At 44.5% G+C, this 72,089-nt stretch overlaps 1 long non-coding RNA gene across 1 annotated transcript; it reads left to right on the top strand.

The window, feature by feature from the left end:
- The first annotated feature begins 29,499 nt into the window (after positions 1 to 29,499).
- Positions 29,500 to 60,341, top strand: LOC132012397 (uncharacterized). The gene is made up of 4 exons (XR_009402606.1): positions 29,500 to 36,566; positions 37,543 to 37,592; positions 51,667 to 51,853; positions 60,168 to 60,341. It is a non-coding gene; the product is annotated as an uncharacterized LOC132012397 (long non-coding RNA).
- The last annotated feature ends 11,748 nt before the right edge of the window (positions 60,342 to 72,089 follow it).

Raw genomic sequence — 72,089 nt, forward strand, 5'->3', positions numbered from 1 at the left:
GACTGGTCCCTGAGCCCTGGTAACTGGCCCAAGGACACAGAGCTATTAGCTATGGAGTCAGAAATCCTCCTTGGGTTCAAACCTAGTTTTGTCGACCGAGCGAGTTTACTTGCCATTACCCTCAACTGCCTTCAAGCCGAGCCCCCACCCACTCCAGGCCTGTCTCCCAGCTGCCCTGCCCCCCCCCCCCCTTCTTCCCCGATAGCATTCTCCCATATAAGTCTTGCCCTCTTCTATTTAAAACCTTACCTCTGTCACTGCCAGAATATAATAGAAGGTTCTGGAAAATTCTTTTGAGACCTGACACTCACCTCCCCCCCACACACACAGGCTCCTGAGTTCCAAACTCACGAGCCTCTCAAATGTGCCCGCTTCAGCCTTTGCCCCCAGGCTCGACCTTCTGTGAGGCGCTTCTGGTGCTCACAGTGTCCCTCCTTCCAGGACCTGTGATCCTCTGTTCCGTGGTACCTGAGTGTGCCCCAGGCGGCCGTGTGCCCGTGTCAGAGTGGACAGTGGCATCTGCCTTTCCTCCTCCCAGGAGAGGCTTCTCCACTTCTCCCTCCAGTGCTGGGGGAAAGTCGGTATAAGATGCCCATGTTTGTTCCAAGCAGATCCCAGTGAGGGGGCAGGCACCGCATTGCCTTCTGCTTACTTAAGTCCCCTCGAGTCTAGAACCGTTTGTTCTCTATATTTGGGGCAATAGAAAAATTCTCCTCACTCTAATATTTTTTCATGGTTTCATTTTTTACATTTTAATCTTTGATCTGGGGGCACCCAGTTGAGCATCTGCCTTCGGCTCAGGTCATGATCCTGGGATCCTGGGATCGTGTCCCGAATTGGGCTCCCTGCCCAGTGGGAAGTCTGCTTCTCCCTGTGCACCCTGCCGCCAGCTCGTGTGCATGCGTGCGCGCGCGCTCTCTCTCTCTTTCTGACAAATAAAATCTTAAAGGAAATCTTTGATCTGTTTGGAATTTATGCTGTTGTATGTCATGAGGCACAGATTCAATTGTCTGTTTTCCCAAGTGGCTACCTGGGTGTTCCCCCACCATGCATTAAAAAGCCCATCTCTCCCCTTTTGTTAACGATCCCACATTTATCGTCTGTCACCCAGCATCGCACGGTCACTTGGGTCTTCCAGACGCTGGTTGGTCAGGCCCTCCGCAGCCACAGCCCTGCTGTCTGAGTATGAGGCTGGGTGGTGCTGTGCCATCCGCAGGCCCCCTCTGTCCCCTGCAGGTTGTCCTGGTCGCCCTTCCTTGTTGATTTCCTCCAAATGAATTTTTGAATGAATATGCCTAATTTCAGTAGAAAAGTCTGTAAGTTATGAACTGACTTGAGAACTGACTTTTTAAAAAAGATTTTATTTATTTGATAGACCACAGGAGCACAAGCAGGGGGAGGGGCAGGCAGAGAGAGAAGCAGACTCCCCACTGAGCAGGGAGCCTGACTTGGGACTCGATCCCAGGACCTTGGACCATGACCTGAGCTGAAGGCAGACGCTTAACCGACTGAGCCACCCAGGTGCCCTGAGAACAGACTTCTTTTGATGTTGAGTCATCATTGTATCCCGGAACGTGGTATGGACCTCTTTTAATTTGTGAAACCCTCTTCTGTGTCTTTCAAGAGTGTTTTAAAGTTCTTCTTCTAAAAGCCCTCCGTAACGTTTGTCCTTTTCACACTGAGATGATTTTGCTTTTTTGTTTCTGCCGTCAGTGGGGTTTTTCTCTTCCGTGTATCTTCTAGCTGGTTGTTCTATGAACATATGAAGACTATTGGTTTCTAGGTTAATTTTAGATCCTGCTCTCTAAGTTCTCTCACTGTTTTTAGAGGCTTGTTCATGGAATCTTTTGTATTTTTCCAGAATGCAGTGATATTACCCGCAGACAGGTATATTTTATACTTTCTTCCCTGTACTTATCTTTTTGACATTGTCCTTTGTCCAAGGACACTGGCAATTACAGAAGTGAGAGAGTGCATGTCTTTCTTCTTCCTGACTTCCCTGAGAATGCCTCCAGCGCTAGTCCTCCGAGAAGGGAATGCCCCGTCTTCATCTGGGAACCCTTCTTCCCGTAAACTTTGTCATCAGTCCTGCTGTACGAGTCGTCTTTTGATGAGTGTTTGCACAATGTATATTTTGTCATCCTTTTATATTTAGCCTTTTTATATCCTTATTTTTTTGGTGTGCCTTTGCCAAACAGTGTAGAGTGTATCTCATGGATGTATTTTTATCTAGTCTGAAAGTCTTTTTTAACTGGACCTTCTGTCCACTCAGATTTAATATAAGTACTGATGTATATGGATCTATCTATTATTGGGGGTTGTACTCTACATCTGTTTCCCCCCCCCTAGTTATTTTCATTCCTATGGCATTTTCTTCTTTTGGATTGATTGTACATTTCTCAATTCTATTTTCAATTTTATTTTTCATTTCAATTTTCCAATTCTCCCATTAGTCTATAAGGTGTACAACGTTCTACTCTATTTTTAGTGGTTACTATAGAGATTAAACAGTGTGACATTTATTTATCAAAGACTAATGGTATTTCAGCACATTTACCCTTTTCCCAGACAATGCATAGGTTTCAGAATACTTTAAACTGTGAATGTTCCTCAATTTATGTGCTGTTACCATATTTTAATTCCATATAACTTTAACCCACCATAGATTATGATCACTCTTCATACAGTCAGCCCATAATAGGGCTCACCCAAATTCAGATTTCCTCTCTTTCGTACTCATTTCATCCTGCACATCTGAGCTTTTAATTAGAAATATTTTCATTTTGCTCGAAGACCACCTTCTAGTTTCTTTTTTACTGCAGTCTGTTGGTAGTACATTTTTTGCTTTTTGATACTTGAAAACCATTTTTACCTTCATTCTTGAAAGATATTATTTTTAACTTTACTTTTTAAATAATTTCAGGGTTTTTTAAAAGTTACAAAAGTAAGGTGGTGAGATCCCAGATACTTGTCACCCAGTGTCCTCTGAAGTGAACATGTTCTATAACCCCTAATACAATCATGAAACCGGGAAACTAGATAACACTATGATTCACTAACTTACAGACCTCTTTAAACTTCACCAGGTTTCTGGATGAGGTCCCAGCCAGGGCCACACACTGCACTGTTTTTTTCCCATGCCCCTAGTCTCCTGCTCAGACATTTCCTTGGTCTTTTTTTCTTCTTCTTCTTTTCTCCATGACCTTGGCATTTTTGAAGAGCTCTGGCTACTTCTTCTGTAGAATTTCCCTCAGTTTTGGTTTCCCTCAGTTTGGGTTGGTGTGATGCTTTTCGTGATTAATTTAAGATTATACATTTTTGGCAAGAATAGCAGGAAGTGATCATGGACTGTTCTCAGTAGCTCGGTTTGGGGAGGCAGGTGCTGCTGTATTTCCATACTGGTGATGTTAATTTTGATCGCTTTGCTGAAGTGGTATGTTTCAATGTTCTCCATTGTAAAGTTACTCATTTCCCCTTCCTAAGTAATAGGCATTTTGCTGGAGACACTTTGAGACCGTGTGTATTTGTTCTTGAATGCTATGTAAAAATTACCCCCACACTCCAATTAGTGGCTTTAAAATACTAATAACTTATTATGCTCTGTTTCCTTGGGCCAGGAGTTTGGAGCAGCTCCACTGGATGGCCCTGGTTTGGGGTCACTCAAGTGGAGCCTGCAGTCATCTAAAGGTTTACCGGGGCTGCAGGATCCCTGCTGAGGTAACTCCCTTACAGGCACTTGGCTGGAGGCCTCCACCATTCGCAGAATTTGGAGAGGAGCCTCCCCGGAGGGCTCCTGAGGTAGCCACATGACATAGTCCCTCACATGACATAGTCCCTCATAGGCCAGATGAGGAGCTTGAGGGGGAAGCCACAAAGTTCTGTGGCTCATTGGAACAATCTGCCCTTTCTACAATGTCTTCCTGGTCCACCAGTCAGCCCTAGTCAGCATAGGAGGGGGCTACCCAGCAGTACGAGAACCAGGACTCGGGGATCCTTGGGGGCCATCCCCATGGGTGCTGGTTCCTCTGAGCTCCTGGCACCACTGCCTCCAACATCCTTCCTTTTCCATGAGAGACTGCCCACGTGTCCTTCAGACTGGTTTTCTCAGCTGTGTCCTTCTCGGAAAACAAGAAACACACAGTAGTTGGTACAGGGAAACTTCAGTGTAAAGAATCACTAACAGGAGGAATGGGGAGTTGGCCAATGAGAGAACTCTAGGTGGCGTTTAGGCAGCAGTCTCCAGTCCTGGGGCTGAGAGCTAGCCCCTCCCGGAGCCAACCTCCAGACCTGGAGAGGGTACGGCCATGAGTCACCGCACACCAGACAAGTTTGCAGCGGTGCCTCACCAGGGCATGGGCCCGAGACCCGCCATGTGCTGTGGGAAGATATCCAAAGGAAGGGGCCACAGCTCAGACTCCCAGAGGCTGCCCCAAGAGGTGCTGCAGAATCAGAAGCCAGGTAAGAGGGGGAGCCTGGCTGGCCGCTCCCTTCCACCGCACTGCTTGAGGGAAGGCAACTGACAGACACCCACCTGTGGCTGGGTCTCCCCTGTGAGCCCCCCGGAGCGGGGTGTGCCGTGGAAGCCATTTGTGGGGCACTCCCTGCAAGCTGCTGGGCGTACCTGGGCAGCCATCCAAGGTGAGGTGCTTAGCCAGCAGCACTAATTCATACCAGATGAGCCAAATTATTAATATGGGGTCAAGTGTTTCGTTTCCTAAAGAAGGAAAAGAAACATTCTTAGTTTCATTCTAACCACCTGCTTCTGTGCGAAATTCCTGAAGTGCTACTTGCAGGCAGCCTAGAGGCTTAAGAATCACCTGGTGAGGGCGCCTGGGTGGCTCAGTGGGTTAAGCTGCTGCCTTCGGCTCAGGTCATGATCTCAGGGTCCTGGGATCGAGTCCCGCATCGGGCTCTCTGCTCAGCAGAGAGACTGCTTCCCTCTCTCTCTCTCTGCTTGCCTCTCTGCCTACTTGTGATCTCTCTCGGTCAAATAAATAAATAAAATCTTTAAAAAAAAAAGAATCACCTGATGATGATTTTCTTTTCTTAAATTTTTTTTAGCCCATCCCCCACCCACCTCCCTACATCAACCTTCAGTTTGTTCTCTGTAGTTAAGAGTCTTTTAACTAGCCGCCTGGGTGGCTCAGTGGGTTAAAGCCTCTGCCTTCGGCTCAGGTCATGATCTCAGGGTCCTGGGATCAAGTCCCGCATCGGGCTCTCTGCTCAGCGGGGAGCCTGCTTCCTCCTCTCTCTCTCTACCTGCTTCTCCGATCGTCGTCTGTCAAATAAATAAAATCTTTAAAAAATAAAAGAGTCTCTTATGGTTTGTCTCCCTCTTTTTTTTTTTCTTCTCTTCCCCATGTTCATCTGTTCAGATGTCCATGTGTTCATCTGCTTTGTTTCTTAAATTCCACACAGGATATCTGTCTTTGACTTATTTCGCTCAGCATAATACCCTTTAGCTCCACCCACATTGTTGCAAATGGCAAAGTTTCATTCTTTTGATGGCTGAGTAATATTCCATTGTGTAAATATACCACATCTTTATCCATTCATCTGTTAATGGACATTTGAGTTCTTTCCATAGTTTGGCTATTGTGGAGATTGCTGCTGTAAACATTTGGGTGTACATGCACCTTCAGATCACTATATCTGTATCTTTGGGGTAAATACCCAGTAGTGTGATTGCAGGGTAGCTCTATGTTCAACTTTTCGAGGATCCTCCATGCTGTTTTCCAAAGTGGCTACATCAACTTTCATTCCCACCAACCATGTAAGAGGGTTCCCCTTTCTCTGCATCCTTGCCAACATCTGTTTTTTTTCCTGACTTGTTAATTGTAGCCATTTTGACTGGTGTGAGGTGGTAGTTTTGATTCATATTTCTCTGATGTTGAGTGATGTTGAACATCTTTTCATGTGTCTTTTGGTCATCTGCATGTCTTCTTTGGAAAAGTGCCTGTTCATGTGTTCTGCCAATTTCTTAACTGGATTATTTATTTTTGGGGTGAGTTTGTTAAGTTCTTTATACATTTTAGCTACTAACCCTTTATCAGATATGCCACTTACAAATATCTTCTTCCATTCCATAGGTTGTCTTTTAGTTTTATTGATTATTTCCTTCACTTGCAGAATACATTGCTACAGCTGAGGTCAAAGGGGTTCTGCCTGTGTTTTCCTCTAGGATTTTGATTGTTTCCTAGGTCTTTCATCTATTTTGAATTTATTTTTGTGTATGGTATTGGAAAGTGATCCATTTTCATTCATCTGCATGTGGCTGTCCAGTTTTCCCAACACCATTTGTTGAAAAGACTGTCTTTCTTCCATTGGATATTCAAGCCTCCTTCATCGAAGATTAGTTGACCATAGAGTTGAGGCCCCATTTCCGGGTTCCACGGATCTATGTGTCGGCTTTTTGCTTAGTACCATTCTGTCTCGATGACTATAGCTTTGTGAGAGACCTTGAAGTCCAGAATTGTGATGCCTCCTGCTTTGCTTTTCTTTTTCAAGATTGCTTTGGCTATTAGGGTCTTTTGTGGTTTCATACAAGTTTTAGGATTGTTTGTTCTAGCATTGCGAAACAGTGTTCTAGCACTGTGAAACAATTTAGGATTGTTTGTTCTAGCACTGTGAAAAATGCTGGTGGTATCTTGATTGCAATTGCGTTACAAGTGCAGGACAGTTTTGATAGACATATTTAAAGTGTGTGGTTTGATCAGTGTTGGTGCAGGTACACACCTGTGTAGTCCCCTTCATCAGAACAGAAGAAGCAGTGCTGGAGAGAATGGCCCTGAGAGGCAGGAGGAAGATGAGTGATAGCGCACAGGGAGCATGACGGTGGGGAACTTGCTTTATTTAGCAGGTATTAGAACATGTATAAAGCCACTGAGTGAAGTCAGAGTGGTGCTGCTCTCGGAACAGAGAAGTAGATCCAAGGAAGAGCTGATAAGCTAGGAATACAGCCCTTCATTGACAAAGGGGAACTTAAGACATGGCAATGCCATAGCTCTGTTGAATGAAAATGGTTCCTAAGATGGAGAATACTGGGTGTTCTCAATCTAGTGGGACTGGAGTGCACAGATAATTGTCTTAACATAGTGTAGGCCTGCTTCAAGGTTTTACAGGTTCAGAAGAAGAGTGAGTGGTTAACAGAGGATATGACACTTGAGAAAGATCTTGAATAAGAAATGAGTTTGTCTGAGAAATGGGAATAGGAGTGACAGAGCTGGCGTTCCTGGCGGAAAGAACTCGTGGGTAAAGGCAGAGAGATGCAAATGCTGTGGTGTTTTTACGGAGGTAGAATCATGCCCCCCCCCCCCGCCCCAAAGTCATCTGCGTCCTGCTCCCCAGAACCTTTGATATATTAGGTTATGAGTAATGAAGAATTAAGGTAGAATATGAAATTAAGGTTAACCTGATGACCTTGAAATGCAGAGCTTTTTTTTTAGGTCATCTGGTTGGATCCAACATAATCATAAAAGTCCTTGTAAGTGGAGGAGGAGGCAGAAGAGGGAAAGTCCAAGAAATGGCCCTGTGAGAAGCACGCAGCCCGAGTTGCTGGTTTTGAAGGTGGAGGAAGGGCCCCAGAGCAGGGATTACAGGTGGCCCTAGAGGCTGGAAAATCAAGTAAATGGATTTTCTTCTAGAGCCTCCAGAAAGGAACACAGGCCAGCCAACACCTTGATTTGAATGCCACAAGTCCCACTTTGGACTTGTGACTTCCAGCACCACAAGATGATGCCCTGGTGTTGCGTAAAGTCCCTAAAGTTGTCCTAATTTGTTCAATCTCTGCAGGAAACCAGGTCAAGCACTAAGTCAGGCTGGTGGAATGCCAGATCCAAAGGGAAAATGGGAGGAGTCAAAGGCTAAGTGGGGGTCAGCAGCCAGACCAGGGGTTCCTCAGATGTCCTCTGAGGGGCTGGCGCCACAGGGGAGGACAGTGACTCCTGACTGAGGGTCATCGCATGGTAGGGAGGCCGTGATGGAGTGTATCCTCTCCCGTGCAGTGACACGGACTTCCTATCGGAGACCTCATTCTTCAGAACAGTCTCCGGAAATCACTGTCGTCATGTGGGAAGGGCCACGTGTTCTTTATGTCACCAGCCCCTCTCCTATCCTTTTTATTTCAGGGTTTCCACCAAGTTTGGCTTAACTCCCACTCTCCTCTTACAGTCTGGCTTGACTCAGGTGTCATGGGCCAGACGGGGATCCACTGGGAGGAGAGAGTTCGGGTGGCGAGAGGTGGAGGCCATGCAGGGAGGGACTGGAGGCCCCTGGACACTTGAACGGTGACAGGTGCTCCCCAGAATGGTCCCAGAGTCCAGGCTCCTCGGGGGCCTGTCCCATGCCCGCCATCCCTGCTGCGGCCCCAGGGTCTCAGTGCATGGAAATCCCCTTTGCAAAGGTGACAGAGGGGGTCTCTCCCTTGTAACGCAAAGAGACAAGAACATTCAAATTATTATTGGCTAGGATCAACCAATTTATGGTTGGTTATGATGCTTCCCTGTGGTTTTGCTTTCCACGGCTTCAGGTAGCCGCAGTCCACCGCCGTCTGGAAGCGGGGGATCCTCGTGTGTACCATTAGGAGTCGCCTCCCATTCTGTCCCTCCCTCCTGTCATCTCATCACGGAAGGATATTATCATTTCCCGTCACTGAAGGACAGTGCAGGAAGATACGTTGACACACACAGAAAGAGAGAGAGAGAGACCACAATCACCTCCTTTTATTACAAAATATTGTTTTCATTGTTCTAGTTGATTATTAGTTATGGCTGTTAATTTCCTACTGTGCCTAATTGAAAAATTAAACTGTATCATAGGTATGTATAACTAGGAATAAAGGTAGTATAGGTAGGGTCAGCATTGTCCCGGTTTCGGGCATCCACTGGGAGTCTGGGAATGTACTCCCTGTGGGGAAGGGGGGATGGCTTGTATTATTGTAGTCATTACATGTATGTCTCTTATCTAAAGCTCATCTGACCCATTTAATTAATTCTAGGGCTCAGGCAGGTCAACCCATAATTATTTTTGTCTTCAGTCAAAAGATTTTTGTTGCTGACAGCAAGCAACATGAGTGTTTGCTCTCTGGTCACAGAGAGAGCTCTGTTAAAAGCCCCGTCAGCCCTAGGAGCTGCTGTTTTAGGCAAATGTTCTTCTCTAAGTTGTAGTGGGTCTTGCCTTTCCGTGCACTCCTTATTTGGATTTACCATTTTAAAACTGACTGAAATTCTCTCAATGACATACTGTGCATTGTGAGGTCAAAGCTGAATGGACACTGAGGCCCCCAGCCCTCCTGATTCACTCCAGGTGACCCTGGGTGACAGCTGTGTGCTCAGACAGTGGGCAGTGGTGCCCTTGTAGGGTCTGAGGCACATGGCAGGGCAAGCTGAGCCGGTTCTGCCCAGATCTTCAGATCCTGCTTGAAGGCTCTTTGTGAAGAGAGAAGGGAAGAGTGGTTCTGAGGTAGTGAGTTGGGATTTCTTTAATAAAATCATTAATTATTTATTTTTAAAGATTTTATTTATTTATTTGTCAGAAAGAAAGAGCATAAGCATGGGGAATGGCAGGCAGAGGGAGAAGCAGGCTCTGCACTGAGCAGGGAGCCCAATGCGGGACTTGATCCCAGAATCCTGGGATCATGACCCGAGTCAAAGGCAGATGTTTAACAAACTGAGTCACCAGGCATCCCTAAACAAAATCTTAAAAAAAAAAAAACCAAAACCCAAAACCCAAATATTATAACAAAAGATGCCCATATGTTTCTTAAATGGGAAATTCCAAGTTTTGAATCTATGTGCCAGGAACAGTGGACAAAGACCGAATATATATATTTCTTATTATAAATCACCATCTCATATTTGCTTCGTGGTATGAGCATTTATTTATCCGTTTCTCAATTTGCTAGTGGGTTGCTCCTATTTTTCTTATGGTTTTGTTTTGGTTTTATTATTATAAAACTAAACTTATTATAAAATGTCTAATAAAAACCAAAAAGGTATAGAAATTCCACAAATTATACTTAAAAATACCATTTTTATTACTTAAAAATACCATTACTAATGCAGTTGAAATCAGTATCTCTCTCTTTTTTTTTAATAGTATTTTATTTATTTATTTGACAGAGATCACAAGTGGCCAGAGAGGCAGAGAGAAAGGAGGAAGCAGGCTCCCCGCGGAGCAGAGAGCCCGATGTGGGGCTCGATCCCAGGACCCTGGGATCATGACCTGAGCCGAAGGCAGAGGCTTAACCCACTGAGCCACCCAGGCGCCCCGAAATCAGTATCTCTTAATGATTTTTTTTCTTAATGATTTTTTAAGAAGATTTTATTTATTTGAGAGACAAGGAGTGATTAAGACAGGGAACCAGTGTGAGAGAGAACACCAGTAGGGAGGAGGGGCAGAGAGAAAGGGAGAAGCAGACACCCCACTGAGCAGGGAGCCCATCAAGGGATCCTGGGATCATGACCTGAGCCGACAGTAGGCACTTAATTGACCTGGCCACCCAGGTGCCCCATCTCTTAATGATTTTTAAAGAGCCTTTATATATTATAATAACCACCCCGTGGCTGCTTTATATATTGCAAATATTTTGCCCTTTGTCCTTTATCTTTTAATTTGTCTGTGATTTTTTTTTTTTTGACATGAACATTATATGTCTTCATGCTTTTAGATGTCAATCATTTCCTTTATGTTTTGGACTTTTCTGTCATGCTAAAATAGACCTCTTCATCTCAGGAAAATGTAAGCACTCTCCAAAATTCTCCTCTACTTGTATGATGTTTGCATTTAAATATTTCATCTATTTGGAATAGACGGTATGGGTTTATGTGTATATTGAGGTAAAAATACAACTCTGTATTATCAAGACAAATTTAGTATTGCTGTTAAACATCAGATTGGTGATGTGAAAATAGATTGCCCTAATTTACATTTCTGGTGTTACACATTCCACCCCCATGCTTTTCGAAGCTGTCTCTTTTTGAAAGCATTTTATCACACAAAAGTAGAATAGTGTAATGAACCTACCACCTCTGCCCATTACTAAGGTTACTACTGTCAGCTTATTGATTCATCTCTGTCTCCACCATATCGCACTTGAGACTGTATGTCAGCAGACAGGTAGACAGATAGGTCATTGGCATGGACTATAGACTCCATAAATAGATTCCCCACTTACATGGTCAACTGATTTCCCACAAAGGGGACAAGATAATTCAATGGGGGAAAAGTAGTCTTTTTAACAAATGGCACTGAAACCAGAGGATTTCCATGTGGAAAAAAATGAACTGCGGCCTTTATCTCACACCATTCAAAAAAATTAACTTGAAGTGGATCCTGGACCTGAATATAAGGGCTAGAACTATAAAATTTGTAGAAGAAAGCATCGAAGAAAAAACTTCTAGGAAAAGAACTTTTACAACTCAATGATGATATGACAAACCACCCAATGTAGAAGGGAACAAGATACTTGGATATAGAATTCACAAAGGAAACAAAATCAATGGCCAATAAACACATAAGAGAGTATTCAGTATTCATTAATAATATGCAAATTAAAACCATAATGAAGTTCTACACCCCAGGAGAACAGCTGATGTGAAGGACCCTCAACGCTCAGTGTTATGGAGCAGGAGGTCACCACAACTGCCATATGTGGCTATGGGCACAGTCTTAGGGAAAATGGCTGTTTCTTATCAAGTGAACCACTCACCTTCCTGTGACCAAGCAATTCTACTTCCAGATAAATCCATGAGAAGTAAAAACGTATGCCCTTTAAAACATATGTATAAGGACATTCATAACTGCTTTATTCCTATTAGCTAAAAACTGAAAACAACCCAAATTTCCATCCATAGGAGAATGGATGAAGAAACTGTGATGAACTCATGCAATGGACTATGACTCAGAGAACAACAAACTCCTGACATATGAAACTGAATGCATCTTAAAAGCAATACATTGAGTGAAACAAACCAGACACAAAAGAGTACACAGTTTGGTTCGATATATGAAGTTCCAGAACAGGACAAACTATGCTGATGGAAGTCACAACAGTGGTGTCTCTGGGGCTGGGGATAGGCAGGAAGATGAATCGTGAGGATGTGCGTAAACTTTTCTCAGTGATGAAAATGTTCTGTGTTATGGTATGGGCTGGAGCCATGCACCTTTATCCATTTGTCCCAACTCACTGAATGGTGTACTTGAGATCCGTGCATCCCACTTTATATAAACTTTATCTTAAAAACTAAAAGGCAAGGAAAAGATATAACACATTAAAAAAAGAAGAAAAGATCAAAGACAGAAAAAAAATCTCAAATGTGTAATCCTTAGTAAGGCCACGTTTGAGATGCAAGGGGCACCAAAAAACGCTTTTCAAAAAGTGTTCCCTCCTCCCCTCTTTTTCTTAGAGTTTGCGGGTGGTCTAATAATGACTTGATTTTTTAAAGGGATACCACTGAATTACACAATAATTAGGGGGAAGAAGCAGGAATTAAATTAAGAAGGGATATAGGACTATGAGTACATTCTGAGAAAAATTCGAGAGGTCAGAGGTCTACAGCAAACCATGTTACACTTGCTTTACTGACTTCAGACATGTAATAAAGCGGAAGGAGTCTTTTACTTCATTTACGTTTATTATAGAGTCATCTAGAACAACCAATATATAACTAACCTATTTTTTTGCTTTGCTTTGTTTTGTGCTATCCACACTTTTCCTCGAGGTAGGATTAGAAATTCACAGTACGTTAATTTTCAGATGTCTGCGTGAAACTTAATAAAAGGAAACCCCATTTAGGATGGAGTCAGGAGGCTGTGAGGGGGAGCTTTCATGCCCAGCACTCTGCCACCATTGCAGACCCAGCAGAAAAGGAGGTACTTTGCACAGGGATGCTACTTCGCTCCCCCGGAGGAAGGAAAGGTTTTCTCCTGCCCTGGCAACAGCTCAGCCAATGAGAAGCCACTATACTTCAAACTCCCACTTCACCGCAAAGACTTTCTTTTGAGAACAGCTGCTTTCCTCTATAAAGAGTGGTTCTCTCCTTTATTCGTTGGACTTGCCTGTAGTTTTGCTGTGGCTTGCTTGTCTCAGATCGCAATTCTCAGCTAATCCCAAATAAACTCATTTTTCTTTTTCTTTTCCTTTTCTTGCCGGTGAACTCACTAGCAGTTTTATTTTTAAGGTTGATAGGTGTTATATAGGTGCTCTCTCTCCGGGATAGCTGTGTTTCCCAGCATCGTTGGATACAGTGGGGATCCTGTCCAAGGACTCGAGAGAGAGAGAGATCCAGAGCTTCTGGCCAAAGACTAACCCTGAAAATGTGGAGAGAGTGGGGGACCGCAGCCTTGCTGCCGAGGGGCAAGCGTGGGCAGCTCGGAAGGCTCAGAGATCTCAAACTCAGTCAACCCTAACCCACTGGTCTTAGACACGGTCAGGGCTATTTCTGGCCCTGCTTTCCGCACCCATCTAGTTCTAGGTTTAAGTATATGCCAGGTAGGCGTCCCTAAGGGCTCGGGTCCTGAGATGTGTGACAGCTTTCCCTGGAAGCAGGCAGCTCCTGCGGGCTGGTGGCCATTCGATGCTGAGAACGGACCCAAGATTCAGCCTGGATTCAGACTCCTGCGCTCCACACCTGGGTTGAAATCTTGCTATTATTGTGGAATGGAGCAATGATACCTCAGCCATGGAAGACTCACCCTGGGAGGTGCACCTGGGGGGAAAACCTGGGCTGTTGCCAAGACACGCGAGGGTGAGGATCTAAAAGGAAAACCAGTGCCCCCTGGCTGTGAGGATGGGTGGTCCTCCTTCAGGAAAGTGCCCGAGGAACCCGGGACCAGCCTTTCAAGCTGGGGTTTGCAATTTCCGGGGTCCTCTGGGGGGCGCATTCTACCTTGTTTGCATTTCAGAGATACAGGAAGGGACAGAGTTGGTTTGGGCCTCAGCAAAACCCAGGCCCACCATTTCTTCAGCCATTATGGCGCAGAGGCTCCCCATTCAAGCTGCACAGTTTGTTGTTTGTTTTTGACGAGGCACCATACCTTGTAGGGGGCTTGAACTCACAGCCCTGAGGTCATGCTCTACCGCCGGAGCCAGCCAGGTGCCCTCAAGCAGCACCATGAAATACAAAGGTGGAGGCCAGAGCAAGGCGAGGAAGGAGGGGGCCTCTCCTGTGCAGCAGGAACACAGGCTAAGGAGGCTGGGCTGTGTCCTTGGATCTACTGTTGCTGTCCCCTGACCTAATGTCACCTGGTTCATGCACTTTATGGCCCTTCAAAGCCATCCAGAAAGAGAAATATGATTATTTCCGTTTTGCAGACCAGGAGCCCGGAGTGCCCAGGTGGCTTGTCCGGCCCACGCAGCCACAGCGGAGGGCCGAGGTGTGTGTCCCACCGCCCAGGGTCGAGCCCCTGCCCATCCCCTGTGTTCCGGAGTGCAGGGGGACGGCTGACCCGACCAGGCCACTGATGATGTGGGAGCTTCCCAAACTACTCCAGCGTGAACATCTTCCAGACGGATTCTCCACAGGGCAACGAGGCAAGAAATTTATGGCGCGGCCTGATTAATGGGCCAGGCAGTTAAGAGTCCTTTGCCAAGCTATGAGCATAATTTAAAGGAACCAAGGCAGGAGGAAAGGCCCCATAACTCACATCCTTAAAGGGTTCTTAGAACAAGAGACACATTGGATCATTCAAAACATCTCCTTCCTCATGCCACCCCCCCCCCCAAACAAAGCAAAAAAACAGCGTGTTTCTGGGTGTTTTGGTCAAAGAACAGGGAGTCTGGATGAATCTACATGGCAGAAGAAGGAGGGAAAAACACTTGCAGGTCTCGGTTGTTTTCTGACGGGCCGGTATTTATTTAACCACGTTCTTGTGCTTCACGCCTCCCTCCCACCTTATAAATGCCATCCTCTTTAGCAGTGTCATTTTTCATTGTCTGCACTTGAACTCTTGCCAGGAAAGCCGCTTTGGGGATCACAGAAATGATGCCACAGAAAACAATGGAAGGACTCCCAGAATGGGAGTAGAAGCTGGAGTGGAATTCTGGCCCTTGTACTACAGGCTGCGTGATTCTAGGAATGTCACTGAAGGGGAGCAAAATGTGTCCCCCCCCCCCCCCCCCGCAATGTGCTTCTTGGGCACAGGGAGTGTTTTAGGCTGGTTGTTTTTGAGAATCAGCCGACTTGACTTGCGAGGAGCTCTGAAAACCAAGTAAAATTTACCCTTTTATAAGAGACATTTGCATGTTTGCAGGAAATCTCCGTGTGTCAGGTGTCTGCCTCCCAGTACCAGGAAGCGGGGGAGGGCTGAATCTCCAGAAACTGTTACCAGTGCAGTTGGCTGGGACTTAAATCTGCATAACAACCTAACCTGGGTCACTGTGCTTTTCCTGGTCACTTCCCATAACTGACCCAGCATCTTTTGTCTTCAGCTGAGGATGGAGTTTTCAGTTTCCAGACTCCAGTTTTCAGACCCAGTTTTCCTGGGTCACTCCCATGTAACCAGGAGGTATACATGTTATTAAACTTTTGTTGGTTTCCTGCCACTCTGTCTTTTATCAACCTAATTATTAGACCAACCAAAGAACCTAGAAGGGAAGGAGGGAAATCTTTTCCATCCCTACAGTTTCTTGGGTCCCAGATCGGATTTTCACTGGTGGGGTTGCTGCAGCTGGGAGATCCTGGGCTTCTGACCAAAAGCCAGCAGAAGGTAAGGACTCTTACCTTGCTAGTCTCCTGGCCCTCCTCCAGCAGGAGAAAATATTTGTGTAACTAGTTCTTTGGGTCTAGCAACTCTGCTAAGAAAAAAAAAAAAAGTCTTATTTATTGATCCTATTCCCTATACAAATGGGCACTGTTTTTGTCTCTGTTGTGTCATTTGTCATAAGGAGGAAAACCATAGGACAGAGTGCAGGCCTAGGCCCTGTCATGGCCTGCTCTTTGAGCTAGCCTCACAGACTGACAGGTTAATGGTCCTCACCAGACCTGTGTCTGTTCAGACAAACTTTGCTGTGGGTTCATGTGCATGTGAGGTAAAGGCCGTGGCTAAGGGCCATCAAAATTGATGGGCACGGATCAAGCGCATAAGAGCTGCTGGGGCATGTTAGGGTAAGTTGGCCATGGAATGGGTTAGATTGATACTAGGTCACCCAACAATCTCAAGAAAATTTCTGTGCAAAGAGGTTCTCCATAAAATATCACACAATCCTCAACTCAAGAGGCACAGTCTTCTTCTTCTTTTTTTTTTAAATTTATTTTTTATTTTCAGCATAACAGTATTCATTATTTTTGCACCACACCCAGTGCTCCATGCAATCCGTGCACTCTCTAATACCCACCACCTGGTTCCCCCAACCTCCCACCCCTGGCCCCTTCAAAACCCTCAGATTGTTTTTCAGAACCCATATTCTCTCATACTTCACCTCCCCTTCCAATTTCCCCCAACTCCCTTCTCTCTTTCTCCCCATGTCCTCCATGCTATTTGTTATGCTCCACAAATAAGTGAAACCATATGATAATTGACTCTCTCTGCTTGACTGATTTCACTCAGCATCATCTCTTCCAGTCCCATCCATGTTGCTACAGAAGTTGGGTATTCATCCTTTCTGATGGAGGCATCATACTCCATAGTGTATATGGACCACATCTTCCTTATCCATTCGTCCGCTGAAGGGCATCTTGGTTCTTTCCACAGTTTGGCGACCGTGGCCATTGCTGCTATAAACATTGGGGTACAGATGGCCCTTCTTTTCACTGCATCTATATCTTTGGGGTAAATACCCAGGAGTGCAATGGCAGGGTCATAGGGAAGTTCTATGTTTAATTTCTTGAGGAATCTCCACACTGTTCTCCAAAGAGGCTGCACCAACTTGCATTCCCACCAACAGTGGAAGAGGGTTCCCCTTTCTCTCTATCCTCTCCAACAAATTTTGTTTCCTGTCTTGCTAATTTTGGAGGCACAATCTTCTGAGGAGAGAGACCCAACGCTTGGCTAATGTGCTGTTAATGTGCATATACAAGAAGCCCGATGAAATTTTCCTTTTGTCTTGTTGTATGTCTTGGGATCCCGGTTTTGTGACCAGTGATCGTGTTCTCTATGGTCTCCGCCAGCCAGGGGATGCATTTGGCCCACAGTCGACTGGATCTGAAAAGAAGAGGGGCGCAGGAACCTTGATTTTATCCAGGTAACAACCTGGACTTGAGGCTGGTGTTACTTCTCTCTGTTTGACTATATCAGCTCTCAGGGGACTTTGTCATAAGGGGTCCTGACGTCTGTAAGGGCCATTGTCTCAACCTTTGCTGGGTGCTGGAAAAGTCCCCTGCCAGTGGTCCCCACCTGGTGTCACAGATGAGTGAGTCTGTGCCTGGAGGCCTCTTACATTCCCATGGGACACCAGAGACACTGTTTGCACTAACTCCTTCTAACTGCCTGTGACATCTTTGGTTTCTGAGGCTGATGCTGGGATCTTACTGTCTGGATCTTGTGGGGGCTGCATCCTGCATCCATGGTAAAGTGGTTAAAAGGCTTATTGGGTGCAGGTGCTATCAAGGTTAAATGATGATCCTACTTAAAAAAAAAAAAAAAAAAGATGATCCTACTTGTCAAAGGCTAGATGACGACCATTGGACAAACTTCTATATTTTTAAAATATTTTTTTTACAGAGCTCTTATCCTAAACAATTGTTTTTTTTTTTGTTTTTTGTTTTTTTTTTTTTTGGTATCTATGGAAAGACCAAACTAAAAGTGGACACAAAGAAGTATAACAGCTCGCCATAGGGACTCCCTTAAGAAGATGGAAGAACAGAAATGAGACTTAGAACAAAAATTAGCATCCATATCTAATGTAAACCCCCTTTTCCTCCCTCCTGTACATCGCTTTATTCCCAAATCCCTGTCTTGACACACCAGATCATCTTTGGAATCTCTGAGCCCCTGGCCTAAGCCCCCTCTCAAATCCAGCCCCACCACTTCCACAAATTCCCCAATATCCCAAGACTTCTGTCACTCCCCCAGAAAATCCATAAACACCCAGCTGCCTGTTTTGATCTCCCTTTCTTCCTAAGATTTATAGAGAGCAGGGCCTGCTCTCCAGGCTCAAGGAATACAGACACTCATGTAAATACTGAAGGCCAGGAAATGACTTTAGCAGAAGCACTCAAGAAGTGTGGTAGGGCTTGTTCTGCTGTGACCGTCCTCCTTTCCAGGGCTCTGTGATCAAGCTCTGCATGCTCCAGGTATTCCCATAGAGGGTTCTGGATGGATGTATCCCGAGCCCCACCACCAAGACTTCATGTCACCTGGATAACAGTAGATCTCCTAATTGTAAAGCCTTTTACCTCTACTTTCAGAAGATCCTACCAAATTCAGAGTGGAGTTGGAAACATTAGTGGCCATTCACAACCCCATTCACTGGGACCTGGAGTGGCTGCTAAGGGTTGCTCTTTCCTCCCATGAGTACACTATGGTTATCTGGCAAGCCAGATGGTTCCCTGGGGGAGAACCTCCCTCCCAGAGGATACAGATGGCCAGAACCTCTCAGGTCCTCCTACAAAGGACCAGGAAATGGTTCAGATGGGAGGCTCATATTCAAGCCTTCTTAGGAGCAATATTAGAGGGCCCCTCTCCCTGGAAATAAATTAGTCTAGTGTTGAATTATGGACTCGGAAAGAAGGAGAGCATCTGAAATCCTTGGTTAAACACTTCATACAGGCTTCTTAAAGACAATGCATTAAGCCCTGGATTTCTAGAATGTTAAAAAAAATATTTTGATTTCTATCTTAGCTGGAAATCTCCCTGAGATAAAGAAACAAATTAAAAGAAATGTAGTTGGATGGGCATATCACTCTTTTGATATCATTCAATATACCACTCCATTTTGGGGGGAATTGGAAGCAACTCCTTTGTCTTGGAAATCTCTACAAAACCTGAGATGTGGCTCTAGAAGCAATTCAATTCCACTTACCTTTACCAATCCCCGGATCTCACATCTTCATCTCAGAATGTTCATAGAGAGTGGGACATTGGAAACAGAATTGTCCTGCACTTAAGAAAAAGAAGGAGGATTTAAAATTATCCTAGACCTCTAATTATAGGGAAATATTCCCCCAAATGCCATGTTGGAGGAAATTTGGATATTTTGTGTCTTTATGATGTAAGCTTTTTTTTTTTTTGAAGGAATCATTATATTTTATTTTTTAAGATTTTATTTATTTTAGAGAGAGATTATATGTGAGTGCACACACACATGCACGAGCAGAGGGAGAAGCAGAGGGAGAGGGATAGAGAATCTCAAGTAGACCTTCTTGCTGAGCATGGAGCCCAATAGGGGGCTGGATCCCAGGATCACAAGATCATGACCTAAACACAAACCAAGAGTTGGTAGTTTAACTGACTGAGCCACCCAGGTGCCTCTGTGATGTAGACTTTCTACCTCCATCTTGTCTAGGACTGAAGAGCCACTCTTTGAAATTCTAACTTGAGGGAGATGTTTCTTACCAGAAGAAAGAGAGAAAAGGGGAGATATTTGGAAATTGGACTAATGAAAAATCTTAGATGACTTTTCCAGAAATATTAGTAGAGAAAGCTTTAGCCAGCTAAACAGGTAACCTTAATTTATTCTATCTGCCAGATAAACAGTTTGGATCCAACTTCTCTTTCATTAATGAGTGAATTTTGCATTATATCCATTTCATGGTTAAAATTTGAAAATGAAAGCTATAAAATTTGTGTCCTTATGTTCATGTGCATCTACATATGTATGCTATAGATGTGTGACATTTTTCTACCTCTGAATGGAATTGCCAAAATTCATTTGTAAAGAGTTTTATTTAATTGGCTTTGAAACAAACAAGCTACTTATATAAATTAAGGATTGGGCATTCTAAAACTTTCAGAAATACAGAAACCAAGCCAAATATTTTTCAAGTTCATGTGATGTGAGATAATCTTTGGTAAATGGAAACTAGTTGCAGTTCTTTAGTTTAATTAAAATAGTTGTGTCTTTGTGAAGACATTAAATGTACTGCAGATAAACAACTACCTGTGTTGACTAATCAAAGTCATGTTATCTCTTACAAAACTCATCAGAAGAAGAGTAACTTGGGATGATGGCTGACTTTGTCTAATAGCTTGTGAAGTTTTTGTGAGTAATCAAGCGTCATCGTTGGGAGCAAATGAGTTAGATAGCTATAAGTGTGCAAAGAGTTTTTAGGTGAACTTTTTAGAAATAATTATATTTTATGGTATGTGTACTTAAAAATAATTTCAATTCTCTTTGGTAACTTGGAACTTTAAAGTTGTGTTGAATTAAATTAGATGATGAGAAATTCATTGAGTATCTAGATCATTTACTGAACATAAGTTTATCTATTTTTGGCTTCTTATTACGGAGGCACTGAATATATTTGTGTCTGTTAGTAAACATGTCTTGTGCCATACCGAAAGATTGTACTATTTTTTAAAAAGACATATGCTTCTAGAAATCATGAAATGTATTCATAAATTTGCCAATCTAAAGAATGTGGGTGTAACAGGCTGTTCACAACTGCTTACTTCTTAGTTTTGCTAGAAATGAAAGTTTCTAAGGGTTAAGGATTCTAACATATGTAATTAAAGCTGCTAGAGGTAATAAGGAAAACAACTCTGTATGCAAGAAAAGTAAGATGTGTTTTTGGATAAGGAAATGTAGGAGATATGAAGATGCATTTTTGTTAAGGGAGAAGAAAATAAAATGGTCCTAAAGTAAAACTAGTATAAAAAATTGGGAAGAGAAAGAGAATTTTACTTTGTGCAGTCAATTTGGCTAAAATGCAATGAGTTTATGACAAGAATTATAAAATTAAGCTTTAAAATCAGTACTGTATTTATGTAAAGCAAAACCTGATTTTCTTTCATTGACAAAAAGGACAAAATTTTCATGGACCATTGATCTCCTCTTGATAAGAGATTGTTTTTCTTTACCTTTTAAGTAATCTGCCTTTTTTGAAAAGCAAAGATTTTGTGTTTTTTACCAGAATGATTTCTTGTGTTCCTTACCATCAGGTCTTTGATTGTTTAAGAAAATTGGGTCTTCTCAATATTAAGAGCTACATTTTGCTCACAGCTATATAGCTTTCTGTATTTGCCTTTGAAATCTTTTATTATCACTTTGGTAAAACATAATTATGTATTGTTTCATAATGGTCTGTGATTTTTTAAAAAAATTTATTTATTTGACAGAGAGAGATCACAAGTAGACAGAGAGGCAAGCAGAGAGAGAGAGGGAAGCAATCTCCCTGCTGAGCAGAGAGCCCAATGCGGGACTTGATCCCAGGACCCTGAGATCATGACTCGAGCCGAAGGCAGTGGCTTAACCCACTGAGCCACCCAGGCACCCCTGGTCTGTGATGTTTATGTGGATATATGTTATTCACATTGGTGTTCCAGAAATTTTATAGAATTCCTCGAATTCTGATATGTCTCAGTACAATGTTATCATTTGTAATTCTATTGTTATTTTGAAAATTTTTATGTTGCAGAAATAAGCAAATTTCTTTATTGATTGTATTATAATGAACTCTCATCAAATCTTTAACCATGGCCATTTAAAAATCTTTTGCCGTTTACAGTTATTGTTTTACTGTGATGTTTTTGCAAAAGTGCTTCATCTTTAAAGGTTATTTATTTACTTGCTTGAGAGAGAATGAGAGAGAGAACACGAGAAGGGGGAGGATCAGAGGGAGAAGCAGTCCTATGAGGGACTTGATCCTGGGACTGCAGGATCATGACCTGAGCCAAAGGAAGTTGCTTAACCAACTGAGCCACCCAGAAGTTCTTCATCTTTTGTGAGACTCATGGAAAGAACTCTTGAATGCAGGTCTCTGATAACTTTAAGATCATACTATTGATTTAGCTGCCTATGTCTTAGAGCAACTTGGTAAAATATACCTTTGTGAACAAAGATGAAACATTTATCTTTTTCTGCCTACCAGATCCCTCCAGAATTCAGAAACTCTCAGTAAGTTTTCTTATTTTTATGGCAATATGGTTATTTGCACAAGTTCAATAAGAATCTGTCCTTTTTGTAATTGGAATTGGACACAATTGGAATTGGTTATATTACCAGACTGTCATATTTGAGAGAGATGTACATACTTGGATATGAACAGACAGCTTTAAGAAACTGAAGTTGACTTTATGGGACCAACAAAGTCTCTTGGAAGAACAGCCTAGTACCTTGCTAACAGGCTTCCCAGCAGTTTCATCAGGTGCTTAAGGAAGGTCACTTCATGGCAGGTGCAGAAACATCAGGATATTTTGGGATCCTTAGGAGGAGAGGAATTCACCTAAATCTGTAAGTATTGCAGGTGAGTCTGGCAAGTCCTTAGTTTGGCTTCCAGCCTTGAGAGGCTTTTAAAAGTCCCATTTGAGGTTCCTTATGAAATGTTCCAGTGAAACGGATCAAGAGTCTGTAGGGTTAATTGTTATTCTTGTTGGACTTATGTAAATAATCAGATTTACTGAGACTAGACTAATTTTGTGAACAAATTTTACGTAATTATCTTTGGTAGAAAGGGAGTAATTTTAGAGAGAAAAATTATGTTTCAATAGGATCTATTAATACAACTGGTGGATATTAAATTCCAATTGTGTTTATTGATTTTGAGTTTTGTTATTTACCTATAAACTGGACTGGATCCTGAATTCTTCTAGTTTCCTCAAATATCTGACCACAAATCTCCAAACTCAAATTTCCAAGTTTCTCCCATCTTTTGACTTGGGATCACTAAGAAGGAAATTTTGCCCAAAGTCCTGCAAACGGAATACAAACTTGCCATAAACCTCAGAGAAATCAATGCAACAGGTCATGTTAGAAAACCATCATGCCTCTTGAAGATCCGAAGATCACCAGAGACATTCAAACTGCAAACCCTTCTGCAAGAAGACCTTGGCAGATTGCCACCACCTGCCCTCACTATCTGCAGGTGCTTCAGCCTGAGCTGGGGAAATGTTCTTGACTGACTGTCCCTTGGGCTCAGAATTCGTTCCAATCACTAACCTTTGTTTTTCTTTTGTTTCCATAGCAATGCCCTATCAAATATCTGATTTCTCCTACCTTTGGGAGCTCACCTTTAGGATGGCCTCCTGGAATGAGACACAACTGATTACCTGAACTGACCTGTTCTCAGGACTGAGAGACAGGTTCAGTGAGATAAGGAGGGAATAATCTATCAATTCAGCTTCTGGACTGTGAAAATTCTTCAAAGTTTCAAAGGTGGGACTGAAGGGGAGCAAAATATGCCTCTCCAGCCCCCGAATGTGCCTTTTTGGCACAGAGAGTGTTTTAGGCTGGTTGTTTTTGAGAATCAGCTGACTTAAGAGGAGCTCTGAAAACCAAGTAAAATTTACCCTTTTATAAGAGACATTTGCGTGTTTGCAGGAAATCTCCATGTGTAAGGTGTTTGCTTCCCAGTACCAGGAAGTGGGGGAGGGCTGAATCTCCAGAATTACCAGTGCAGTTGGTACTGGGACTTAAAGCTGCATAACAACCTAACCCGGATCACTGTGCTTTTCCTGGTCACCTCCCATAACTGATTCCCCTCACCAACCCAGCATCTTTTGTCTTTAGCTGAAGATGGAATTTAAGGTGATGGCTTTGGCCATTTCTGAGAGTTACTCAGCTTTCCTGGGTCACTCCCATGTAACCAGGAGGTATACATGTTATTAAACTTTGATTTTCTCCTATTAATATCTCCTGTCTTATATCAGTTTAATTATTAGACCAGCCAAAGTACCTAGAAGGGAAGGAGAGAAAAGTTTTCCCCTCTATCTCTATGACTCTGTTTCCTTTTCTGGGCCTCTGTTTCATTTTTTGTAAAATAAAGAGTTCGGACTGTTTATCTGCTGGTTTCAATGTTCTTGAGTTTCCTTCAGTCATGTCAACCATGATATTATCATTATTCGGCATCTGGAAGTAATGCTCCCTCTGCTAACCCCCCAGAGCATTTTATCTATGTGTTAAAAATTGGCATTTATCATTTTGTGTCTCAAGTTCCATTTATTTATAAACATTTCTTTCTTTCTTTTTTTTTTTTTTTCAAGTGGACTAAGAACTCTTGGCAGGGTGTCTTTTTCATCCTTGTATCCCCCACAGCCCCAGCATAGCACCTGGCACAAGGCTTTCACGCAAAAACACTCAAATGTGGATGAAAAATGAATGAGAGAAGATGGCTACTATTCACTATTTGCCTTCAGGCACGATGACTTGATTTAGAGTTTTTCTTATAAAAAGTACATTCTTCCTATTGATATAATTTAATATATGTGTTCCAAAATGCAGAGTTGGAAATAAATCTCATTTTTTAAGAGACTATTATTTTAGAAGAATCTTATTGAACTGTTCCCCTACAGGTTCTCTTCCATACCAGAATTTAAATCAAAGCAACATGTTCAAGTTTTCTGAAAGTACTGCTCTACAGATATTTCAGCTCTTTCTCTGCCCCAGGTTGTTGGGTTATCATTCAGCAACAATTCCCCTCTCACTGTGGACACAGTGTACCCACTGATGTTGGGTGCACCCAGATAGGTTGGCTTTGGCCAAAGGAATGTTAGCCGCTGCGATGCAAGCCAAGGTCTTAAATGTGCCTTTGTGGTTTCTCATGCCTCTTGTTCTGCTGCTACTTCTCATGCCTCTTGTGCTCCTGCTACGTATCATGCAAAGAATGTGGGGAAGAGACCACAACCCAAACTGTGGCCTGGGTCAGCCACCGCACACCACCCTGCAACACCATGATAAAACTCAATGAAAAGATACTGGCGGGGTGCCTGGGTGGCTCAGTGGGTTAAGCCGCTGCCTTTGGCTCAGGTCATGATCTCAGGGTCTTGGGATTGAGTCCCACATCGGGCTCCCTGCTTAGCAGGGAACCTGCTTCCTCCTCTCTCCCTCTGCCTGCCTCTCTGCCTACTTGTGATCTCTCTCTGTCAAATAAATAAAATATTAAAAAAAAAAAGATACTGGCTGTTGAGTCGTTTGTTATGCAGAATTATTGTAGCAATAGGTGACCATGACTTCCAATTTCTAATTGTATCCTTGTATATATCTTCTTTCCCCAACGATTCATTATGAATGCCTATGTGCTTTTGGAATAGGGATAGATGCTCTTCTTAGACATTTATTATTACCATTTTTTGTAGTGACAGGTTGGTCAAGAATGTGACTTCTGGGGATCCAAGCCTGCATTCTGAGAATGAAGCGGAGTAGCTCTGATTCTCTATGGTTGTGTCCACACTTAATTTGTTGTTCTTTATGTTTTAAAATAATTTGGAACATAATCTCTGGAAATATTACATAATTCGCTAACTTTTCTTTAAAAATTAACACATATATCCTGTGTCATATTTTATGGACTCAGAAGTTCCAAATCGCTCTTCCCTATTTAAATTAAAGCTGAACTACTTTTTGAAGGATTAAAAAATTTCAAAAATAAGTTTGGCATAAAATAAGGGCATTCATATATTTTTTAATGAGGTAAAATTTACGTAACAAGGAACCAACGATTATAAAGAAGGCCTCTAATTTTAACGTACTCTAGTAAGTGGCTGGCTACTCCGTGCATATTGAATGTCAGGGTAAACTACAATTTGGAGTACGCACTAGAGCCAGAGGGGGAAGGGAAAAGAAAATGCCAAGAGGAATTTGAGAAGGAGAGAAGGCCGGAACAAGAGAGAAGACTGGAAAAGAAAGGCACTTCCACGTGGTTATTCCATGGCTGATCTGCTCACCGCCCTGTGTTCCATGGGCCATGGTGGGTCTAATCAGGGCTCTGTTCTCTGGGTGGCTGGGGGTCCTGATACACTCCAGCATCCATCAGCTAAATCAGTTTCTAAATGCATATAATCCTGTGGAGAAGAAAATGAGCTAATAAACATCATTTACTTTCATTTTTGCTTCTTTTTGCCTTTGCATTTTTTTGGAAAGGGAAGTCTGGGAAGTTAAGATATTGAAAGTCCTTGACTTTAACTCAGGTCTAAAACTTCTTATCTCTTTGCCTAGGTTTGGGGCATTTTCCTAATTTGTGAGATTTGAGTCTATTTGACTGGGATGGCTTACAATCCTTCTCTCATATTCCCAGGGGCCCGGCTCCCTGCGGGCTTGTCGTGGACTCAATCCCTGATTTGGTACCTAAGCATGAGTCTATGGCAGAGGCCTGGGGATTCTGGGGGTCCCTGAGGCCCTTTCAGTGGTTCTGCAAAGTCAAGGTATTTTTCATGATAATTCTACCATGTTATAAGCTTTTGTTCACGTAGTGTAAGGTGGGGTTTTCCAGAGGCTACACGGTGTGTGACATCATAATAGTTTAAATGCAGAAGCAGACATAAGACTCTAGCTGGCTTCTATTCAGCCAGACATTGAAGAGATTTGCAAAAATTTAAAATCATGCCGTCCATGGGACGCCTGCGTGGCTCAGTGGGTTAAAGCCTCTGCCTTTGGCTCCCAGAGTCCTGGGATGGAGTCCCACATCGGGCTCTATGCTCGGCAGGGAGCCTGCTCCCCACCCCCCCCTGCCTGATTCTCTGCCTACTTGTGACCTCTCTCTGTCAAATAAGTAAATAAAATCTTTAAAAAGATAAAAAAAAAATCATGCCATTTTTTCTTTTGGAAAATTTAGTTATTTTTCATAAAAATCAGTTATTTACATTAACAAGTAATGGGTTTAATATTTTAAAAATTTCTCAGTTCGCATGTGGTAAATATCGATAGCTATTTCCCACATGAACGAAAGCTCTTCAGAGTCCCGAATGGGGTGCTAAGACCTAAAAGCCGCTCTGGGGTCCGTGTGCCTATGCTTTCCCACCACACAGCGGTGCTCAGCCTGGTGGAAAGAGAAAGAGAAGATTGCAGGACGGGCCTCTGTTTGGCCTCTGCTCTGGGTAAGGGCCTGAGCAGGTCTGCACTGTGGGATTGCCCCATCGTGGGTCTGCTCTTGGTAGGGGGCACTGAGCCTTTCCAGGGTGGGGCCTTGCAGACGACCTGCTCCAGCCTCTCTTCAGATCTTCCCAGGTCACCAGACCCAGCAGCACCCTGAGGCCTTCAGGAGGTACCGTTTGTCCTGGGAGCATGAACATACAAATGGACAATGGAGAGACGGCATATATGAACACAGAACCCCAGCCCCAAACACCAGGACTAGGTCAACGACTGCTAACTTCCCTTTACACACTCACGACCAACCACATAGGATGTCCTGTTCTAGTTCGCTTCCCCGTGGCCTCAGCACCACCACCCATCAGGGCCGCGAGTCACCTTCTCTCTCACGCACTATAAAGCATCCTCACTCCCTGCGTGGCTTGCTTTTGAGTCTCAGCCTGAGCAAGTGTTGTGGGTTGTGTCCCGCAGACACATGTCAACGTCCTAATCTTCAGCATCTCAGAATCTGACCCTGTTTAGAAATAAAATCACTGCCGATGTAATTAGTTAAGATGAAGTCATACTGGAGCGGAGAGGGCCGTCCATCCAGCATGACTGCTGTCCTTAGAAAAGGGGAGCATGTGGACGTAGATGGGCGCCCAGGGAGAATGTCATGTGGACATGAAGGCAGAGGCCTGGGGGAGGCATTTACAAGTCGAGGATCGTGGAAGAGTGCCAGGAAGCCCCCAGGAGCTAGGAGAGAGTCTCAGAATAGACAGATTCTGCCCAGCACTTTTCAGAGGGATCGTGGCTCTTCAGGTACATCTGCCCTCCAGAACTGTCTAAAGCCCTCGGTATGTGGGACTTTATTACAAGAGACTTAGCACAGAATAGAGCCGGGGACAGTGGCTGAGTCCCTCACTCCAGCAAACTCTGATAAATTAAATAATAGCCTGGGCTTGCTCTCGCTGAGTGGCCTTCATCTGTTTCCACAGCACCCACAGCCTTGCTGAGTGAGCAGGACAGTCTGACAGAGTGAACAGGACAGTCTGGGGGTCAGAAGCCAGAGAGTGGAAGCAGCTGGAAGCCTTTGCTTAGGTGCAGGTTTGGGGGCGATGTCCCGACATAGTCCGACAGGCTCCGGACTGCGCTTCAGGTGGCCCCAGTGCTCTCTGCCTTCCCTCCCTTCTGGGGCTGCTTACCAAAGGACCTCCCTGGGGCTGCCTCAGGAAGGAGGTGGGCAGATCCCCAAGCTGGCCTCGCCCCGACCCCCAGACCCTCCCAGAGAGGCTCTAGCTCTGGATCTATGCTGCTGTTTTATCCCTTTTTGTGTGGAGCGTTCGGAGGTCATTCTAAGGTGTCTAATTGGCCTTCCATGTGCTTGGGGAATGAGCCCCTCTGCCTCCCGCAGGGGCTGACTGGAAACGAGTTATTTTGAGATCAGCACAGGCTGTACAGATAACAGTAATAGTATTTTATTGCTGAAGTAGTGTGAGAAATGTTGGGGTGGGGGACAAGAATGTAAATGAGTTTAAAAATAGAAGGCTGTAATTAGCCAAGCATGGATTTGTTCTAGAAGGCGTCAATTACTACGGCAACCACATATCCCAGATTTTCCAGGACAGTCTCCATTCCATGGAATTTGAGTCTTTTTAGTAAAGGTGATCTGTTAAACATCTCAGTGCAATTTAATGTTAGGAAATCATATGATGTTACCCATGAATTAATTCATTCATCCAAATAAACGCCTGATCATGTCAACACTCATTTGCTTTCTTTTTTGTTATGCAAACATAGTCATTGCAGAGGTTAAGAAGAGCTAGTCTTGAGGATAAGAATTCAGGCAGGTGTGTGTTAGAAGTGGGGATCCGTGACAGCGTATGAAAGGGAGAGTAGACTTAAACTTCTTGTCTGGAGACCTTCACATTTTTTACTGGTTGTGAATCAAGGGGCCAGGTCTCAAGTTTTTGCTTGGTATTCCATGGTATACCAGAGTGGGTCTGCAGGCAACGCGCGTGTAGCTGATCTGTGTGCAGATTATTGTGTAGGCTTGTCGTGCTTCCCCACACAGTGACAGGTGTGCGAAGAATAGGGCGGGCACGAACTCATCTCTGCAGAGCTTGGGGCCAGAGAGACCACAGCCCCTCAGGGCACCAGCGCGGTGTGCATGTGGTGTGCATGACGTGTGCATGTGGATAAGAAACCACTTTTCTGTTTCCTGCCTGGGTGCTCAGAGGAGGGAAGGGTTGCATTGGAGATGGATGGAGGCCAGCAGGAGTCCAGGAGGTGAGGACACTGGGAGTGAGGGTGGCAGTGGGAAGGAATGCTCATCTTAGCACCAGAAACCTACATTTTTGGAAACTTGAATGTTCATAATTATTTGCATTTTCCATAAGGATTCTTCCAGTTTTCTGTAGTGTTTTATTAACATTCTTTTGCAAATATCAGCTAATTTTGGTTATACTCAGGAGATAAGAGGGAAGAGACTTCGATTTGGGATCAGAAGTTTGGTGGGCATAATGGAAATCAGAGTTAAAAACCAACCAACAAACAAACCATGTTCCAAGGGGGAGGCAGATCTTGGAGAGAGGAGCTTGGGAACCCGGGACTGATAGGTCCTCCAATAATGGGTCTGTGATCAAAGGAGCGAGATTGATACAAAGCGAAGGTCAAGCAAAGCTTTATTTCATGCCAAGCATCGAGAATCAGAATCAAACCGACCGGTCCGGGTTGGCTCCTACAAAGAGGCGACCCGTCCCAGCCTCACAGACTAACTTTTATAGAGCAAAGGCCATGTGGTTGGGCCTGGCCACACATAGGTGGCCAATGAGATTGCAATACACAGTGAAAACTGCACAGTCATGCTAGGTCACGCACAGTGGCCAACTGGATTTCAATTTACCCTAGTAGATATTTGAACTAGCCTATCACCTTGGTCAGAACTGGCACCCAAAAGGCAGGGCACACTCTTCTTGGTAGCTAGGGAGACAGTATGTGTGCCCCATTGATTGGGTGTCTCCACCTGGCCCGACCCGCCCTTGTATCTGGGCTTTGCTACCTGGGACTGGTTTCCCGGACGGACTTGCTTTTAAGTGCGTTCCTCTGGGAGGGGCAGGGTCAATCTAAGTTTACTGCATAAACAACAAAATGGCTCTCTCTGGCTAAGTAGGCCCTTACAGGGATCTAAGTTGAAAAATTCACCTCTACCAGCATCTTTCTAGACCTCTTCTCTGCTTAAACTGTGTGTGTGTGTGTGTGTGTGTGTGTGTGTGTGTGTGTTTGGGGGGGAAGGATGGTTGTGCTTTGTGTTTGGCTTTAACAGGAAGCTGTTTTGTGTGTGTGTGTGTGTGTGTTTTAAGCATAGTTTTTTAAAAAGAATTTTATTTATTTATTTGTCAGAGAGTGAGTGCACACAAAGCAGGGGGAGCAGCAGGCAGAGGCAGAGAGAAAGGGAGAGAGGGATGCTCCCCACTGAGCAGGGAGCCGGATACAGGCGCCATCCCAGGATCCTGGGATCATGATGAGAGCCAAAGGCAGACGCTCAACCAACTGAGGCCCCCAGGTGCCCCGTTTTGTGTTCTTTATAGCTACGTGTCACCCGAGAGGTGGCATCTCACAACACTTGCCTCCAAAACTAGGTTTGGGTCGTAAAACAGATTCTCGAAGTGTGCTTTGCAGACCACCAGCATCTTGAGATCCAGGGGGTTGTAAGTTACAGAATTGCAGCTTCCTTTTCAGACTGACTGTCTGAATTGGACCTCTGGGCCGTGGGGCTTAGGGATCTGCATTTTCAATACACACCTAATTGATTTTCCAGCACAGTGGAATTTAGGAGTCATAGACGCTACCGCTCAGAAAGTTAAGCTGAACTCTCAACCCAGTCTTACCTCCACAGTCCCTAGAAGGGGGAGGATCATTTCAGGGCTCCAAGGCCACATGCCCGAATTCCTTGTGCTGAGTGGCATGGCCATGTGCATGCCTCTATGAGGCTAACGTCCTGCCAAAAGATAACCACAGGTGGACATGCCCTCAGTGAGACTCAAAAGACGTGAACTCTTTCCAAAGATAGCAACAGCGAACCCGTGCTGATGACTGTATCTCTAGGAGTGTGTGGCTGCACAGCCTTATATAGTGAGTGGGGGCTCCAGGGAGGATCTGCGGGAGAACAGTGTGTTCAGGGAGCTCCCGAGTGTGCCATGTTCTCAGAGCCCTGCTACGTAAGCTCACCATGTGTCTGCGGCTGTCTTTGGAGATGGCCCAGCCCAGGGCAGCAAACAGCTTGGAAGTGTCGCAAGTGGAGCTGGGCAGCTGAGCCGTAACTTTTGCAAATGGGAGCAAACATCTGGAATGGTTTCTGGTGGCAAGGGGGCTGTTGTTAGTATTACTGACAGATGCGAAGGAACCTCATTTGGTCTGGTGGAAATTTACCCAAGATGCCACAATATGTGAGTTGAGGCAAGTCCCAAGCAGCTAGCTGGCATGCCCAGTGGCTCAGATGCCATTTTCTCAGTCATTTCTTGGTTCTACCATGTGAAACAGCGCCCCTTCTTCCCTTGCCTCCTTTTCTTTTCCTCAAAGTGCCCTCTGGCATAAAGGCAGGTGCTCACCAATCCCCTTCTGATGCCTGAGCCCCCGGGAGGCTCCCAGGCTGTGCTGCTCATCATAGGATTCTCAAGGCCTCCAGGTGTTGGTTGAATGAATTCTTGGTAGATGGTATCTCAGAGGAAGAGCCATGAGCTTAAGCTGGGACCTGCTCACCAGAGCTGGCTCTCTCCAAGGTATTGTTCTGAGAGAGTCTGAGCCATGTCAGAGTCCCTGGGAAGCCTACTTGCACACGACAGGTGTGCAAATCTGCAGCTGGAGATTGGATGCTGCTTCTATACCTCATCCTGGGGGCGAATCCCTTCCACCTGGAGCCTTCCATTGGTCTCCAGTGTTCCCCAACACACATGGTTCGCATTTCCTTCTCTGGCTTTTGTCTTCTCATTCCTGCCCCTCATCAAAAGTCCTCCAGTTCCTCAAGATCAGTTCCAGCAGATCGTTCTGATGACTGACCCATCGCAATCTCTGCTGACTCCCAGTGCCCACTGGCCTTGGGGCCTGGCCATCCACGGCAGTTCTGCCTGGTTCCGGGTCTTCTGAGATGGGAGGCAAGTGGGACTGATGGACCCGAGTGCTGAGGTCTTAGCACCTTTCAAAGTCGCTCATACATTGTGCGTGCGCGCGTGCACGCATGTGTGTGTGTGTGTGTGTGGCACACAGTAGGTGCACACGGAACCCCTGTGGGTAAACAGTTCAGGTTCCATCCCTATAGCGAGTACAGTTTTCTCATGTCTTCCTCTCTCTAGGTTACTACTATGTGAGGGTCCCTTTTGAGTATGTACAATTTTTACCAAACTAACAGAGGCACAGTGGAAGAGTAGCAGACTGACGTGGTCCCTACTGCCACTCCTCTCTCTGCATGGCCGTGCTTCCCAGGACACCCTTCCAGCCCTTCTCACTCTTCCTTCTGGACATAGGTTTCCTCTGGATGCTTTTAAAATTACCTGTGTAGGTTTCCTCTGGATGCTTTTAAAATTACCACAAACTTGGTGGAATAAAACAACACACATTGACTGGCTTACAGTTGGGGAGGTCAGAAGTCTGATAGAAGAGCCCCTGGGCTCATGTTGAGGTGTAGGTGGGGCTGGTTCCTTCCAGAGGCTCCGGAGGAGAAGCTGCGTCCTTGCCTTTTCCGGCTTCCAGAAGCCACCCGCATTCCATGGCTTGTGGCCCTTCCTCCATTGTCACAGCCAGCAAGCATGTCCCTTGGGTCTCCACTTCCATGGCTCTTCTCTGACTCTCCCATCTTTCAAGGGATTCTTGTGATTACACTGGGTTCACCGTGATGATAGGGATCATCTCCCCACCTCAAGGTTGTTGACTTCACCACATCTGCAGAGTCCCTTCTGTGAGGGAACATATCCACAGCTTCCCAGGAGGAGGACTGGGACGTCTTTGGAGACCATGACTCTGCCAACCACACTTCCATCCACATGAGCTTATCCTGTTATTTCCCGAGACACCTCTTTTTCACATCATCTGTTGATTTTCTATTGCAAGAAGAGAATTTCTACTTACCCCACCTCCTCCCCATGTGCTCTCAGTATGTTATTAAGACAATAATTGCTTCCTGCAGAGCCAACTCATATACTGAGATTTCATTCCTTTTCTTGTAGAGCATTTTCTCCCTGGACTTCAAGTTGCCTTGAATCTCTGTCCTGCGACTTAGTCCCATGTTTCTCCAGGACCCTACCCTCTGAAAGTCCACAGATCTGCCCTCCTATAGGGCCAGGCTGTCCTCTGGGCACTTCACAGAAAGGTGCTGGGTTTCAAGGGAGATAGAGAGACAGAGAGGGGGAAAGGAGAGAGATGGAGACAGAGCAAGGTGTGTGGGGGAGGGTGCGGAGAGGAGAGAGGTAGGAGAGGGAGGTGAAGGGAGAGAGGTGTGTGGAGGGGGTCAGGGAGAGAAAACAACCTCCAGAACACTGAGGACACTGAGTGGAGCCCCTACCACCTTTGTAGCTTGGCCTCAGGAGTTGGCCATGTTGCTTCTGCTGTATCTAGACATCAAATTCTATTCGCAAAGGCCCTTTGAGTTTCATGGGCAGATAGAGACACCATCCCATATGGCAACATCCAGGAAGAACATGTCAGAACAGAAATATTACAGTGGCCAATTTTGGAAAATATTAATTTACCATACAGCATAACATAGTTGTTTTCTCGAACAAGAAATTTGTTCTCTAGTACACTACTGCTATCTGAATAAAAAATTATTTTCTACTCCCCTACACTTGCTTTTCACTGTATACTGAAACAGCATGTGCTTCAGTGTACGCGGATAACCTTATCACAAGCTTCTAGGAGACCTTGTCTCCCAGGTTAGTCCCCTGCCCGTTACCTTCATTTTATATGATCTTATATTTTTCTTTCCTTACTGTTAGAAAAATTGCTTTTAAAATAATCTTTTCCTTCAAAAGAAACATCTAGAAATGCACTTTCTGAAACCCTGTAGTAATTCGTACTAATCAGCTGGAAAATATAAAGCACTCTTGTCAGACTTGTTTCACGAGAAGGCTGATGATGGGTCAACAGCCATACAAAACCGTAACCACTCCCCATCACCCGTGTGCCTTGTTCTTGTTTCAAATGCCACTCCCTTGAAAATAGATAATTCTATGCAACACAACTATAGTACAATACATGGCATTTGGACCAGTTGACCCAAATCAACATCAAATAAGAGCCCCAGATTATTTCTGCAAAAAACAAACCTACTAAATTATGTCTTTTTTGCCGTACCTACAATTTAAGTATCCTGTGATGGCAAGCAGTGGCTGCATACAAGCCAGGGTGCACGGCCCCTGTATGATTATCTATTGTGAGTGTCCCTGAGATGACCAAAGGAAGCCCTAAATTTTGAGCCCTACAGATGTAGGGGCTGCTCTATGAGACCTCGCTGGCTTTTATCTTAGCTCCTGATTACAAAGTAAACTGTATTTGGCGCTTGGGGATCCTCAGCCTGATCAGTGGCCTATGTGACCCTCTGCCATGAAGGATATCCAAGTGTGCTTTGCAGTCCAGGCCAACCTGTACAGTGGTGTATATCATGCACTGAGCAACTTCAGGGACACCATTCTTGTTAAGGTCATCCTAGGTTTTTATCTGGCAGACAGCAATAACATTCTTGAGGAAGGGATGCCTTTTCCTAATTCATGTAGAGGTGCATGTTGCCTGGGAAGGGAAAGAATACTGTGACTAGAATCAAGTTTCCCCACATTAATAATAATGTTTAATGCATATGTCACCTTGGGGTTCTTAATCTCTTCTGTAGTGCCACATACAGTTGATTTATTGGCTTGTTTTCCTTTCGACTTAATGGTTCTCTCTCATTATTTTCTGAATATGGCTTTGCTTTGCTTCCCAGAACGAAAACCAGAAATGGTTCCCATGGCTGCCACTCCAAGGGAAGTCTGGCTTGCAGAGTGCTCGGAGATGATCTCCCCGGAATGTGGCCACTGGTGGCTGTATTCAGTAGGTTCACCTGGTCTCAGAACCTCACCGAGGGAAGAAGAGCACCCTTTTAAGGCTTGGGGAGTATGAAGTGAGGGGGAGATACCGGGTCTTAACAACTTCCTCAGGGATTTGCACTGAGTGGAGAGACCCTCTTAAGATTCCCTAACCAGAGGCCCTCCTGGGAGGGGAGCCCCTTCCCCTTTGTTCGCGTCCTCTCTTCCCTCTCCCTAGGAGCCCAGTGCTTGAATGCACCACCTCTCCTATCAGAAATTCAGGAATTAAAATACTTCATCTATCAATGAATCCAGAGACGATGATTGTTCATCTTGCAGCACTGCTAATGGTAGACTTCCAGGCATTTCCAGGGAACATGAATGGTGGCGACGGTGGCCTCCGACTCACCCGGAGGTGGCTGAAGGAGATATTTGCTCCATGAAGGCATCATGTTGGGCCTGAGACAAATGTTCATTTGACATGAGTGAACATATATTGGGACAATTTTATTATTTCCTTAGGAGGTCCCTCAGAGCAGCGATGTGAGGAAGCCCCTTTTTTGATTCCCGGCGGCCCTGCGGTTCAGAAGCGGCCCTTTCACAGGCCAGAGGTTATCATCACAGCCGGGGTCCGCGGTCTGCCTCCTCCTTCCTCCGGATCCACGCCGGCAAGGGGCAAGGCGCGGGGCGCAAAGGCTGGGACCAGGGGCAGCAATGTGGCCAGAAACATGCAAGGGGCTCTGGTGGGTCCTGGTGACAGGCTGTCTCCTGCTGGCTACCCGAGGCTCGGCTCGGGACAGGGGGTCAAGTGTGCAGCCCATTCCCTGACCAGTGCACGGAGGCGTGTGGCCAAGCCTTCCCCCGCAGATCTCAGGGTCCTGAGGCTGGTCGTTCAGCAGCAGTGGCGGCTGTTCTGGTCCGAGACACGGAGAGGCAAAGCCTGGCTGTGCGCAGCCCTGTGCAAGTTCCTCAAACCTGTCGGAACCTGTTCCCGCATCTCAGACGGGGAGGACAAGGCGCGCCCTGCCGGGCAGCCGGAAGAGCGCCGACCCCTGCTGGGGAGCTTGGGCACTCGTGCGGTGCGCGACACCGAGCTGCATCTCCTCAGATGAGGTCGACCCCGGGCTTCCTGCTGGAATGTTCTGCCTCAGGTCTGCCGTGGGTGGAGTGGTGACAAAGACTGAGAAGCCGGGAAATCACCGGACCCGAGGCCCCCACGGCCGCCTGGTAACTCGGTCGCCGCTTCCGGCCTGGGGAAGCGCACGTTCAGGGCCTCGGGGTCCCGGCAGCGGGGCTGATACGAGAAGCCAAGGCAGCCCCGGCGAAAGCTGCTGCTCTGGCGGGGAGGCGCGCGCCGACTGAGCCCCTCCCCTCCGACCCTTCTGCCCTGTCCCGGCGGGGGCCTCCAGCACCCCGTACGGGGGACACCGCGCTTCGCAGCCCCCTATTCCGGAACGCAGTCCCAGGCCGCGTCGGACCGGTGAGAGGACAGGCAGTTTGGGCTGCTCTCGCGAGAAGATCTTCCAGGGCGCGCGGCCAGCGGCCTTTCACCACGTCGGGAGGAGCCGCAGGGCGGAAGGAGGGAAACCCTTGCGGGCTGGAGGGCACGTGATCGAGCCTCGCGGCGCGGATTGGTCTGTAGCTTCCGGGCCACGCCTCGAGGGCCGGGCCTTCGCTCCCTTGAGGGCGGCCGCTGGCGGAGAGGCGTCCTCGCGGGAGCTTGGGTGGGGTCGCCTTGGGCGTGTCGCTGTTAGGTCACAGTCGGCCTCTGAGGTGCTGGTGCTCTGGCCGCGGGCAGCGGGTCACCGTAACGGGGCTGAGCTTTGCGCGCTGCGGGCCTGTGTTCTTTGGTCCCCAGCAGCATGCAGGGTCGCTCTCCGGAGTGGGGCTTTCCCGGGAAGGCTCCCGGGCCCCGGAGGTGCCGTAGGGAGGCAAGCCCACGCAGGGTCACGTCCTCGCTGTCCCCACTGTCCCCACTGTTGCGGTGCTTGAGGCGGGTTCTCGCCGCCCCGAGGGCACCCTCTCAGGAAAGCCCTTGCCGAGGCCATCTTCTCCTCCCCGCAGTCCCCGAACTCAGCCCGAGTCGCCTCTCACTGTCGTTCCACCCTGGGGACCCACCCTGGGGACCCAGATCGGAACCCAGGACCCCTTCCCGCTCCCGGCCCCGCCTCCGGGTCCCCCCAGGTGCTTCTGCTGTGCAACCTCTCCAGCGACGCACGGTTGCAGCTGCGATGACTCGCCTTCCTGGCAGAAGGTGGCGGGCTGCTGCTGGCCTCCTTCCGCGTCCGCCAGGTCGCAGATGTGACTTCTGAGTGAATTCACAGCGGAGCCTGCTCCGGATCCCCCAAACCCTGCCTGAATGGCTCACGCGAGTCCGTGGTCCGCATCTTCCTCCGGCTCATTGTAGCATGATGTGAACGCGGCTCACGGACACCGGAGATAAAGGTGCCCTTGCCCAGTGGGGCGCACGGCTTAGCGGCTGAGAGAGATCAGGTTTTTTAACAAGTACAGCGAATATGCCCGGTTTCCACTGCCAAGCGGCCTCAGTTAAGCGTTTATTTGTCAAATAAAATGACCTTATGAGTTCAGTGTTTTCTCTCTTTCACCCAGGAGGACTCCGAGGCTCAAGACGTTGTGATTTTCCCAGGATCACACCGCTGGTATGATTGGCCGTTAGGATTCAAATCCAGGTCACTCGGACCCCAGAGTTTAGGCCCTTCTCAGTCCAGCCTTTTCACTCACCCCCAATTAGCACAGTAGGATGGGAGGGGGCCAAAGCTATTTGCTTTGCCTTCAGGAGTCCAGGATCACTTTTATGGTCTTTTAGGCAAAGTGGACTTGATAGATGTGGAGGAGAAGGAAAGTGTTTCAGGCAAAGGGAGCAGCAGGTGCAGAGGTACTTAGTATAAAAGAACAAGGCTTATTCCAGTGGACTTAGAAACCCACATGTGTTGTCCTTCCTGCGTTTTACATGCCTCACCACTGCTTGGGATCACCTGGGGTTGTCCTGTAGGCACCTTGAGCTCTGAAGTTTCCAGGCTGAATACTTCCCCTTCTCTGCCACATCTGGCCTATCCTTCTGAGTGGGTCTCTCTGGTTAATGACCTCCTCCCACCCCAGTATTCTTGCAGGAACCCAGGTTTCCAAGACCAGATGGTCTCTGAAGCTCCTTCTCCCATGCATTGGTTTGCCAAACTCTAGCGATTTCCATTCCCAATACGTTGTGGCATCTGGCCTATTGCCATACCTAGGGAACTGGTTTACCTACTTATCCACAGGGCATGGTGCCCTTAGGGCCTGGGTGGGTCTATCAGTGACTGATCGAATGCACTTATTTCAATTTGCTCATCCTGTTTCTCTTGTTGGGCATTCGTACCACCTTCATCCCAGAATGCTAATTTAAAAAAAATTAAAGATTTTATTTATTTATTTATTTATTTATTTATTTATGAGAAAGAGATTGTGTATGAGCAGGGAAGGGCAGAGGGGGAGGGAGGAAGAATTTGAAGCAGACTCTACATTGAGTTTGGAGCCCCATGTGACCAAGAGATCATGACCTGAGCTGAAACAGGAGTCCGTGCTGGACCAACTGAGCCACCTTGCCACCCCTTGAATGCTAATATTATTTCCTTTTACTCTACACTCTGAGCCTGGGCTTTAGGTTTGAAAGACCAAACCTACAAGAACACCTGAGCTTCCAGCTTATTCAGAAGGCAGCTTAAGACCTTTGCCTCTGGTCTCTTGCCTTTTTGATCCATCTTCCACACACCAAAATGACAAATTCTTCCCCAGTACTTTTTTTTAAAACTCTAAACATACATTTTAACTTTATTGAGATATAATGTATGCATAAAATGCATTCTTTTAAATGTAGAATTTGATGAATTAAGAAAAAAACACTATCCACATTGTGGTAACCACTACCCATATGACATATAGAATATTTCCATCCCTAGCCCCAAATTCCCTAGTATCTTTCCCCAGCTAGTTTCCCTCACCTCCTGGACCTACATAATCCATGTGATTTTTATCACTACAGGTGATAAATATCATACATTATGTACAGTTGACCCTTGAACAACATGGGTTTGAACTGCAGGGGTCCACTTATATGTGGATATTTGGTAGTACAGTACTGTAAGTGTATTTCCTCAATAAACTTTTCTCTAGCTTACTTTATTGTAAGAATATGGTGTATAATACATATAACAATAAAAATATGTATTAATTGACTATGTTATCAGTAAGGATTCCGACCAACAGGAGGCTATTAGTAGTTAAGTTTTGGGGAAGTCAAAAGTTATACATGGATTTTTTGCCATGTAGGGGTTTGACACCCTTAACCTCTATTGTTTAAGGGTCAGCATAAGGGTAATCTTCTGTGCCTGACTTCTTTCACTCAGCGTGTTTGTGAGTTTCTTCTGCATATTAGAAATAATGTTTGCTGTGTAATATCACACTGTGTAAATGCAGTAAAATTTGTTTATCCATTCACCTATTGATGGACATTTGAATTGTTTGCATTTATTGACTATTATGAGTAAGTCTACTGGGAACACATGAAGAGGAATCTTTTTGTAAGCATATTTTCATTTTGTTTGGATAAATACCCAGAAGTGGGACATCTGGGTCATATACTAAGCATAAATGTAACTTCATAAGAAACAAACTTTTCCAAGTGGTTGTACCATTTTACATTTTTACTAGCAGTAAAAATGTCACCACCACTTGGTATTGTCAGGTTTTTTATTTTTACTGTTCTAATGCGTATGTGACGGTACCTCACTGTGACTTTAATTTGCTGTGATTTGTGATTGTGAATATTACATTGTTGAGTATCTGGATTTTGTTGTCTTCCTTTGAATAGTGGAGGTCATTATTCTGGCAAGTGGTTAATCTGCTTGTAGTTTGGCTACATTTTTTTCAATCCCTGTTTATAATCTTTGTTGTGGCAGATCTATAGTAGCCTTTACTCTTTAACCAGATTAGCCTTTATTCTAGAGCATGGGCTTTCATGAGGGTAGTGGATCGACATCAGGCATCTCAAAATGACCAGGTTGTACCATAGATTGTCCCCACAGGTAGATGTTTTGGTGCTATGTAAGCAAGGTGCTAACTCGCATCTGGGCTGGGAGTCAGAGTCCTGATAATGTCTAGCCTGATGGGTTGAACACACATGGGGTAGGATTTACTTTCTTTTAAGTAAAAGAATGAAAGGATATTTTTGTACTTCCAAATTTGTGGAGTGAGAGTTCTCATCATATAGAGATTTAATTTCCCTTTTTGGTTTTATTAGTCAGGATCCAACAAGGAAACAGAAATCAAAGCAGCTATTTTAGTATAATTTAATATAAAGATCTGTCAAATAGGTGTTGTTTATTAAAGCAGGTAATTGAAAGTTAAAGCCTCAATTGCTTCTTGGCCTTTTGGCAAAGATCAAGTGGAAGGTGAAAATTCCAGATTATGGAGGAAACAACTCTAGGAAGTGCTTCTTCCCTCAAGTTGGAGGTACAATGTGAAGAAACTGGAGTTAAAACTTTTAGGAGATTGACAGAGGGCCCCATGGAGGTGAAGCTCAGGGTTCTGAGGAGGAGGTCCTGAGGCCGGGGTGAGGCTGGTTCTGCCAGTTGGAAGCTCCCAAACTGGGTCCAAAGGGAAGCAACAGCAGCCTTTGCCAGGATGAGGAGGGGCTGCTGGGGTGGGGCGGGCAAGAACAGGAAGCAGACAGGAAATAGCTCTTCTGGGCCTCCTCCTCCAGCCTTGCAGTCTCCTTCTAGTGCACCGGAAGCAGCTGACAAAGCAAGAATGTGGTTTGCAGACCTCCAACCCCAGTGACACAAAGCCCAGGAGAAGGAGGCTCATTGGGAGCCGAGGGACAAGAGCTCAGTAACGAGCAGCCCAGCGACGTTCGAAACTTCTCCACGTGTTAATTCTATGTCACCCCTCCCTCCATGGGATGCTTGCTTTGTCTCAAGCTGACCTCTTGTCTTTCTGCCTCAGGTCTTGGCTCATGTTGATACCTACTAACTGGAATATCTGTCTTGAGTATCCAGCTCAAATTCCAGTGGCATCGTCCCCAGGTGCATTTGGCTGCGTTGACCCCTGGGCCCCGTGTGGTCGTCTGAGCAGGCATCTTGATTCAGAATCCAGACCTTATGCCTGTTTGTGCTCTTTTTGGTGCCCGACACGCTGCCCGCTGCATGGCAGCTGGTCACTCGGTGCATGGACGACTGACCTCGTGAGCCAGGTGGTGACAATCAGTCTCCTGACCGGGCCCCCCAGCGCAGGGCTGCGTCCCCACAGGAGAAGTGCCTAGGCTCTGCTCTATTCTTACCTACTTGTTTACAAGGAGTCGCATTAATTAGACTTTATGAAGCCTCCATTTCACTTTTCCTCACACTCTGACAACGTCCGAGGTTTATCTTGTTTTAGTTTTAAGTGGCTTGAAGTCCTTTGGGATCCCTTCCACTTTCTTTCTTTCTTTTTTTTTTTTTTTCTTTTAAGATTTTATTTATTTGACAGATAGAGATCACGAGTAGGCAGAGAGAGAGAGCGAGCAGGGAACCAGGCTCCCGGCTGAGCAGAGAGCCTGATGAGGGACTCGATCCCAGGACCCTGAGATCATGACCTTAACTGAAAGCAGAGGCTTAGCCCACTGAACCACCCAGGAGCCCCTGCCTTCCACTTTCTAATCAATACCAGTATTTCCTCAAAACACCAGGGGATCCCCGCTTTCACTGGCTTTTCTTCTGATGCGTTAAAGATGTGGCTCTGGAACTTCTGATTGGACTTTAAGGGTAATACAGCGGCTACTTCTTTCTGGAGAACTCCAGCCTCGAATGTGAGAAAAGCAGCTGGGGCAGGAGACCGGACCACATTTCCCAGTGGGCTGCTGATAGCAGGGTGTGGGGAGGTCTTTGACCCAGGACATAGGGTCTAGGCAGACCAGCTGGGGGGCAGAGGTGGAAAAGGCAGGGGTTGCAGGGCCAGAAGGGAGCTCCACCGAGGGAGGGAGGCAGGGAGAGAAGACGGAATTTTGAATATTTACAGTATAAAGTGCTGTGTTGTATCCTCAGAAATTCCTACAGAAGAGTCTACATTATTCTTCAAGACTTCTGGGGTTGATTTATTTTGTTTTATATTTTATTATTTTATTTTTGCTTCAACTCTTAGAAGAAGACTTTAAGACACTGCAGCTACAGTCTGATTCCTAAGTTTATCAGGATTCAACTTTATTTATTTGTTTATTTTTAAAGATTTAATTTATTTCTTTAGTAGAGAGAGCGAGAGGGAGAGCGTGGGCGATAAAGACAGCGAGAGTACCAGGTGGGGGACCGGCAGGCAGAGGCAGAAGCAGACTCCCTGCTAAGCAGGGAGCCCGATGTGGGACTCGCTCTGAGGACCCTGGGATGATGACCTGAGCCGAAGGCAGACGCTTAGCCAACTGGGCCACCCAGGTGTCTCTAGAATACAACTTTTAAAATGCATTGAAATAGATCTCAAAACCTTGGAGGAGAGTTGGTTTTCTTCTCAAAGTGAAGTACAGTTGAGTAGCTCTGGGAGGAGACAGAACAGGGGTTCCATCCTCCAGATGTGGGTGCAGGCCACACCTGCCTCAGAAGGTGGGTCCCCAGACCCCAGTGGGACCCGCTGAATCAGACCCCTCGGAGACAGACTTTGGAAATCTGCAATTTTCACAAGCCACCAGCTGCTGTGGAAGCACCCTTTCCGCAGCAGAGTCAGAGAATGGCTTCTGGAGGCCACTGTTTGGATCATGTGGTTTAGGACGTGGAAGGCGGAAGGCAGGCTGTGACCACGGTCAAGGTCAGGAGCTTCTGGCTGACTCCACACCACACTGCCACTCACTCTGCAAGGCCACCGCAGCCTTCTCCGATGGCCTCATGTTTCCACTTTACCTTCTTCACAACCAAGGGAAAGCAGAATCCTCTCCAAGAAGAGGAGAAATGAGAACTAATGACTGCTTAAAAAAATTCTTTGTCCAAATGACAGACTCTAAATACCGTTTTCTGGTATAGTCCTTTATTGCCCCATGCTCTCCCCCTTTTATTCACTTTTTTTTTTTTAAAGGTTTACTTGTTAATTTTAGAGAGAGAGAGAGTGAGTGCAGGGGGTGGGGGGCGGGGAGGGGCAGAGGAGAGGGGGAAAAGGGAAGCTTAAGCCACCCGCGACCCCGGCTCAGCACAGAGCCCCCTGGGGTTTCCATCCCAGGACCCTGAGATCATGACCTGAGCTGAAGCTAGAAGTTGGACGCTTAATCAGCTGAACCCCCAGGTGCTCCTCTCTCCCTTTTATTTCTTGCTTCTCTCTTCCATACCCCTTTATCGTTTCCTGGCTCACCAGAACTGTAGCTTAAGAAAGTTGATGGTAGGGCGCCTGGGTGGCTCAGTGGGTTAAGCCGCTGCCTTCGGCTCAGGTCATGATCTCAGGGTCCTGGGATCGAGTCCCGCATCGGGCTCTCTGCTCAGCGGGGGGCCTGCTTCCCTTCCTCTCTCTCTGTGATCTCTTCCCTTCCTCTCTCCTACTGTGATCTCTCTCTGTCAAATAAATAAATAAAATCTTAAAAAAAAAATAAAAAAAAAATAAAAAAGAAAGTTGATGGTAAGGACACCTGGGTGGCTCAGTCAGTTGAGTGTCTGCCTTCGGCTCAGGTCATCATCCCAGTGTCCTGGAACTGAGTCCTGCATCTCCCTGCTCAGCGGGGAGCCCACTTCTCAGTCTGCCTGCCTCTCCCTGTCTTGTGCGCACGCGTGCTCTATCTCTGACAAATAAAATCTTAAAAAAAAAAAAAAAAAAGGCAGTTAGTAGTCACACAGAGGTTGCTTTGATTTTGGATGGGAACGCTGGTCCTTTTCCTCCCAGGGCGATCCTCAGTGCCCCCGGACCTGTCCACCTTGCTCCACAGCTGAGCACCTGGCCAACAGCTGCGTTTCCATTGTGTTGAGTAGGTGACAGCAAATACAGCGTGTTCCTTTCAGAGACAAAGAGCTTATGTTCTCTTTGATACAACAGATTAATGAAAGAAATCTGTATCCGTGTGAGCTAAACACCACACCATTGTTATACACAGAAAGGTACAAGTTGGGGGAGGGAAGGACAGTACGGGGACTTGCATGTTCAGCAAATCCATTCCTCTCAAATGTCGCACTGTCCAGGCACGGTAGGTTTTCCTTCTCCCCCCGGCTCTCCTCTCTTGCCCGGCACGTTCTCCCCAGGAGTGGAGGTCCACCACTGCCTCTGGCCCTGAGGCTTCTGTCCCTTGAGGCAGTGGTTCTTAAGGGATTGGTGGGGGGCATTTCCCTTCCCCTTCTCTGGGACGGTTATCAAGTTGTCAAGGCTGGAGACGTGTTCGGTTGTTGTAAGTGGGAGGAGAGTGTTACTGGCATCTGGAGGGCAGAGGCCAGGGGAGCTGCTCAGGATCCTACAACACGCAGGGCAGCCCCCACTGCAGTGAATTACCGAGTCCCCAGAGTCAGCAGTGCTGAGGTTAAGAAACTCTGCCCCGAGGGGCGCCTGGGTGGCTCAGTGCGTTAAAGCCTCTGCCTTCTGCTCAGGTCATGATCTTAGGGTCCTGGGATCGAGCCCCGCATCGGGCTCTCTGCTCAGCAGGGAGCCTGCTCCCCCCCTGCCCCCGCCCCTGGCTGCCTCTCTGCCTACTTGTGACCTCTACTTATCAAATAAATAAATAAAATCTTAAAAAAAAAAAAAGAAAAAGAAACTCTGCTCTGAGGCCAGCACTGGAGCATGTTGGGTAATCAGAGTGACTAAGCTTTGCACTGAGCACCAGCTGGAGGTGCTGTTTCACGCACTGTGCTTTATCTCAGTGTGTCCTCATCCGGCCTGGAGGGTAAGCAGTGGACCCCCATTCTACTGTCAGGGTAACTGAGGCTGCAGCGAGCTTAAATGTTCTGCCAGGAATCCCAGGGTCTGAAAGAGGCTGAGTCAGGTGGCAAAGCCGGCTTCCGCCCCTGCTCCGGACTGTCACAGGGTGCCTGCCACTCGGGAGGGAGAGCTGAGGAAGACTGCTCTATTTACATTAGATTTAAGCAGGCCATTCTCCCTTGGCCATGACCTGGGGCCCAGACTTCACCCTTCCTCCAACAGTCTTGCGTCAGCCCTTGGGCCCTGGAGTTCCCACCCGCGCTGATATGCTTAGCTGGATCCTGCCCAGAAGCAGCCGCAGGACAGAATTCCCTACAGCATCTTCCGATCACCTAGAAAGACCGGTTGCTGGGATATTGTGGCATTTACACACGAGGCTGTGGCGGGCTCTTTGTACCTGCTTGATGATCATTGGCTGTACAAGAAGCGGAATTTGTCCGAGACTTGCTTTGTTATACTTGGGTGGAGGGGCTATGTCTGTGCACACACGTGTGTGTGGGGGTGGGGTAGGAAATCCTCATCTACAAATAGCAGTCTTGCAAGATCAGCCTCAAAGGGTCCAGTTGGACATGTATGGCCAGCTCGGCTTGGGAACACTCACAGCACCCAGTGTCTGTCTCTTAGGGAGCTCAGCGTGGTGACTGTGCTGTTGGCATCTCTGCAAGGAGCTTGGTCTGGAGCTGCTTTGCTATGGTGAGCAGAATCTGCAAAGGCCGTGGGGTTGGAAGGAAGGTCCAGGGAGTGACAACGGAGGCCAGGCTTGTGCTGAAGAGTGACTCAGGGACCCCCCCGTGTGGTTAGACTCTGAAGACTGGCAAATGGAGACCCTCCCAAATCGCTTGGATGTCATAGTTTTGGGTTTGCTAAGAAGAGGCAGAAGACAGTAATAGCACTGTGTTCTTCATTGAATGTTTTTGAAAATCCACTAGTCTTTCATAATCTTTGATCTCTGTCATCCGTCGTGTGCAGGCAGCAAGTCCAGCTGAAGCTTTGGGAAAGTGCATGAATGGAGGTGTTTGAACCTCGTTTAGCGTATTTGTTAATAGCATGAGCACCAGAATGTGAATCCCAGCGCCCGCCTCTCCAAGTCGTCCAACCTCCCTACCTCTCAGTTTTGTCATCTGTAAAACGGAAGTATTACTTCCACATGGCGGGACTGTTGTGAGGACTAATCTTTGTGAGTAATCTGAGTGAGTTAATCTTTGTAAAGTACCCAGAAGCCGCTACCCAGTGCCTGCTGTGATCAGCCTCACTTAAACCACCTGCCTAGCTTCCCTGTTTGCAGTTGCTGATAAACTCATTTCGACATCCTTACACTAGGAGACGAGACCACACCCTCCCATTCCCGAGTGTATTTGCAAACCACTCCTGCAGCCAGGGGCTCCTGTGGTGGTGTCAGACTGGGGTGTAGACTGCAGTCACTGACGTGGGGTGCAGGTGGTGAGTGGGTGTGTCCCAGATGTTGGCTGGATGACACTGACCTTGGCTCACACTCACCCCAAGGCCGGTCTGAGCAGGTTAATGCTTCCTGCGGTTAAATCTAGCGCACTCACAGATGAGTGAGATACGGAGAGTGGGTGGGTAGTTCTGTGTGGCTGCGAAAGGTCTGACATTGCAAACTTTAAAGCAAAACTGCATGAAAACTGGCTTCCGGTCTTGCTCCAGGTCCTCTCCTAGATTGAGGTCCGCCGCTGCTCTCCACCTGCCTCCCGCCTGAGCCAATCCTGACCTTCCCCTCCCCAGACCTGCGGCCACAACCCCCTGTTCTCTCCAGTTCGATTCCCAACAAACCCAAGGTTCTCCTGGTGATCGTGACCGCAGATGTTTCTTTGGCTCGGTTGACCACATGTGTGTTGTGTGTGAATGTTGTGTGGAGTCTGAGGCCAAGAGCCTGAACATCCACCGTCCCGTGACCCCCATTCTGCCGCATCACCTGAGCTGTTTCCCGTAGTCTCAAGCCTTTCTGGAAACAGCTCGTTTCCATAATCCACCACCCCTCACAATCCTCAAATCCAGAAAGCTGTGGTTTTTATTACTATTATTTTTTTTTACAAGCTCTGTGGTTTTTTTTTTTTAAAGATTTTATTTATTTATTTGACAAAGAGAGATCACAAGCAGGCAGAGAGGCAGGCAGAGAGAGAGGAGGAAGCAGGCTCTCCGTGGAGCAGAGAGCCCGATGCGGGGCTCGATCCCAGGACCCTGGGATCATGACCTGAGCCAAAGGCAGAGGCTTAACCCACTGAGCCATCCAGGCATCCCAAACATCCCAAACTGTTTTAAAGGAAGTGTTCTATAACAGTGCAGCAAGCTCGTTTTGTGGCAAATCTTTGACCTGCACGGAGGCTACATATAGCTTCATTTATCTCAATTAGTGTGCATATTTATGTTTTGCTATAGAAATGCTAATGTGCTTGGTGATAGGGTGCTGCTAGGACTTCACTAGACTGCGGTAAATATAAGGTCTGTGCCAGTGTCTTTTAGAAATCTGCAACATTCTGAATTACAGAGCACTCAAGAATTTCAGGTAAGGGATTTGGGACCTGTACAACCTTTATGTCTCTAGACCTGCTGAGCACAGAAACTGCTCTGTGGGCTCCAGGAGGCCACCCAGTCTGCGACCTGTTTCGACACAGAGCCCCATAAAGATGCACCGAGGGAACATATGGATGCTGTCTATTCACGGGACTGCTCAGATTTACATGTGCCTAAATAGTTTGCTCACCCACTAAGAGGCCCTTAAATGTACTTTGATCAACTTGGCCCATGCCCTGAGAATTTTGTTGTTATTAATGTGTTCAAATATTTTTGTTGGAGTTTTGCTGTCCAAGGGCTTTCCTCACCCAGAGGAACGAGTTTTTGTCCTTTCTGTTGAGATTGCTCTCAGATCTTTTCTGACAGAGCTGCGACATGCTGACAGACCCCAAATGATCTGATATGGGACCCTTACTAGGTGCGGAAGCGTTAGGCAGGTGGGGAAGCCCTGTCCTTTCGTATCCACGCAGGTTCTGTGTCAGAAGCCCAGGTGGGCGTGTATTTGAAAGGATCTGCCAGGATCCTGACCTTCCTGATAAGGAAGAGCAAATCTCAGATAGACTACACATTTGCAAGCATTTTAAAACAGTTGTGGTCAGGTGCAAACTACATTTATAATGTTTTGGGATTCTCCAATATTTATTGAGAGACGTGCTCAGTCATGTTAACACTGAACTTCAGGTGGGCTCTCTCACCCACCAGTTTCTCTCTGGTTCTGGAACTCCGCTTCCTCTGGGACCCCTGACGCAGATGACTGACCAGTATCTTCTGGATTCCATTCCTTTGTCAGCCACCTTGCTCCCCTGGGTCTTTCTTCTGCTTTGCCAAATCTGCTGCTTCAAGATTCTGCTCAAAACTCTCTTCCAAGAAACATTCCCTAAAAACCTGGCTCCATATGCTGTTTTTTATAATTAGCTTTCCATGTGTGGCTGGTAAAATGAGGTCTGACAAACACAATTTGATGGCAATGACCATTTGCCTTTGTGTAAAATTTCTCTTGAATTACTTGCTTACATTCCCAAGAGTGAGTTTGCTGGACCAAAACAGATATTTTTATGGCTGACAGAGTTCGTTCTTTCAGAAGACATTTGTTGCACATCTATTGGGCTACAGGACTGTGCCAGGAGCTGCCAGTGCGACACTGAACCAAACAGAAACTCTCAGCCTTCAGTTGGGGGCGAAGACCACAACCCAATCACCAAGTAGATACACAGAATATCGCGAAAGTGATGGCTACGGAGAAAAACAAGGCAGTGTAGGAGGATTTGAAGTAACTGTGGGTTGGGGTGCCTGGGGAGCTCAGTTGGTTAAGTGTCTGCCTTTGGCTTAGGTCGTGATCTTGGGGTCCTGGGATTGAGCCTTGCATTGGGCTCCATGCTCAAGGGGGTGTCTGCTTGTCCTTCTCCCTTTGCCCACCCCCAATTGTGTTAGCTCTCTCTCCCACTCTCTCTCCAATAAATAAATAATTCTTAAAAAATAAGAACTACCTGTGGCGGTGAGGGGGGATAGGGAATTCCTGTTTCATATGAGGAGCTTAAGAAATGCCTCAGTGCTGAGGTGAAATCTGAGCAGAGAGCTGGAAGAGGGAAGTGAGGGAGCCGCGCTGACACTATATAAGAGAGAACGACTCAGGCAGGGAAGCAGTAGGTGCAAATGTCCTGTGGCATAAAACACCTTCAGGGACTTCCATTATGCGTCTGTTGGTCTACTTGAGGGAGTTCCACAGGTCTCTGAGGCTCTATTCATTTTTTAAAAAGTCTCCTTTCTTCTGTGAACTGAATGTTTGTGTCTCCCGCAACCCTCTAGTGCAGATATTGAAGCCCTAATCATCAGTGTGATGGTATTTAGAGATGGGGCCATTGGGAGGTAACTGGGTTTAGATGAGGCCAAGGGAGTAGAGCCCCATGATGGGATTGGTGTTCTTATAAGGGGATAAAGCAACCAGAGTTCTTTCTGCCCTGTGGGGACACAGCAAGGAAATAGCTGTCTGTAACTAGGAAGAGAGCTTTCACCAAGAACCTGACCATGTGGACACCCTGATCTGGGACTTTCAGGCTTAAGAACAATGGAAAATCATTATCTGTTGTTGGAGCCACCCAGCCTGTGGTCTTCTGTCATAATGCCTGAGTTGACAGAGAACTTTCTCTTCCTCAGCCTGGGTGGTCTCAACTGACTTGTCTTCAGACCTGAGCCCCACTGACCCATTTTTAATGGCAGTGGCTGTACTGTCCAGATGTATATATTAGTCCCCATTTCTTGATCGGTATCATCTATTGAGTGTGACATGGTTCTCATACCTTCCTATCATTTCCAGATGTGGCTTCCTTTAGCTCTTTTTTTATTTTTTAAAATTTTATTATTTTATTTTGAGAGAGAGAGAGAGAAAGAGAGAGCGCAGAAGGGCAGAGGGAGAAAGAGAATCTCGAACAGACTCCATGCTGAGTGTGGAGCCCGATGTGGGGCTTGATCCCATGACCCTGAGAACATGACGTGAGCCGACATCAGGAGTCAGACATTCAGCCAACTGGGCCACCAGGTGCCCCTCCTTTAGCTCTTTGAATCTATTTATAACAGCTGGGATAGCATCTTTACTTCCTAAGTTCAACATCTGGGCTTCCTCAGGGGCCGTTTCTGATTTTTTGTTTTCCTGTGAGCCGTATTTCCTGTGTCTTTACACGTCTAATAATTTTTTTGATGAAAACCAGACATACCAAATACTATGCTGTGGTGGCTCTGGAAATCTTATCTCCTAGGCTCTGTGGGAAGTAGCTGGGCTGTGTTTGTTTACTGACTTCCCTGAACTAAGTATGTAGGTTCTGTTTTTTGTCACGTGTGCCACTGGGATTTCTAGGGAACTTCCAGACAGGACAGAGTCTGGGAATGGGGCTTTGAGGGGAGCTCCATGCCCTCACTGCCCTGGTGGGAGGAGGAAGAAAGCTCACATTTCTTACTGAGATTCAGTCATTTTTTCTTGAAGAAATCTCCTCGAATTGTTGCAAGTCTGGTTAATTTCCAGAGTTGTGAAAAAGTTGCTCTTGACAACTGGGATTGTCTGTCACATGCAGCAGAACCTTAGTCAGCATTTGCTTGAAATTCACTTTTATATAGCTTACACTCAGATTTGCACAACTCTTGGCTTACCACTAGCTAGATTCCATCCTAATCCAACCCACCCACTGCTAGTGGATCCCTCCTGGCCCTTGCCTCTCTGTGTCTGGGCTGACTCCTGCCTCCCCACAACCCTGGTCTTTTTTTCCCAAGCCTGTATCACACACAGGCACTTTATTTTCCACTTGCAGGTGAACAGAGCAAGGGACTGTTTTCTTTTTCTTTTTTTTTTTTAATAATTTTTTATTTTTTATAAACATATATTTTTATCCCCAGGGGTACAGGTCTGTGAATCACCAGGTTTACACACTTCACAGCACTCACCAAAGCACATACCCTCCCCAATGTCCATAATCCCACCCCCTTCTCCCAAACCCCCTCCCCCCAGCAACCCTCAGTTTGTTTTGTGAGATTAAGAGTCACTTATGGTTTGTCTCCCTCCCAATCCCATCTTCTTTCATTTATTCTTCTCGTACCCACTTAAGCCCCCATGTTGCATCACCACTTCCTTCTGATTATATGATCATCATGCTTTTCACGACTGATTAGAGATTTCACTATACTTTCTATCTAGACTCCTTACTCAGTTTTCTTGATATACTTAAAAATTTTTTTTTAATATTTTTTATTTTTTAGAGGCTGGGGGTAGGGAGAGGGAGACAGGGAATCTCAAGCAGATTCCACACCTAGTGCAGAGCGTGACTCGAGGCTTGATCTCAAAACCCTGAGATCACACCTGAACTGCAGTCAAGAGTCAGATGCTTTACTGACTTTGCCACCCAGGCACCCAATAAACATTTTTTAAATTGAAGAACAGATATAATGAACCAGCATTTTGGGGGGTGTGTGTGAGTGAAAATCCCAAAGGAGCCAGAGGAGGGATAAAGGGACTGAGCAGGGCAGGAAGGCAGGCAGACAAGGTGGTTTGTTACTCATCAGGAAGTGGACTGTCCATCTGTGTGGACTCAGAACTGTCCTTAGGAGGAAGGCGGTGAGGATCTATCCTATGGGTCCTCCTGTCTGTCTCCCATTGTCAAAGTCCCTTCATGGATCATCAGCTGTTTGTACTTGTGGCTCCTGCCACCCACTCAGGAAGCCTCAGGGGTTGGAATCTCTCATGGGGAGCTGTCACCCCTTCTCTGGTCAGCCTGGCTTACTTAGGGAACATGGAGTTTTTGTTCTTTCTTTCCACAGGGCCCTTCTGGTTGGTGGTAGAACGACCATTACCTTCTGCATTAAAAGTGGTCCTGCTGGGTGAAACGGTCCCCAGGATGCTTCCCACTCAGGGATGCTGTCACTTCCACTAACATGACTGAGGACCTTCATCCTGTGGTGGAAAGTGTCAAGAGCAGTGAAGACAGCACGAGAGAGGCTGGGGATGGTAAGATCAGGCAGGTATCGTCAGAGGCCTAATCTGTGCCCACTGGCTCTCCTATCTGCTCAGCTCTGCCTCTAGCCAGCCTCTCAGACTCCTGCTTGTCCATGGGACCCCCTGGGCTGCTTTTCTTGGTCCATGGGGCCCCCATGCCATGCTGGCAGATGTCTGTGAGTCCATAAAGTGTTTTCCCACGTGTCTATTTCTCCCTTTGTTGTCCTGTTTTATCTCCTACTTCTCTGCCCTTTGCCCCCTTCCTTCCTTAGCTCAGCTTTGGAAGAACCTTAGAGATCATTTAGAGCCATGGTCCTCAGACTTGAACAGGCATCAGAATTACCCCGAGGTCCTGTTAAAGGCAGATTGCTGGGTCCCGTCCCAGACCCCCCGAGTTGCAGGTCCCACAGTTTCTGGTGGGGCCAGAGAATTTGTATTTCTACCAGGTTTCCCAGGTGCTGCTGGCCCAGGGACCAGGCTCTGAGAAGCACGGATGTAGACCGGCCTCCTCAGTGGTCTCACAGATATGTAAGGCACATGCACAGTAGCTGGGAGTGAAGAATTGGGGTCCTGCTTGCCTGGGCTGAAATCCTGGCTGTGGGCAAATTCCTTCACTTCTTGATGCCTCACTTTTCCTGTCTGTGAAATTGGATGATGATAGGGTTGTGAGGGTTTGGAGTGGTGCTTCGCCCATTCTTAGGTCTGTATATAAATGTAGGCTGAGGTGATTCTTGTTTGGCTCATGGGGAAAGGGAAATTGAGGGAGTGAAAATCAGGCCCAAGCTGGCAAGCAGCACATTCTGGAAGCCTAGACTTCTTGTTTTCTCAGTCCAGAGAATTACCTTTCCACTTACGACACAAATCCTTTTGGTCTTTTGGTCCTGCAGCTGCTTACATCTTCTCTGAGGAAGTCTGTTCTGTTACTCAGCCTGGAAGAACATGGCTTTGTATAGTAGAAGCCCTAGCAGGCGCCCAACACTTGAGCTGGGGGAAAGGATGCTGTGGGTGGCAGATGGAACACAGGCAGGGGGTGGCCCAGTCTCAGCTCTGGAACTTCCAGCCTGCCTCTGTCAGGTCCTGTTCCCTCATGTGTGTGAGACCTACCTCTGAGGTTTGGGTGAAGGCTAAACTGATAAGGCATTGGCCAAATGCCTAGCACGGCATCTGGCACAGAGTGAGCGCTCCATGGACGGTTGTTACTAGTTCTTCCCCAGCGGAATAGTGATGTGTTGGTCACACTGCCAACACAGGGTTTCTCTAGATCAATTGTCCGGTTGGTTTATACCCACATCTCTTTATCTCTTCAGGAGGCCTTCTGATGTGTGGGCCCAGCTGTAAAAACAGATGGTTTTGAAAACCATCCATCATGGACACTATTAGAGAGAAATGGTCCCAAGAGTAACCTCGGGATAGGTGACCACAATGTGCTTCTTCAAGAGGGTGCGCCCCCTTTGTGCCCTCCGACCGCCATACAGAATGACTCATATTTTCTCTGCTGTTTTAAACCACTCCTGGTAGTTCTAATCCCACGGTCCCACATTTGTATTTGAAAACCTATCTGATCATTGGATGTGGTTTTGCCCAAAGTCCTGTCCTCTGGCTTTAATCATTAAACAGGGAAACCAGACTGACAAATTTGAGACAACGGAAAATTCTCCCTTTTTGAATCTCTCCCTTTAGGGAAAAAGACAAATCATAAAAGAAAACCAGGGGAGCCAGGGTGGCTCAGTTGGTTAAGCATCTGCCTTTGGCTCAGGTCATGATCTCAGGGTCCTGGGATTGAGCCCCATCTTGGGCTCCCTGCTCAGTGGGGATCCTGCTTCTCCTTCTCCCTCTGCCGCTTCCTCCTGCTTGTGCTTGCTCTCTGTCAAATAAATAAATAAAATTTAAAAAGAGAAAATCAGCAAACAAAGACAAGAGACATTGGTGATGTATTTAAAACAACTGGGAGGGTGTGTCCTCACATCCCCTACCACTATCACTGGGAGCATGGCCAATGCACATGGAGCCTGGGCCAGCCTGAAGCTTGTATTATTTGGGGGGGATCTACTTCAAAAACATATAATGTTAAGTTATGAATGTAGAGTTAGGTATGACGTAAATATTTGTGTAGGAAAGAAAAAATCACCCTCAGTTATAAACTAGATAACATACACATTAAAAAGTCCAGAAAATAACCTAATATTTTATTTGGTAATATGCCTTAGTTTATCTTTTTCTTTAAAATTTTAATTTAACTTCAACTTAGTTAACATATAGTGTATTATTAGTTTCGGGGGCAGAACTCAGTGATTCATCAGTTGCATAGAACACCCAGTGCTCATTCCATCACGTGCCCTCCCTCATGCCCATCCCCCAGTTATGCCAGCCCTCTACCCCCTCCCCTCCAGCAACCCTCAGTTTGTTTCCTAGAGTTTAGAGTCTCTTATGGTTTGCCTCCCTTCTGTTTTCATCATTTTATTTTTCCTTCCCCTCCCCTGTGTCCATCTGTTTTGTTTCTTAAATTCCATATATGAGTAAAATCATACGGTACTTTTCTTTCTCTGACTGACTGATTTTGCTTAGCATAATGCCCTCTAGTTCCATTCATATCATTGCAAATGTCAAATTTCATTCTTTTTGATGGCTGAGTAATATTCCAGTGTGTGTGTGTACATGTGTACATCTTCTTTCTCCATCTGTCAGTGGACAGCTGGGCTCTTTCCATAGTGTTGCTATTGTGGACATTGATGCTATAAACATTGGGGTACATGTCCCCCTTCAGATCACTATGTTTGTATCCTTTGTAATAAATACCTAGTAGTGCAATTGCTGGGTCTTAGGGTAGCTTTGTTTACAACTTTTTGAGGAAACTCCATGCTGTTTTCCAGAGTGGCTGCACCAGCTTGCATTCCTACCAGCAGTGTAGGAGGGTTCCCCTTTCTCTGCATCCTCACCAACATTTGTTGTTTCCTGACTTGTTTATTTTAGCCATTCTGACTGGTGTGAGGTGGTATCTCATTGTGGTTTTGATTTGTATTTCCCTGATGTCGAGTGATATTGAATATTTTTTCATGTGTCTGTTGGCCATTTGTATGTCTTCTTTGCAGAAATGTCTGTTCATGTCTTCTGCCCATTTCTTGATTGGATTATTTGTTTTTTGGGTGTTGAGTTTGCTAAGTTCTTTATAGATCTTGGATACCAGCCGTTTATCTGTTATGTCATTTGCAAATATCTTCTTCGATTCTGTAGGTTGACTTTTTGTTTTGTTGACTATTTCCTTTGCTGTGCAAAAGATTTTTATCCTAATATTTTATTAATTAACTGCCTGAACCCCCTCTTTTTCTCTTTATATATTTTTTTGGGCTGCATTTTCTTTGTTTTCCTCCTCATAAGACAAGGTGTTAAGATACAGTATAAAATATATTTAAACAGAGAGAATAGATTGGCAATGCAATCTTCGCTATTGTGGACATTGATGCTATAAACATTGGGGTACATGTCCCCCATCTGTGACCAACATGCATTAATCATTGACAGTTGAGAAAAGATTGACTTTTAGCTTTACAACTCATTATTGGTAATGTCAGGTAAAGTTTTAGGATTGTTGTTAAAATGGAACAATATTTATTGAGTTTCTTTTACACATGAGCTTTACGATTTCAAGGCATTTTAAGTTTTCTTGTGAGTGACTCTTTCTAAATATTATTTGATTTGACATCTGTCACTAACCAGATGGTCATCAATGTCCTTGTTGTGATGTGGACTACTTATGTACTTATGTTATGATATGGACTACTTATGTGACACTGAATACTGACACTGATAAGGATAGTCTCTTAGGACTTTTATACTATCTTTATTAGTGTGAGTATTCAGTGTCACATAAGCAAGAAATTGAAATTTTCTTGCAATGTGTTCCTCTGATTCACTTATTATTAATTGGATATCAAATTATTAAAAATCTATTATTTCTATTATAAATTTTCTTGCCTTAATGATATGCTGTTTTAATATAATCTAAACATTTTTGTTATTAAAATTCTCTATTCAAAATGAAAATAATTTCTGTTGTTAATTTTCATCCATATAGCTTAAAAATATTCTATTAATTTTTAGATGCATTTTTTCTCAATGATTTAACAAATTTTAAAGTGTCAAAGCAGCATTTTTCATACATGTCTCTTATAAGAGATCTATATTTTTCACTTTTTTTATTGAAACATTCCAAAACATCTCTTCAAATTGCAGTTAAATGGCATATTCAAGCTTCATTAATTTTTTGAAAATTTTTTTGCATTCCTGTTGTGTTTGGATTTCTCTCTTGAATGTTTAAAAACATATACCAGAGTACTTATAATATTGTCATAACCAAGTTGCAAGGCTTGAACAGAACATATATTAGAATACTTATGATATTGTCATATCCAAGTTGCAAGGCTTGAACAGATTTATAATGGCATTTCTCTATAATTAGACTCTTCAAAGAAAAGCCAGTTTATATGTGTGGTTAACATATTCCATCAACGCACCTGAAAAGAAAACATATAACTCTTGCAAAATATCATACTAGTTCACAACTTTAGGTCTTGTTCAGGCAGATTTTCCTCCTAGGAAGCTAAAGAAATGAGATGTACAAGGCAAATATATTGTGATATTGTGATATTTTGTCATCAAACTAGGTGAGTTGTTACAGTGGGCAGGAGGAGTGTTCTTGGAAATTGTTCATGCAATAGACTAGCTAACAACAACTTAACTTTACATGGAAGTGATTGTGACTCATATACATTTATTTTATTAAACAGAAACTCATGGTAATCCCAACCCCCCTTTAGTGAGATCCCCCAAATTGCTGAGGTACTCCTATTCTATCAGTCATGAAGGGAAGTAGGACAAGTAGAAGTGGACAGCGAAGGTGGTCTAATTCTTGGGTCCATGTGTTGATGTCCTTCATCAGTTTTAAAAACAAATTTTAGCTAGTATCTTTCCAAATAGTTATTCTGACTCATTCTTTCTCTCTCTCTCCCCCTGCCCCTTCCTTTCTCCCACCCCTTTCCTCTGGGACTCCAATTACATATACATTGGATTGTTCCACATTGTCTCATATTTCTCTCACTTTTTTCATTCCTTTTTTCTCTCTATGTTTCAATTTAGAGAATTTCTGCTGACATATTTCTACTGACATTTCTACTAGATATAAGCTCACTGGATTTTTTTCAGTCTGCTATTAAGCCCACTCATTGAATTCTTTACTTTGGTACCTTTTTTTTTTTTTTTAAATTCTACAATTTCCATTTGGTTCTTTTTCGGGGTTTTCACTTCTCTGCTTAAATTCTTTGTGTTTTTTCCATTTTGCCAATATTTCCACTGAAAATGCTCACACTTATTCATTAATAGAGTCTTTATTTACTCATGCCAGTTCTGGGTCATCTGTGGGCCTGTTTTTATTGGCTATTTGTTTTCCTTTTAATTGTGGGGCACATTTTCTGGCTTATTCACATGTCTCACATGTTTCTTGTTGTTTGTTTTTTTATATTAAGTGCTACAGTTTATATACGACAGAGTAGTGGAGACTGAGAGAAGTAATAATTTTTCCAGAAAGTGCTTGCCTTTTTGTGAGTCAGATATCTTGGATCAGGATCTGACCTCTACAATCAAATCATCAGTTGGGCCAAGTTAGGACTTGGGTTGCCACTCTAGTTAATTAGGTTTACCTCTGGTTTCAAACGTCTTGAGAATGGGATCACCCTTCCTCTAGCAGGGTTGTGAGATCTAAGCACCATGACACCGTAAAATTCCTCTCTACTTTCCTCTTTGTCATCTCCTGAGTTCCTGGCCACCATTCACTGAGGGAATTTCTGTGGGAGAGAGTTGGCAATCAGTGATGTCCAATTTTGTGTTTGGTTTCCTCCAGATTCAAGTCTACTCATCAGCCATTAATTTCTCAGTTAGTTTCCCTTTATCCCCAACAATTTTTTTCTGCTTATAGCAGATTGCTTTTCTGCCCACCCATGCTCCCATGCTTAAACTTTGAATCTATAGCTCTTCAATGATTTTAAAGAAAAATACAGTGTAAAAGCTTATCCAGTGCTTTCTCATTGTTCAGTGCTAGTCTTTTATGATCTTTGACATCCTAGCTGGAATTGGAATCTCTTCATTTCTTTTGATTTTCTAAAATTCCCTCTTTTACATATTGTTTCTTTTAAGCCATTATTTGTTTTGTTTATTGGTTCTGATGTGCCTTCTAATTTAGTTTCTATTTCTGAAAAATTTCCCTTGTACATCCAGTTTTGTTCTGAGTTCTGTCATCTGTCTTCTCAAACCTTATATTTCTGAATGTTTCTAATGGTGATTTAAGTTACATTTTTATTTTTTTAAAAGATTTTTTAAAAAATTTATTTGACAGAGACACAGTGAGAGAGGGAATAGAAGCAGGGGGAGTTGGAGAGGGAGAAGCAAGCTTCCCACCAAGCAAAGAGCCTGATGCAGGACTCCAACCCAGCACCCTGGGATCATGACTTGAGCCGAAGCAGACGCTTAATGACTGCGCCACCCAGGAGCCCCTAAGTTACATTTAAAAAAAATTTTTATTTATTTATTTATTTGAGAGAATGAGAGAGAGCGAGAGCACAAGTGAGGGAATGGGCAGAGGGAAGGGGAGAGAGAATCTTAAGCAGACCCTCTGCCCTGTGTGGTGGAGCCTGACCTTGGGCTAGGTCTCATGACCCTGAGATCATGTCTTGAGCCCAACCCAAGAGTCAAATGCTTAACTTACTGAGCCACCAAGGCACACCCAAGTTATGATTAAATAACATGTATTATTTTCTTAATTCCTTTCATCTCATTTCAAATATGAAGTTACATTTGTATCTGCATTTTATAGTGTATCTTTTGTTATATTTGTGTTGTCTGTAGGGACAGTATTATGTTCTTCTTCTTTTTTTTTTAAGATTTTATTTATTCATCTGACAGAGATCACAAGTAGGCAGAGAGGCAGGCAGAAAGAGAGGGGGAAGCAGGCTTCCCACTGAGCAGAGAGCCTGATGTGGGGCTTGATCCCAGGACCCTGAGACCATGACCCGAGCTGAAAGCAGAGGCTTAACCCACTGAGCCACCCAGGCACCCCCAGTATTATGTTCTTATTCTCTTTTCTCTTATAATAAGTTCATATAAAAATTGTCCATGATCCTTTTCCATTACTCTTTCTTTTCTTCTTTCTCCCTTCCTTTCCTTCTTTTCTCTTCTTCCTCTTCTCTTCTTTTCTTTTCTCTTCTCTTATTCTACCTTCCTCCCTCCCTCCCTTCCTTATTCTTTCTTTCCTTCTTTCAAATGAAACGAGTGTTTAGGTATTTATGTTTATGAAGGATACGTCATGATAGGTTTTCTAGCTTCATGGCTCTACCACTCCCCCTTCTGCTGCTTTTGCAAAGTGATGAAAAAGTTACTCCCTTGTGTTTTCTGAGATCTGACTTTCTGATCAATTCTCCCACTTTTTTTTTTTTTTCCTGTGGTTCTCTTTTCTTTACACCATTTGTTCCTGTTCTGCTCATTGTGGAGTTTGTCTTGAAAGGAAGCTTTACTCTGCTATTTTTGAGGGTGTATAGACTGACTGCTCCGCCATGGCCAGATTAGTGTATCATGATCCTCTTGTCTCACCCATGAATTGGATCCTGCTAGTCTCAGATTGGACCTCTGTGTTTTCAATGAATATGGGTCATCAGTGTGGTATTCCTGTTCTCTGAACTGTTGGAATCCCTCCTTTCCTCCTGCTCAGATCCTCAACCACACAGGTCATTTGGATGTAGATGATTTATCCTACATGCTCATTTTGTGAGATTCACTGGGAAACCTTAAGACTTATTTTGTTGTAGGAATTCCAGGTCTTTGATTTTGATACACTAGTTGCTTGGCTTCTTTTTATGTGGGAATTTGGGGGGATTAAAATATACCCTATAATTTCTCCAGAATCCTAGTCATAATTATCTTTAAACGATTATTATAAGAACAATAAAAGAGAGTTTAGTGATGGTTTACTTCTGATGTCAGTCATTTGGGATAATTCTAGAGAGGATGTTTGTCTCCCAGTTTGGTAGCTAGGGAAGGCCATTTCACCATCTAGGACTGTTTGAATGGACCTCCCCCTGCATAAATCTCTTAATCTGGTTACTTCACATTTTGTGTTTTCTCTGTTATGAGCTGAATTGTGTTTCCCCAAATGGTGCTGAAGTCCTAACCCCCAGTACCTCAGACTGTGACTGTATTTGCAGATAGACTCTCTAAAGAAGTAATTAAGTTAAAATGAGGTCATATTGGTGTGCCCTAATCCATTTTGACTGTATCTTTACAGAAGAGAAGATTAGGACACAGACACACACAGAGGAAAGACTATGTGAAGACACATGGTGAAGATAGCCATCTACAAGTCAAGGAGAGAAGTCCCGGAAGAAACTAACTCTGATGCCCCCTTGATCTCATACTCTTGGCCTTCAGATCTGTGAAAAATAAATTTCTTTTGTTTAAATCACCCTGTCTGGGGTACTTTGTTATGACAATGCTAGCAAACTAATTTTCTCTGTCTTCTCTCTCTCTCAATCTCTCTCTCTCTCTCTCTCTCACACACACACACACACACACACACACACACACACACACACACAGCGTTTGGGAGAATCTCTCACTGCTGTGAGAATCTGTTCCCAGTTCACCAAACCCTGTGTTGAAAGATTATATCAGGGCTCTATTTTCACTTTTGGTATCTAAGAATAGCTCTCTAGACATTTCACTTCTTTAAAAACTCATTTTGTGGAAAGAATAAGTTGCAAAAATTTTTCTTCTATTTTGTGATCTTGGTTCAAGGAGAACCAGGAGGTGTTTGACTTTTCATGTTCTCTTATTACCTATTCTCTTTATAGCTATGCCTAAAAGTGTTTAAATTATACTAAATATATTCTTTCCATTTTCCTCTCCAACCCCACTTAGAGTTTCACTCCAAGGGCTTTCTGGAGAGGGAGCATGGTAGAAAGAAAGGGAGCTTTGTTGGCAGAGAGGAGTGGGTTCAAACCTTGAGTCTGCTGTTCACTTGTGGGATGTTGGTGAGGCACCTAACCTCTCAGAGCCTTTGCTTCTTCCTTTGTTACTATGAAATGATGTTCCCTTTTGAAGGATGAGTGTGAAGGTTACATGAGATAAAGCTGTAATTTGCTTCCTGACTCATAATGGACCCCAAGTAAATGTCGTTTTCCATTTTTTCTCTTCTTTTTCCCAAACATAGTTAGCAAAAAAAAAAAAAAAAAAAAAATCAATTCTGGACCAAAGAAAAGTCCTGTTAATTGAATATAGGCTTAAATTTGTATAAATTAGAAACATTACTTACTGTATTCCACAATAAATACCACCAGCAAAAATTCAAAGAGGTGCTGCTTCCAAATTCAGGAAGCACATCACTAAGCTGTTCCATTAACAGCATCCTGACTGTGGTCTTCTCGGCAGAAACAGAGGCTGTTTCAAGAATTCTATAGGCAGCATATTTATTCTGTGACTGGCAAGCTGCTGTCCCACCTAGTGGTCAGTGGGGGATAGCCCATTTCAAAAAGAGATGAGAAGACAATGTACATTATCTTCTGCTGGCAGAAGCTTGAAGGATCATTATCTGTTCATCCTTTTCTCCCAATTTGCAGTGACCCAGGTCATGTAAAGCATGAGACATTGCAGGGGGTGCAGTAGGTATGTATGTGCTGTGGGAACGGTGGGATTGAGAAGTTCTGCTTGAGAGAGAGTCATCAGACTAGGAGGCATGTTGGTGAATGGTTTTCTTAAAATATGAGATATTTCAAATATACAGAAAAATTCATAAAAAATCAGTACATTTGTTGGCCATCTCTACTGAGTGTTAATATTTTGGCACATTTTTATCCTGTTTCTTTAAGAAGCAAACAACATGAATGCTGGCACAGCTCCCAGTATATCCTTCTAGGATCCCTGTCTCCTCCCAGAGGAGACCCAGAGGTAACCACCATCTCAAATATGATGTTTGCTTTTAATGGCATTTTAAAAATGTGCTAACATCCCATGTGTGAATCCATATTTTTGCATGTTTTCAAAGTATACTGATGTCATACTGGATATGTTTTTTCTACTTTAAACCAGTAATGTAATAACTTTCTTGTGCCATTTTCCCTATGGAACTTCTGCAAGAGTTTTTCTGTTACTTTCCTAGAAGTAGATTGAAGAGTAAGTATTTTCTTTCCTGAGAGATTGTGCCAAATTACCTTTCAGTTTGGTCATTGTACCAATATACTCTTCACCAAGTTACCCAATGGTGTAGCATCTGCAATGATACTGAAATTGTTAGGCTTTGAAATATTTTCAAAGTTGATAGTTATGAAGTATTTCACAGTATTTGAATTTGCATTTCCCTAATTAGTATTTATATTGGCTGTCTTTTTATATGGTTTTTGGCTCTGTATTTTGCTCTCTTGTGAATGGGCTGTTCATATATTTTGCCTTTTATAGTCCCATTGGATTTTTTTTTTATTGATTCTGAAGCGTTCCTTATTTATTCACCAGATATGAATACCCTTCTTCCATCATGTTTGCAAGCATCTTCTCCCAGCCTATGACTTACAGGTTTCTAGTAAAAATTCAAAGTTGAATTATTTAATAGGTACACAAAATGCACAGATCATAAATATAGAGCCCAGTGATTTTTTTTTTTCACAAATAATCACCCAGATAATGAATTAGAATATAACTAGTTCCCAATTCAGGACCTTTCCAAAATCTGTCATGGCCCAGAGGTAACTACTAAGTAGATTTCTGAGTAATGCCCTGTTTTGAACTTTAAATAAATGAAATCTTACAGTGTACATATTTTGATTCCTGGTTTCTTTCAGTTAATGGTATTTTTGTGAGATTCATTTATAATATTGAGTGTAACAGTGGTTTTTAAAGTTTCCATTACTATTTAGTATTTTATTGTATGCATATATTACATTCATGAATCCATTTGACTGTTAAAATATCTAGGTAATTTCCCTAAAGATATAAATGTAGTGATCCAAAGGGGACATGCACCCGAATGTTTATAGCAGCAATGTCCACAATAGCCAAACTATGGAAAGAACCTAGATGTCCATCAATAGATGAATGGATCAAGAAGATGTGGTATATATACACAATGGAATACTATGCAGCCATCAAAAGAAATGAAATCTTGCCATTTGCGACAACATGGATGGAACTAGAGCGTATCATGCTTAGTGAAATAAGTCAAGCAGAGAAAGACAACTATCATATGATCTCCCTGATATGAGGAAGTGGTGATGCAACATGGGGGCTTAAGTGGGTAGGAGAAGAATCAATGAAACAAGATGGGATTGGGAGGGAGACAAACCATAAGTGACTCTTAATCTCACAAAACAAACTGAGGGTTGCTGGGGGGAGGGGGTTTGGGAGAAGGGGGTGGGCTTATGGACATTGGGGAGGGTATGTGCTTTGGTGAGTGCTGTGAAGTGTGTAAACCTGGTGATTCACAGACCTTTACCCCTGGGGATAAAAATATATGTTTATAAAAAATAAAAAATTAAAAAAAATTAAAGCAAAAAAAAAATCTAGGTAATTTCCATTTTTGGACAGTTATGAATAATGGTGCCATGAACATTCTGGTGCATGTCTTTTGGTGCATGAGGAGAGGAAATGCTAGTTCCTAGGGTTTACACATGTTTAGCTTTAGAAAATGCTTCCTGTAGTGATGCTGTGACGCTACCTGGATCCCCCCTTTGTGACTGAACACTCATCCCACTTGTCAGGAGTTTGGTTGATAATAGATCTCAGCTGAAACCTTCCACAGGCATTGCATTCAGCTGAAAGGAGTTGCCTGACTAAACCATATACCCTCAGCCTTGTGGCAGCCTAGGCCCAGTGAATGGTTGATATGAGGATAGAAAAGCCCAGCTACAGTGTTACTTCTGGACATCTTTGAAAGGTCATCCTAGCTTTATAACAGCAATGTCCACAGTAGCCAAAATATGGAAAGGGCCCAGATGTCAGCTGACAGATGAATGGAGAAAGAAGATTTTATATATATATATATAAACTTACATATCACAGAATACATATAATATAAAATAAAATAATATTTAATATTATATAATATAAAATAATATTTTATGTTATATAATATAAAATACATTTTATATCATATAATATATATTATATATGAGATATTTAAGATTTTATATATATTAAGATTTTATATACATATAAAATCTTCTTTCTCCATTCACCCATTTATTGTCTATTTATCCATTTTATATATAAAATCTTATATATAATATATATGTTATATATATATATTATATATATTTCTCAGCCATCAAAAAGAATGAAATCTTGACATTTGCAATGATGTCGATGGAACTAAAGGGCATTATGCTAAGCAAAACAAGTCAGTCAGAGAAAGAAAAATACTATATGATTTCACTCATATATTGAATTTAAGAAATAAAACAGAGGAACACAGGGGAAGGGAAGTAAAAATAAAATAAGATGAAAACAGAGAGGAGGGTAAATCGTAAGAGGCTCTGAACTCTAGGAAACAAACTGATGGTTGCTGGAGGGGAGGTGGGTGGGGTGATGCGGTAACTGGGTAATGGGCAATAAGTGATGTAATGAGAACTGGGTGTTAGGTGTAACTGATGAATCACTAAATTCTACTTCTGAAAATAAAAATAAAAAAAAGAAAAAAGAAAAAAAAGAAACAGTGAGGGTGAACATCTTTGCTTTGTTACCAATATGAGGAGGAAAGCAACTTGTGTTCTTGGAATGAACTGCGTTGGTCATGTTGTATTTAATTACTTTTTATATTTTCCTGGATTCTAGTTGGTGGTATTTTTTTTTACAGATTTTTTGATCTAACCTATGAGGGATATTGTACTGTGGTTTTCTTTTCTCATCTTATCTTTGTCATAAAATGAGTAGGGAATTATTTCCTCCTATATTTCTAAAAAAAGACTGGCATTTTATTTCTATTTAATATAATTATTAGTGAACCCATCTGGACCTAGTGATGTCTTTGTGAGGACTTTTTTTTTCTTTTAAATTGAGGTATGATTGACAATGTGTGAGAACTTAAACTGTAAATTTAGCATATATATATATATTTTCTTTTTTTCCTATTTCTTCATGTGCCCTTATTTTGAAATATATAGCTATATATAACTATAATTACTGCTTTGTCTATTTCTTAAGTTCTCATATTTTTACTTCACATATTTTTAAACTTTATAATTGATCATTGATCATATTTAATATCATTATGGCTTCTTATGTAATTGGTCCTTTTATCTTTATAAAATCTCTTTCTGTATCTCAGGTAATTCCTGATCTTGACATCTACTATGTCTAATTTAATATAATCATTTCAGCTATTTCATGATTAGTATTTGCTTGGCATCCTTTTTCCAATTTTTTTAATGTTTTGCTTATTTGTGTCTCTATATTTTAAAATGCACTTTTTATTGGGTTCTGCTTATTTTATCAATCCGATAATCTTTACTTTTAATTGGTGTGTTTAGATCATTTATATTTAATATAATTACTGATGAATGGGTTTAAATCTATCATCTTGCTATGTATCTTGCTACTTGTCCCATCTGTTCTTTGTTCCTTTTTTCTTCCCTTTCTGCCCCATTTATGTTTGAGTATCTTTTTTAAAAGAATTTTGTTTTATCTCTTATATTGGTTTCCATATACTTTATCCTAGCAGTGAGAGCCTCCATTTTTGATTGCACCTCATTAATAGCTTTTTTGATTTCAACTTGGTTAGATTTTAGTTCTTTTATTTCTCCAGAGAGGGCTTTTATATCTCTCGAGAGGGTTTCTCTAATATCTTCCATGCCTTTTTCGAGCCCGGCTAGAACCTTGAGAATTGTCATTCTGAACTCTAGATCTGACATATTACCGATGTCTGTATTGATTAGGTCCCTAGCCTTCGGTACTGCCTCTTGTTCTTTTTTTTGTGTTGAATTTTTACGTCTTGTCATTTTGTCCAGATAAGAGTAAATGAAGGGGCAAGTAAAATACTAAAAGGGTGGCAACAACCCCAGGAAAATATGCTTTAACCAAATTAGAAGAGATCCAAAATCGTGAGTGGGGAGAAAGGGGATAAAAAGAGGTTCAAAAAGGAAGAGAGAAAAAAGAAAAAAAAAAAAAAGAAAAGAAAAGAAAAGAAAAGAATTTTAAAAAAAGAAAACACCTAAGAAAAATGTAAAAAAAATATATATATATATTAGATAAACTAGTAAAAAATCGTTAAAAAAGAAAAAAAAAACAGTTAAAAAGAAAAAAAAAAAAAAATTTTACCCGAAGGCGAGAAAAAAAAAAAATGAAAAAGAAAAAATTAAATTAACTGCAAGACTAAAAAAAATCACAGGAAAAAAGCCATGAGTTCCGTGCTTGGCTTTCTCCTCCTCTGGAATTCTGCTGCTCTCCTTGGTATTGAAACCGCACTCCTTGGTAGGTGAACTTGGTCTCGGCTGGATTTCTTGTTGATCTTCTGGGGGAGGGGCCTGTTGTAGTGATTCTCAAGTGTCTTTGCCCCAGGCGGAATTACACCGCCCTTACCCGGGGCTGGGGTGAGTAATCCGCTCGGGTTTGCTTTCAGGAGCTTTTGTTCCCTGAGCGCTTTCCGTAGAGTTCCAGAGGACGGGAATACAAATGGCGGCCTCCTGGTCTCCGGCCCGGAGGAGCCGAGAGCCCAGGGCCCCACTCCTCAGTGCGCCCTCAGAGAACAGCGCCCAGTTACTCCCGTCTGCCTGACCTCCGGCCGCGCTCCGAGCTCACCGAGCCTGCGACCGGTTCAAGGTAACACGGAGCTGCGAGCTTACTGTCGGCTCTGTCTCTGTAGCCGGCTTTCCCGTTCCAATACCCGCAAGCTCTGCGACACTCAGACACCCCCGATCCTTCTGTGACCCTGCGGGACCTGAGGCCACGCTGACCCCGCGTGGGCTTCGCCCCGGTTTAGCCTCTGGAGCGATGTCCCTCAGCGGAACAGACTTTTAAAAGTCCTGATTTTGTGCGCGGTTGCTCCACCGCTTGCCGGGAGCCGGCCCCTCCCCCCGGGGTCTATCTTCCCGTCGCTTTGGATTCACTTCTCCGCCGGTCCTACCTTTCAGAAAGTGGCTGATTTTCTGTTTCCAGAATTGCTGTTCTTCTTCTCTTCTCCATATACATTACAAAACAATAAATCTGTCAGCCTAGCATAGGTGGTATCCTTCTCCTGTTTCAGAGAAGGTAGGCTTTGACCTCCTGGAAGTAATTACATTTTTCTTGTTCTTAGAAATTGCCCCCTGAAATATAGCAAATGCAAGGCATCTTGACAAATAAAAGCAACAGTTTTTTTTAGTATTATTGACAAAATTCTTCATTGAGATGAACATACGACCTATGTTATATGAAATCAACATATGACCTGCACTGTACATTTCAACTTTTATAATTATCCAATTAAGGAGAACTTAAATCTCCAAAAACTTAAGCCACATGTTTCTCGTTGTCTATGGATTTCCCTCAGACCTTCTTGCCCCAGAGTCTCCCTGATTTTAGTTCCCAGACCTTATGCTCATCCTTGGTGATCTTGAACCTCACCTATCCCCCTTCCATAAGCCTTGGCATTCTTAAGCTCCTAACAGTTCCACTCTCAAAAGCACCTGTGGCCTGCCAGGTCCCCTCACAAGGTCCTCATTCCTGGGGCTCCAGTACCTGTGTCTGTGATGCTCCTGCCCAGGAGGAAGGAGTTGTGTATGAGAACACTGGTGGTGACAGGTTCTGGTCCTGAAGCCAATGGATCTGTTTCTTCAGTTTTCTGTTTGCTTGATTGCTACTTTGAGACCTTCTTCAAACTTTAGACCAGTTAGCCCGAGTCAGTGACAGATGCTCATTTTAATCAGTAGGTGTCAGAAGACATCGTTCACACAGGAGTTAGAGCCTCTGTGACTTAGAAAGGTAGAAGGGAAGAAGGGAAATGGGGATGAGGATTTGGCAGCAGACCCTGCCTCCTTCCTGATTCTAAGGATACAGGTGCCTTGTGGATTTTTAATGAGAAAACCTAATTTGCAGTTACCTGCACAACCTTGTAAGACCCATTTTGCTAGCACAAAAACAAAGACATCAATGATAATAATTGTCAGAACAACTTACTATTATGTACTGTGTACAATCTCTTCTTTTCAAAGCTGTCCCTGGATGTCTGTTACCTGTAACCAAGAGAACAAGGGGATACCCACCAGTTCTGAGTGGGGTCCCCCGCTCACTCAAAAGGGAAGTGATGCTGAGGCAGGAGGAGATGTGCTTCCATCCCTGGGGTCTCTGAGGCTAAAATTAATAGCACTTCAAATCCCTGATGCTGGAGGAACCAGAGCCAGGGCTGCAGGGCCCTCAGGACAGTAGGTTTAGTTCTGTGTTCTTTTGGTGGTTGATTTTATGTGTCAACCTGACTGGGCTAAGGAATGTCCAGATGGCAGAGAAACAATTTCTAGGTGTATCTCCAGAAAAAATTAGCATTTGAATCAGCAGACTGAGTAAAGAAGACTGCTCTCACCAGTGCAGGTGGGCATCATCTAATTCACAGAGGTCCTGATCAGAACAAAAAGACAGAGAATGGTTGAATCTGTTCTCTCCTTGAGTTGGGACATCCATCTCCTCCTGGCCTTTGACGTTGGTGCTCCTGGTTCTCAGCCTTTGGACTTGGAGTTACCCCATCCACTTGTCTTTGGACTCAGATTGAATTATGCCATTGGCTTCCCTGAATTCTCCAGCTTGCAGATAGCAGATTGTGGGGCTTGGCCTCCATAATCATGTGAGCCAATTTCTATAATAAGTTTATCTATCTATATTGGTTCTGATTCTCTTGAGAACCCTTATTAATACAGTTTCCCTCTCAATCTGTAAAGAGACAAAGGACCCAGGCAAATCCCTATGTTTCTGGGGTCCCCCAGGATGATGCTTAGTATATTCCAGAGCTCTGTGATTTAGCACCTGTGAGAGCAATTTGGTAGGAGCAGATATCTCAGACCTACAACATGCTTTGTTGTATTTCTAGCATCATTCTGAGCAGTTAAGATGCTCTTGGAGGAAAATGCTCCTTATTTTCCAACTGGCAGAGCCCAATCACAACTGATGGAGAAACAGTTACAGGAGGTTGCTGGGCATGAAATGAGCACTGAGCCCTCTGACTAATTCACCAACCATCCACAGTTCAGATATCAGTCACAAATCCCAGGCCCCCACATATTCTGACAGATGTATAAATCAGAGGTTCCCAAGACCTCTACCCTTCAGGTTTGATCATCATTTGGAATGACAGAAGGCAGGAAGGCACTTTACTTATTAGTACCAGTTTGTTATAGAGGAGTTAACTCAGGAACAGCCAAAAAGGAGAGATGCAAGGGGGCAGGAAGACACAGAGCCTGGATCTTTCAACCTCAATCCCTGACCTCTAGGGAGGAAAGAGGGACTGGAGGTTGAATCAATCACCAATGGTCAGTGATTTAATCAGTCATGCCTACATAATGGAATCTTCATGAAATCCCCTAAACAACGGGGTTTAGGGGCCATCCACATTGCTGAGCACGTAGAAGAACATAGAAGCGTTGGGAGGGTGACACACCTGGAGAAGGCAGGGAAGCTTTGTGTCTGAACAGGGGAACATAACTGAGACCTTTAGCTTGTGGGATCTGATGCTAATGCCAGGTAGATGCTGTAAAATTGAGTTGAATTGTTGGACACCCAGTTGGTGTTGGATGATCAAAGAAGTGGTTTTAGAAAAGACATTAGGTAGTTGGCATCAGGAGGGAAAAAAAACCTCGGGACTGTACATCTTGTATGTGTTGGGTCAGTCCCAGAGTTAGCAATTTACAAATCCATTAATTTATTCCACAAATATTTATTGCACAACAGCTTCACACCAGACACTGGGTGGTGAGTAAAATATAAGAAGTCCCTTCCCATATGGGCTTAGATCCTGATAGGGTGGAAGGAAAAAAATAAATAAGTATGTAACAAGTCAGGCAGCATATGTTTTCTAGGACTGCCTTAACCAAACACTGCAGACTAGTTGGCTGAAACCAATAGAAACATTTGTTTCACAGTTCTAGAGGCCAGACGTCTGGGATCAAGGGATCCACAGGGATGATTCTTTCTAAGGGCTGTGAGGGAGAACCATTCCAGCCCTCTTCCCTTGGCTTGTCAGGGGCTGGCTTCTCCCCATGTCTTCATATTGTCTCCCCTCTCTGTGTCCGTTTCTGTCCAATTTTCCCCTTAATAAGGACACCAGTCATATTAGATTAGGGCCACCCTCAATGAGCTCTTTTTAATTTGGTCACTTCTGTAAAAATCCTATCTCCAAATAAGGTCACTCTCTGAGATAAATGGGGGTTAGGACTCCAACATGATTTTTTTGGCCACGGGGAGGAGACTCAGTTCAGCTCATAATACTGGAGAAGAATATGGAGAGCCAAGAGTGGCTTTTGTAAATAGAGAGAGTGGTCAGGGAGGTGTTAAAAAGTGGTATCAGAGCTGAGACTTGAAAGGTAAGAAGGAGTAAATCCTGGGGCTGTCAGGAAGAAGAGCAGCCGAAGCAGGTGGCAGACCCGAGACCCTTGCAGGGGTGGGAGTGGCAGTGAGGAGGCCAGTGAGGTCATGGAGGTGTCCGTTCCCAGATGAAGAACTATATTAATTTCTTAGCATTACTATAACAAAGGACACAAACTGGGTTGTTTAAAACATAGAAATATGTTCTCCAGTTTTGGAGACTAGAGGCCTGAATTCAAGGTGCTGGTAGGGCCATGCTCTCTCTCTTTGCTTTTGTTGGTCATCAGCAGTCCTCCACTCCCCTGGACTCGTGGACACAGCAGTCCAGTCTCTGGCTCCACCATCTCATGGCCACCTTCCATCTGTGGGTCTTTGTCCTCCCATGGAGCTCCTCTCATGTGTCTGTGAATCTCTTTTTCTTATAAGGACACCAGTCATATTGGATTAGGAGCCCACCCTACTCCAGTGTACCCTCATCTCAGTTCACATCCTAATTCCATTTGCAAAGATCCTGTTTCCATGTCAGGTCACATTCACAGGCACCAGGGGTCAGCACTTCAGCATAACTTTTTTGGAGGGGGGGGCACCATAAGAAGCACACAAGGACCTTGCCTTTACTTTGTGAGGTGGGGCCTCCAGACAGTAGGCATTCTAGTGTGTCTTATTTCCTGTTTAGTACCCTTCGATGCACAGAGGCAGCTGCCTGGGATAATGCATTTAATCTTTCTAGAAATGCATCCCTTGCCTGCTTTCAGAAAAGCTTGAACACAACTTACAAAGTTAAGTGCACAGGCAACAGGGCAATTACAAACATCCAATCAAAGGACTGAGAAATAATTATTTCCTGGCCCTAAGAATGCACCAAAGACTGAATTCACTGTCTCCTTAACTCTGAACTTCTTGGCCGTGAAGACAAAAGGAGGACATTTACTTAGTTTCCATAAATCAGTTATTTAAAAATGAAACATGAAAGCCACAGGTTAGTATGATGACCACGGTCTTTAGCTGCTGTTTGGCCAAGTCGTGGAAACTCCCCCAGTGTCTCCTGTGTGGATGGGCTCTCAGCCTTACCAGGAGGTTGGTGCCCTGGGTGTGGTTCTCTTTGAAAGCCAAAGCATCACACCGCATCTCCATCTAAGGAAGGTTTTCTCTATATAGAGCTGCAACAACACACCTCCCAGGGATTTATGTGAACACACTGTTTATACTTAGAAATTCGAGAGGGAGGGCTGGCTAATGGAATCTGAAGAGGGAGTTTTAAATGTCAAAAGCTCAGCAAGCTTTTGGCCTGCCCCGAATTGACCTCAAATCACTGTGAGACTCCCCACACCTGTCAAATCACTCCCATTTCTCAGGTGTGTGTCACCTGGAACCCTGCCTCTGCTTTCCTGCCCTGTGCCAGCAGCGCCACGTCCTGGTGAGTCTACCTTCAGCTTTATTAGCTTCAGCCTCTGCTCTCACAGGAATCTTCTCAACACACAGCACGAGCAGGGCAGCCCTTTCTATAAAGATTGTCATAGCCCGGGCCCCTCTGCCTGGCCTCAGAGGACAAGTGGACTTCAGAGCCAGACAGCCCTGCACCCCAATCCTGCCCTGTATTCATCCTCTCTGGGCCTTAATTTCCCTCAGTGAAAACTGGCCAAATTGGTGGATGGGGTGGCCACGTGGGGATCCTGCAGAC

This window comes from Mustela nigripes, chromosome 2 (genome assembly GCF_022355385.1).
Source record: "Mustela nigripes isolate SB6536 chromosome 2, MUSNIG.SB6536, whole genome shotgun sequence".
Classification (NCBI taxonomy): Eukaryota; Metazoa; Chordata; class Mammalia; order Carnivora; family Mustelidae; genus Mustela; species Mustela nigripes.